The sequence below is a fragment of the Rhagoletis zephyria genome, unplaced genomic scaffold (genome assembly GCF_001687245.7).
Source record: "Rhagoletis zephyria isolate East Lansing unplaced genomic scaffold, Rhagoletis_zephyria_1.1 Rzeph_scaffold_00039, whole genome shotgun sequence".
Classification (NCBI taxonomy): Eukaryota; Metazoa; Arthropoda; class Insecta; order Diptera; family Tephritidae; genus Rhagoletis; species Rhagoletis zephyria.
In genome coordinates, this window is record NW_016157123.1 from 1,443 (window position 1) to 72,466 (window position 71,024).

At 37.3% G+C, this 71,024-nt stretch overlaps 6 protein-coding genes and 3 non-coding genes across 14 annotated transcripts; 2 read left to right on the forward strand and 7 right to left on the reverse strand.

Moving 5' to 3' along the window:
* Positions 1–14,199: 14,199 nt before the first annotated feature.
* On the reverse strand, positions 14,200–37,966 carry Xrcc2 (X-ray repair cross complementing 2). Its single transcript, XM_017620592.1, has 2 exons — positions 37,132–37,966; positions 14,200–14,299 (listed from the first exon to the last, which is right to left on the reverse strand). Exon 1 carries the CDS (start codon positions 37,919–37,921, stop codon positions 37,136–37,138), a length of 786 nt encoding a protein of 261 aa, XP_017476081.1. The 5' UTR covers positions 37,922–37,966; the 3' UTR covers positions 14,200–14,299; positions 37,132–37,135.
* On the forward strand, positions 27,275–31,536 carry sug (sugarbabe). Its single transcript, XM_017620561.1, has 2 exons — positions 27,275–27,959; positions 30,436–31,536. Exons 1-2 carry the CDS (start codon positions 27,424–27,426, stop codon positions 31,361–31,363), a joined length of 1,464 nt encoding a protein of 487 aa, XP_017476050.1. The 5' UTR covers positions 27,275–27,423; the 3' UTR covers positions 31,364–31,536.
* Positions 37,967–38,800: 834 nt separating the features above from the next.
* On the reverse strand, positions 38,801–42,800 carry LOC108366198 (cell wall protein DAN4). Its single transcript, XM_017620518.1, has 4 exons — positions 42,282–42,800; positions 40,288–42,198; positions 40,042–40,181; positions 38,801–39,970 (listed from the first exon to the last, which is right to left on the reverse strand). Exons 1-4 carry the CDS (start codon positions 42,347–42,349, stop codon positions 39,795–39,797), a joined length of 2,295 nt encoding a protein of 764 aa, XP_017476007.1. The 5' UTR covers positions 42,350–42,800; the 3' UTR covers positions 38,801–39,794.
* A 1,927-nt stretch (positions 42,801–44,727) lies between these two features.
* TRNAT-UGU (transfer RNA threonine (anticodon UGU)) lies at positions 44,728–44,799 on the reverse strand. The gene has a single exon. It is a non-coding gene; the product is annotated as a tRNA-Thr (tRNA).
* A 1,429-nt stretch (positions 44,800–46,228) lies between these two features.
* On the reverse strand, positions 46,229–46,300 carry TRNAT-UGU (transfer RNA threonine (anticodon UGU)). The gene has a single exon. It is a non-coding gene; the product is annotated as a tRNA-Thr (tRNA).
* Positions 46,301–46,645: 345 nt separating this feature from the next.
* Positions 46,646–46,717, reverse strand: TRNAT-UGU (transfer RNA threonine (anticodon UGU)). Its single transcript has one exon. It is a non-coding gene; the product is annotated as a tRNA-Thr (tRNA).
* Positions 46,718–49,013: 2,296 nt separating this feature from the next.
* Positions 49,014–51,215, reverse strand: SCCRO3 (defective in cullin neddylation 1 domain containing SCCRO3). 3 transcript variants are annotated; one of them, XM_017620576.1, is made up of 5 exons: positions 50,664–51,215; positions 50,407–50,588; positions 50,045–50,179; positions 49,643–49,973; positions 49,042–49,567 (listed from the first exon to the last, which is right to left on the reverse strand). In XM_017620576.1, exons 2-5 carry the CDS (start codon positions 50,501–50,503, stop codon positions 49,042–49,044), a joined length of 1,089 nt encoding a protein of 362 aa, XP_017476065.1. In that variant the 5' UTR covers positions 50,504–50,588; positions 50,664–51,215. The 3 variants fall into 3 exon arrangements, with proteins under 3 accessions (XP_017476072.1, XP_017476065.1, XP_017476059.1); XM_017620570.1 differs by having other exon boundaries at positions 50,407–50,608; XM_017620583.1 differs by lacking the exon at positions 50,664–51,215 and having other exon boundaries at positions 49,014–49,567; positions 50,407–50,503.
* Positions 51,216–55,923: 4,708 nt separating this feature from the next.
* Sans (SAM_USH1G_HARP domain-containing protein Sans) lies at positions 55,924–63,364 on the forward strand. Of its 4 annotated transcripts, XM_017620546.1 has the most exons (6): positions 55,924–55,952; positions 56,593–56,878; positions 61,496–61,639; positions 61,750–61,971; positions 62,069–63,079; positions 63,143–63,364. In XM_017620546.1, exons 2-6 carry the CDS (start codon positions 56,856–56,858, stop codon positions 63,306–63,308), a joined length of 1,566 nt encoding a protein of 521 aa, XP_017476035.1. In that variant the 5' UTR covers positions 55,924–55,952; positions 56,593–56,855; the 3' UTR covers positions 63,309–63,364. The 4 variants fall into 4 exon arrangements, with proteins under 4 accessions (XP_017476035.1, XP_017476026.1, XP_017476021.1 ...); XM_017620537.1 differs by lacking the exon at positions 55,924–55,952 and having other exon boundaries at positions 56,558–56,878; XM_017620532.1 differs by lacking the exons at positions 55,924–55,952; positions 56,593–56,878 and having other exon boundaries at positions 61,279–61,639.
* A 109-nt stretch (positions 63,365–63,473) lies between these two features.
* Mdr49 (Multi drug resistance 49) lies at positions 63,474–69,927 on the reverse strand. Its single transcript, XM_017620611.1, has 10 exons — positions 69,815–69,927; positions 69,693–69,735; positions 67,509–67,702; positions 67,290–67,434; positions 67,112–67,212; positions 65,531–67,050; positions 65,294–65,463; positions 64,516–65,228; positions 64,290–64,452; positions 63,474–64,223 (listed from the first exon to the last, which is right to left on the reverse strand). The coding sequence occupies exons 1-10, from the start codon at positions 69,925–69,927 to the stop codon at positions 63,474–63,476; spliced, it is 3,912 nt and encodes a 1,303-aa protein (XP_017476100.1).
* Between the last annotated feature and the right edge of the window lie 1,097 nt (positions 69,928–71,024).

The following is a 71,024-nucleotide window of genomic DNA, read 5'->3' on the forward strand; positions in this document are numbered from 1 at the left end:
GTGCCAAAATGTGCCAAATAGAAAAACAAAAGTGAAAAAAGGTGCCGATCTTTATAATTCTTCCCATTTAGCATTCAAATTAGAGTCACATTTCCAAAACAAAAGTCCAATGCCAAAGTAGGATACACCAGTTGTATTCACTATATTCATTAGAAATTTTTAGTTGAGAAAAAGAAGTACACGCAAAGGATTTCACAAAAATGTATTGCAGTATTACTATTTCTCAAAAGAGCCATTTTGGCACTCTGTGCCAAATTTAAAAATTAAGTGCCATTTGAAGTAAAACAGGGCCAAAAATGGCACGCTTTGAGCTAAGTTGGCAGCCCTGCTTAGGAATGCTAACGTAATTTTCACACAACCACCTAGAATAAAATAGCTTACGAATGTAAAAATTAGCAAAAAAAGTGTTTGCTTTTTATTAAGTGTTTAAAATATTAACAAAATATTATTTGTTTTATCTCCAATAATTGAGGATTGAGTGGTAAGCAATGCGCGCTTCCACTCCGCAACGCCTGTGTTCAAGCCATGGTCAAAGCAACATCGCAAAAAATATAGAAAAAGGTTTTTTCTTAACAGTGGTCGTCCCTCGGCAGGCAATGGCAAACGTCTGAGTGCATTTCTGCCAATGAAAAACAGCTTCTCTTAAAAATACAATCGCCGTTCGGAGTCGGCGTAAAACTGTAAGTCCCTCCGCTTTGTGTGACAACATCAAGGCGCACGCCACAAATCGGAGGAGAAGCTCGGCCAAACACTAACTAATGTGTAAGCGCCATTCTATTATTATTATTATTATTAATTGAGGATTTAGATGCACTAATTGCGCTTCTGTTAAAACTGCTTTCTGAGATATTGGCGTAAAAGTTTTTGATGTGTTATAACTTTCTTGTTGTTGTAGTATATAAAAAAGTAATATTGTTGTAGTATTGATCGTAGTATTAGTATTGTTCGCCCCTAATTTAACTGGAATAAACGCTTTCGATCGAAAAACGTGTTACCTACGTTTTTTCTGAGTTACGCTTTTTTTGGAAATGTTCAGTGGTGCAAATTATGCGAAAAAAAACTCCTTTAAAAATGTAATTTTTTTTTGTAAAATAGTGTTTTTATACGAGTAGTATTTAGTTCCTTCAAACGATGTATTCCAATGTGCATACATCATGAAAATTTTGTACAAAATTCCTTAGACGCCGAACGCCGCCGCCGCCGCCGCCGCGCCGATATTTACGTACATCGACGGCGGCGTATACCTCTAGTCCAGATCATCATAACAAGTTACTATTATGCAACTTGTTGCAAATACTTTAAAACTACGACCCAGTGGACCACCTGGTCCTTAAATTTTTGCANCCAATGTGCATACATCATGAAAATTTTGTACAAAATTCCTTAGACGCCGAACGCCGCCGCCGCCGCGCCGATATTTACGTACATCGACGGCGGCGTATACCTCTAGTCCAGATCATCATAACAAGTTACTATTATGCAACTTGTTGCAAATACTTTAAAACTACGACCCAGTGGACCACCTGGTCAATAAATTTTTGCAGGGAAATTTGTATGCACATACATATGTATGAACTCATTTGTTGCAACTGGTTTTGATACTCGCAAGGCGAAAATTTAAAAAATACTGATATCATTTTAACTGGGACCGTTGATAACCGACGAACATACATGAATATACATATGTATGTATAATATACATATGTATATGTGGATGATATAATAGCTCTGATCTAATACTTTTCGTGTAAAATCCTGGAAAAAGGACAAACAGCAAAATCCCTCTCTGAAGTGAGAGTAAAAAGTGAGTAACAACAAAAATTTCGGGAACAAAAAAGCATCGGGTAAAATCTTGCAACTTCAATCTCTACACAACTCTTCAAAAATCGTTCACATTTATATGACTTTGGAGTACGGGATCTATTTTCCTGTAACTTCCTGCAAGTTCGTGTAAAAACCTGTAATTTCATTGAGTACTGGATCAGAGCTAATACAAGATTGCACAAAGAACAAATGAATTTTGTAAAGGTATTTTTAATCGAATATTCAGTTAAAATGTATTTAAATAGCATAATATATGTAGCAGAAAAAAGTGGCACAGAGAAGAAGTTCAACTTTTCCTCGAGTTGTGTGAATAACACGCACAACCAATTTGACAGATTGAGATTTGAGTTTATATTTATATGTAAACGTACTTTTATGCTTTACCGTTCTCATATGTTTACACATCAAATTTCATGAGTACCTAGTACTCACGCCTTTTTTTCTTATCATTATTATGATTCCGTTGAACATTTTTTTAAATATTTTTCTTCAAATTTTTTTAAGCTGAAACTGTTTTGTCATCTGAGGTGATTGTTTTTTTTTTGTTTTCAAAAAATACTTTAAAAAACTCAATTTTTGGAGGTATTTTCAAATCGGTCCAGCTCACGAAAATCTTAATATTTTTCAGAGATATTTTGGTGGAAGTCTTAAAACATAATAGATTTTATAATTTCAGTGGAAAAACAGTACCGACTTTTTTTGTATGGGGAGTGATGTATATTTTAAAAACTGAACAAAATAAAGACTTTGTTTAGGAAACATACATTTAATTAAGAAATTCGATACGTATGTCCATAATGTACATAGATATGTATATAAATAATATGAAGCTAGTATCTAATATAAAAAAATTTTAAACCAACAGGTAAAACATTTGCATAAATAAAAATATCGAAAAATAAATTTAATTCAAGTTGTGCCATAAAGAACGAAAATAAATAATAGCCACAGATTTCTTAGTTGTACTCATAGTAGTAAAAATATGCAGCTTTTGCTGACTATAAAGATGTTGTATTGAATACAATTTGTTAATAAACAGTAACCGTAGATTTTTAATAATAAAAGTATTTTTGTGACGTAAACAATTGAACAATCCAGTGAAAAGAACACGAAGGATTTAGGAATTCAGCGATTAAAATCAATATATTCACAAAACTGGGGGCGAAATATATTAAAATTTTTTTTTTAGATTTTCTCTCTGACGTCAGGATTTTTTCTAAAAGGACTTTGACATTACTGGAATACGATTGCATAAAAAAATTATTCAAAAGATTCGGTGCATTGTAGAATAACAATATGGGTATCAATTAAAAAAAATAATTCTGTAGAATAGAAAAAAAATTAATTTCTGGGTGCACCAGACGAATAAGTATTGAAAGTATTGAAAAAGTTTATCCCTGAATATCCTAGGAAATTTTAAATATTTATTTTTGAAAAAAATATATGTCAAGGACTAATATGTTAACTACCACATTATCGAATTTAGGACTTCTAACATTATTATTAATAATAATGGCTGCGTTTCTTTATACATTCCGGATAATCCCATTTCACAGCCGGAATAAACAGAATACGTTTGAAATATACGTTAACATATCATCAGGAACGTTCTAAAGAATAAGTAAACAAAAAAGTTTATTCCAAACGTTCAGAATGAATAAAGAAATTCAGCCAATAACAATAGAATGGCGCTTACACATATGTTAGTGTTTGGCCGAGCTTCTCCTCCGATTTGTAGCGTGCGCCATGATGTTGTCACACAAAGGGGACCTACAGTTTTACGCCGACTCGGAACGGCGATTGTGTTTCTATGAGAAGCTGTTTTTCATGGCAGAAATACACTCTGGGTTTGCCATTGCTGCCTAGGGGCGACCGCTGTTAAGAAAACACCTTTTTTCTAATATTTTTGCGATGTTGCTTTGACCAGGGTTTGAATCCAGGCCCTTCGAAGTGGAAGCGCGCACTGCTTACGACTACACCACAGCGGCTAACTTTATTAGTCTTATTAAAAAAAAAAAAATTATTCGTAAAAAAATGTACACCTCTCTTTATAAGATATTGAAAGTTACAATATATGTATATACATAAATGAAGATACTGGAATCATTATTATTGAACCATGTATGCGCTCTAAAAGAATAAACTGACCGTATGATGTACGGTTTAAATAGTTATTGCTTTTAAGGGGTTTTTCTTAAATTTTTACATACTGTATGCAAATATGCATATCAGAAGAAAGGTGGTTTAATTATGTTTACAACTATACCAATCAGTTAAAGTTAAAAATCAGTTCAAAATTGTTTGAAATATAAGGTTTTTAATTTTTCGAAGTGCTGACCTTTGAGCCCTTATAGCACCTGTAATATAAGCTTGCACACAAAAAGTTATATACCATTTAAATAAGAGCAAAAGGCGGACTAGATCTATATTTTTGTTTTTTAGTTATTTACATGTAATAATAAACAAATTTTTTTTACCAAAGGTCCTATTTCGAAGGCCCATATCTCGATTTCGGAGGCGCACTTCGAAAAACGGAGAAATTACTTTTTGACCTTTTTGCTTACTCAATCTCTTAAAAAATTTGTTTGGTCTAATACCCAGCCGAACGCTGTACAGTGTAATGATTCCAGTATCTTCATTTATGTATATTGTAACTATAAATATCAAAGAGAAGTGTAAATTGTTTTAAATCTAAAACTAATGAAGTTAGAAGGACGAAATTCGATGATATGGTAGTTTTCATATTAGTCCTACATATTAGTCGTCAAGTGGAGTCACTCGGAGACACCAAGGCTCAAAATTAAATTACCACCGTTAAATCAACCACCATAACCATTGCGGCCCATGCTTGCCCATCATATTTCTATTTCATTTTGTGTCTTCCGGTCTGTAGAAGGTTTTTGAGGCGAAAATTGGAAAAATGGTATTGCCAGATATCTGCAATATCAGAAAAACAGTATTATAAATAAGCCGCAATAATTATATTTCACTGAGAACGCATAAAAAAATAATTCGGAAAAAAATTTGGATAGGGTTGCCACCGTTCGAAAAAAAAGTTTATATATAAAAATGGATTGCTTTCATTTCTAATTTGAGATTTTTTAAATCTCCTACAAAATATTATTACAGTAACTACTTCTGTTTAAATTTGACCTACTCATTCCTTTACAGTAATTGAAATTTATAAATCATTTTCTTATCTAAAATCTGCATTCATATGTATGATGAAAGACGTTTTTACTACATACATGCATGCATACATATTTTCACTACGCATACAGTCGGCTATAAATAAATAATTCTAAAGCCTATTATATTTTATATGGTTCCAAAAATTTGCAATAACTCAAATACTAAATTATTTAAGCGTACTATTGCCATCAGGGGCGGATCCAGCGGGAGGTTTTGGTGGTTAAACTGCGTGTCCGTCAGTGGCGGACCAACGGGGGGTGTTTTAATACATAGACGCCATATTATACATACATATGCGCCATATTAAAACACACCCCGTGCGTCGGCCACTGACAGACACGTAGTTTAACACCCAAAACCCCGCCCTGCTGGATCCGCCACTGATTGCCATGTTGCTGTTTTTAATTTAATTTTCACGCAGGTTTTGTTTGTAAAATAGCGGAATGCATATCAACATAAGGTGGCACTTTTTTATTTGTTTTAAGTCGCAAGTACCAAAAATATACACATTATCAAATTATTAAACACCTACACCGTCTGAAGTAGTATTTGTTTTTTTTTTTTTTTGCTGCTCCACCTTTGGTTGCTATAGGTCTGTAGTCTAGACATAATAGCCTATGATTATCTAAAATTTCTAAATACAATAACAACAAACATCGACAATAAACATTACGTATTGTACCATGCTGTCTGGTCGTGATAACTGAGCTTTGTGTTATTTCTTGTTATTTGTTCTTTTTGTTGTTAATAGTGGGAAAGATGATTGCCCCAGCACCAGTTGGAGTTTACTTTTTTGATGTTGTTGTTGTAGCGGCGCGCACTACTAAGCCCCGCCTAGTTCGGTTTGTCCATCAAGCGGGCTGTCTCGACGGGGTCGGACCAAAGGGAAGGGGTGCTAGCTATGGGGGATTGAGCTGACATGTGAAGAGGTGGTTGGTGTCGTGGTGGTCTCCACATGCCGTTCCATGTTTCCATGGAACCATGTCGCAATAAACAGCTTTCTCGCTTTATTTTCGGGCATTCGGCTGCCTTATAATTAAATTTTAATGGCCATTTTTCAAATAAGGTAGTGTCAAAATTTTTCTTCTCGCCTTAATTATTTCACCTGGTATAATTCCGCCATATCTTCTTTATATATACAAATGAATTGCTGTACGTGTGGTATCGCACCACTCACGAAGGGCTCAACGGATTTCCTTCGTTTTTATTTCATTTTGTGTCTTTCTATGTGTAGAAGGTTTGTGAGAAGAAAATTGGAAAAATGATGTTGCCAGATATCTCCAATATCAGAAAAAAAATATTATAAATAAGCCGCAATAATGATATTTCACTGAGAACGCACAAAAAAAATTAATTCGGAAAAATTTTGATAGGTTTGCTACCATTCGAAAAAAAGTTTATATATGTACATATATAAATGGATTGCTTTCATGTGTTATCGCATCACTCAAGAACGGCTCACCGGATTTGCTTCGATTTTATTTCAATTTGTGTCTTTTGTGTCTGTAGACGGTTTGTGAGGAGAAAATTGGAAAAACGATGTTGCCAGATATCAGCAATATCAAAAAAAAATTAATTATAAATGAGCGGCAATAAAAACAACTCATTCAGAAAAAATTTCGGTAGGGTTGCCACCATTCGAAAAAAATTTATATGTAAAAATGAATTGCTTTTATGTGTTATCGCATAACTCACGAACGGCTCAAGGGATTTGCTTCGCGTTTATTTCATTTTGTGTATTTGCCTGTAAAATGAACGTAAAGAAGAAATTGGAAAACCGGTGTTGCCACATATTTCAAATATCAAAAAATATATATATTTACATAAGACGCAATAATGTACATTACTGAGAATGCACAAAAAAAATTTGAACAGGGTTGCCACCACTCGAAAAAAGTCTTTAGATATAAAAATGAATTCCTGTTCGTTCGTTATCGCATCACTCAAGAACGGCTCAACGGATTTGCCTCGTTTTTATTTAATTTTTTTCTCTCTGTCTGTAAAAGGTTTGTAAAGAAAAAATTTAAAACCCGGTGTTGCCAGATATCTGAATTATTAAAAAAAAATTAATTTAAACCAGCGGCAAAAATGCTATTGCACTGCGAATGTATGAAAACACTTAACACAGAAAAAAATTTGCATAGGGTGGCCACCATTCGAATAAAATCTCATGACACGGTGTTTGTGGTCAACTCCTCCGAAACGGCTTGACCGATTTGTATGAAATTTTTTGCGTATGCTTGGAAATATATGAAATCAATCGCATACTCATGGAAAAATGGATGTTAATGGAAATCCGAATTTTTCATACCGCATATCTCTGGAAGCGTTCATGGTAGGGTACTGGAACTTGGTATGGAGATATATAAAATCAATTTAGAAAATGAGCACGGGGCAAAAGGTCGCAAAGTGTATTTCATAGCGCTAAGTGAAGAAGGCGTGGCAAATCCTATAAAACCCAAATTTTTCATACTGCATATCTCTGGAAGTGTTCCTGGTAGAGTACTGGAGCTTGGTAGGGATATATATGAAATCAATCTCATACTCTTGGAGAAAAATTTAAGCTACTGGAAAGGGGGGCGGGGCACCTCACATACGACATTAATCGCATACTCATGAACAAATTGATGTTATTGAAAAGGGGCGTGGCACCTCTCATACAAATCGAGTTTTTCATACTGCATATTTCTGGATGTGTCCATTGTAGTCAAGTACTCTACTCGTCTCAAATAATCCATATTTTTCATACTGCGCATCTCTGAAAGTGTTCATGGTTAAGTACTTGAACATATAGTATTATACTCTACTACTGGGGATATTTAAGAGGGGGGGCGCGGCGTCTTTTTGGATGTATATACATATAAAGGCCAGTATGCCGCTCTCAAGAAAAGCAAAAACTCCATATAAAATGACGTACAAGAAATGGCTAAGATATTTTCTTCAGTCAAATTTCCTGCAGACAATACGCAGTTCTTAAGAAACTTGCTACGATTTCTACTACGGTTTTCTGAAGTTTTTTGTGAAAAAAAGAGCACAAGACAACCCATGCTTGCAACAGAAATATATGCCCGTTCCATTATGTCTTGAGGAAAGAGCGAGGCAACACGCTAGTGAAGTACAAGTTGTCAAAATTCCTTGGGCACACACTCGAAATAATGGCAATTTTTTTCTTGACCGTTTTCTAGAAAGCTGCATACCAGCCTTAATACTTCTGTTCGTTTGTTTGTGAGCATTTTAAAGGATTTTTTTTTGTGTGAGTAAGGTCTCTTCGTAGTTGTTCAGATTCCCAGTTTGACCTGCCTGGTGGCGCTGGAGTCGTGTTATTGTTAAAAATCTTAGTTATGATCCGATCTGGCTTATATTCGAGATACTTATGTATTGGTAAGGGCAATACTATTGCAAAAAACACATATATATAATACAAATTTTTCAGTTGGACATTGAGCTGTGCCAAAAACTCCTCAAATCCCCTCCCCTTCCCGCTCCGTTAACTTTGGAAAATGTGTTTTTAAAAATCGTGTCATATAATTTAAAAAATAGACCTAAAGTTCATTTCCACGTGACATTTTTTTTTAAATGGTATACATTTTTTGTTATTTCAATGCCTAGTGGAAATTCGGCATTATTTTTTTCTTAAAATTTAATACCTTTACTTTTATTCAAATAAAGGTCAAGCACTAATTGTGGCTCAATGCCAATATTTTCCCGTGAAAGGGAATAATATTAGCTTTCAAAACCGAAAGCGCTATGATTAATTCGTATGGAGTGTTCAAAGAGCACTCTGTGTGCAGCCTTATAGTGGCTATGCACCATTTGGGGAAAATATTTTTTTATGGACAAATTCTGATTCAAAGCCTACTATAATTTATATACTGAAAACGAGAGTGCTAGGATGGAACGTGCGTAATGCAGGAAATGCCCATATGTTAGATATATTTATAGCCTTTATTTACACAATAATACAACTTTTTATTAACAACTTTAATATTAACATTATGCATACATACATACATACACAAGAACATAGGAAATTTAAGCCAAGTTTCTTACAAAATACAATAACGTCAAACATCAAGAGTAAATATTGCGTATTGTAACATGCTGTCTGATCGTGCTAACTGTGCTATTTGATTATCCCAGCGGCAGCTGGAGTTCTGGGCGCTTAATCATTCAGAATATGTTATATTTATAGTCTTTATTAACAAAATAAAACACTTCCGTTATTAACAACTTCAATATTGACATAATAATAAGATCAACAAAAAATAGTAAGTGTTGTACCATGACTTCCGGTCGTGCTAACTGTGCTATTTGTTGCTGTTCTCAATAGTGCTAAAGACGATTGTCCCAGCGGCAGCTGGAGTTCTGGGTGCTTTTTCATTCATAAAACTGAAATTTTACATACGTACAACATGTGTGTACATACAAATTTAGAATATGTTTTATTTATAGTCTTTATTAACAAAAGAAAAAACTTCCACAAATAGCAACTTTAATATTAACATAATAATAAGATCAACAAAAAGTAGTAAGTGTTGACTTCCGGTCGTGCTAACTGTGCCGTTTGTTGTGCTAAAGATGATTGTCCCAGCGGCAGCTGGAGTTCTGGGTGCTTTTTCATTCATAAAACTGAAATGTTACATGCGTACAATATGTGTGTACATACGAATTTAGAATATGTCATATTATATAATAGTCTTTATTAACAAAATAAAATAAAAAAACATAAATTAATATCAACAAAAAATAGTACGTTTTGTAAAATGCTTTCTGGTCGTGCTTTTTGCTTTTTGTTGGTTTTCTTAATAGTACACAGGGCCTTAGCCAGGATTTCTTTTCTTTTTTATTTCAATATAGATTGATTAAAAGAAAAATACTGATAAAAATAAAATATTTCACACAAGAAGCATATCCTCATTTGCTTGAATCATATGTACCATCAGCTTATAAATAGATATAGTCAAGGTACATTGAACAGGTAGTATCAGTAGAGCAGCTGATTTGATTTTTTATTTTTTTTAAATAATTTGGTCTCGAAAATGTCAAATATTTTTAATTTATTCTCACAAAAATTTTAAATTGTTAAAATCTATTTGCATACAAAACATGCGATTGAATAGCAGCTTTTGGAACGTTCGACCAACTCACGTTCGCACAAAGGATGGATCAATGTTTCGAGAAGCAAACAAATTTACTGAGGAAAAAGCTTGCAACAATTTTTATTTTTTTCAACTTAAATTTTTTATTTTTTTGTATTTCACATGGCAGAAGAAAAAAATCAAAACAGTTTTTGACACTTTCGATACCAGAAGCAACAACAAAATACACGCATATGTAGTTTTTGCTTTAATGCTATTACCTGTTTGATATGCCTTGGATATGCCTAGGTATGCCATGACGTGTATAGGGATGTTCCGATACAAGTAAATACGAGTATGTACTCGATAATTTTGTTTCGATACCAACTACTTTTTTTACTGGAATCGTTGTTTCGATACCTTTTTGGTATCGAAAGAAAAGCACTTTTATCGAATCGATTTGAGCAAGTGCCATATCTTGTCGGCCACATTTTTTCTATGGAAAATAATTGCTCAGTTTTTATGAAAAATAATTGCTTTAAGCAATGTCACCGCCAAAATCTAAAGTATGGATATATTTTTACAAAGTTAGTGATACCACAGCAAAGTACAAGCAATGCTTTGTAGCCGTAAAGTATATCACAGATAACGCCTGAAAATTATTTTCGCTTCGTTGCATATGAAAGGATGAAAAATTATCGATATAAGTAGGTATCGATACATTTGGTTCACTCATATAAGTAGTATCGAAGTAGCGATTTGAGTAGATTTGATGGTATCGGAACGTCCCTAGATGTGTATTACTACTATAGATTCATTTTTATTTGCTTTCATACTGCAGAAATTTGTATTAATTTTTATATTAGCCTAGAATCCCGTACTAGTATTCTTCTTCGTGTTGGGATTTGTGCATAAGTTAGCTAAGACATCTGAAACAGCTGGTAACCCTCCTAAATATAATTAAAAAATAAAGATATCTGTTTCGTCTGAGATCGTGATAGCTATATATTTCATGTGCCTGATGAATTAAGTTAAATTTGATTTTTTAAATACGTGACAACGCTCCTAAATACAGTTCAGAAATAAATGGATGTAATTTTATTTTATACCTATATTTTTAATAATTGCTTCAACTTATTAAATAATTTGAGTTTACCTTTTTAACAGATGGCAACCTTCTTTAATATTCTAAGTACTCAAACTAAGGATATCTTACCACCTTGTTTCACGTCATATTTTAATATTTCATTTAACTTATGCGCACTTTAATTAAATTCTAATTTTAAAACAGGTGGCAACCCTATTCAAAATATTTTAAAAATAAAACCTTGTCAAACCTTTTTCCAGTGACACCCATATTTCGATACATATTTAAATCTTGTATCTTATTCCCTTAATTTAGGTTTAATTTAATTTCTAAAACATATGGCAAGCCTCCTAAATAAAGTGCAGAAAAAAACATTTTTAACCCATGTCGTTTTACACCCATACTTTAATATGTAATTAATTTAACTTATTAAATAATTTGAGTTTAACTTTTTACACAGGTGGAAACCCTATTTAATGTATTATTACACGATAATATTTCTATTACTTCAAAGAACCTACATATATCCCGAAAATGGAAGTTACTTTTAACGACACTTTAAAGTCTCAATATTTACCCCAAAATAAGCCAATTGGTTACTTACAAAAATGAATCTGTCGATAGGTTTGGAATCTTGTCTTTGAAACTTCACACTTTTCTTTGAAATCGCTTCATTAGTTCTCGTGCAATAAGCGACTTCGTGAGGCTCTAAAACTTACAACTACAACATTTGAGCATAGCCTCCATATCAAAACGTAAGACGTATTCTACGTAAAAAAAAAAACACTGCGTTGACCACCCTGAATGTATACAAAAAAAGAATTACCAAAATTTGATTCCAGATTTCAAATCAAGTGGGGCGATGGCTAGACTGGTCGAGTGGCGCGTGATGATAGGTTCTTGGTCAGGTTTTTTGTTTTGTTGCCATACTATTTCTTGTTGATAATTTATTTTTGGTCATGCTTTTGTTTTGTGATCGGAGACTGAGGGTGGGCTTCAATTATGACTATAATAAAACAATATCAGTGTAATTTATGTACCGGATCAGGCAGCGAACAACGACAAGCCATAGCCGCAGAGCGCTGGACTTTGCTCGTCTAGCTCATCTACATACATACATATGTATGTACATATTTACATATGTATGTACATATTTACATATGTATTTACATGTTCTATTGCGTGGCACCCATTGGCCTGTCTGACTGTCGCCACGTCGCACAACCGCCCTCGTTGGTACAATTCCTGACCAAATTGATTGTGGAACAGCGTCGGCACAGCACCAGCTGTTGGACTAAGTGCATACATGTACATTTATGTACATTTACAGCGTGATAACACGCAGGCTGATCCAATTCCTCGTTACGCACAAAGTTCACGCGGAGAGCACAACAACGATTCAATGAGGCCGCAGTAATCATCGAATATTCCAATATCTCCATAAAATAACTCACAAATATTCGACATTTTCGATCAGCCAAAACTGCTTATCACATCACATGTCCAATTCGATGCTTTACTATGTACATTTGTACGTATATAAATACACGCGCATGTACGTAGGCTTATCAATTTGTTGGGTAATACCACCAGCAGCGGTCTATTTCGGTGAGCACGTTCGCTAATCTCAGTTTGTCGCGACTAGCTAACCTATTTGTCTGCTTGCCAGCCAAAAAGCAGTCGCAATTCTGCCACATCCCTGCAGGGAAAGCTACTAGTTGTGAACAAAATAGAATGCTATCAGTTTGCGTTTCAGCCCAAGTAGTTCAGGTTCTATCCTTTTTCAATGATTTTGGTGACGACCGGGTTCTTCGTCATTTTTTATGTCAAACTCATACAAATTCATGATGTCGCTGCCGCGTTTAAAAAAATCATGTCGTCATCGACAAGGCGTTTAGATAATGAAGATAACAAATTGGAAGCTGTGACCCGTAGCTCGTTGTTTTCAATGTGTTCAGAACTTTAGGCTACGCATCGGCATCAACTAGTAGCATTATACCAGTTGATGAGATGGTCTGCCAATTCATCCCCCGTGAAAAGCACGATTGAGAGAATACAAAGGTTACGCCGATCTCGGACCGCTATTGCTCTCTTAACGAATTTGACAGAATCGTTGTTTGCATGACGTCACACTTGTGCAACTTGCAATTGCACCAGTGTGACGTCACACAAAAGTTATTCTCAAAAATCCTCTCTGATCGGCGCAATCTTGTATTCTATCATTCTTGCGTGAAAAGCATAAGCATGCCATTTTGCTCGCGGCGCTCCGACAGTCGCAATGGCCGACAAAGTAAAGCTCTGGCATGGTATTCCTAAGGTCCAAGGTTCGAGAGCTGGCGCAGGGAAATTTTTATAAATTTTTTATTCAGCGTTTTTATTGCAATATTTAAATTTAATTTTAACAAAGTTTTTTTTTGTTTATTTTATTTTTTAAGGCACAAGTATTTCTTTCTATTTGGCGCAGGGATAATTATTTTTTTATTTAGGGGTTTTATTGAAATTTTTAAATTAAATTAAAAACATATTCCCATATGTATGTATGCAATGAAATTAGATTTGAAAATTTATTACGTATTTATATTTAAATTGAAATAATTATATTGACTTACATTTATTTAAGTTGAAAAATCTTAACCACCTCCAAGCGAACTCGAACCTGCTATCTCAGAACCAGAATCGGTAGTCTTCATGCGACGCCACAGCCAACATTTGCAAGAAAGGAATTAATTGCGTTTTGTTTTTGGCCTGGGTCGCTGAACGCTTGAGTTCTTCGAAATTGTCGAACTGGTAGGCCATCGCTTTAGCACATACTAGTTAATGAACTAGTATTTTTACTGACTGGTTTGGCTTTTCACTGCAGGGATCATATTCCACATACTAATGGGACTTTATATGTGCATGTATGTATGTATGTAGTTATCGCTGTGTTGAAATGTCGATCATTTAATCTATTGGGATTGCTCGCTTCTAATCAGCACACCAGCGAACTACTTCGAACCGGTAGAAGTGGCTGTCTGAGTGCTCTGCAGTATTTATAAATAATGTACAAGTATGTATGTATGTATAGATGGTTGATTTTTGTACTTTGCGCAACAGACAGCTTAATTAAAATGACGATCTGAAAAAAATTAAATAAAAATGTAGAATGCTTAGAGAAAGAAATATGTATGTATGTATGTTTCCAAAATTGAGGCAGATTCTTATGTCTAAATGGTCTAATGATTGTTATCGTCGAAATATAAAAAAAATACAGAGAAGCGTTCGGCATCAAAAAGTAAATCCGGTCCCGGTACTAAACAGGTGCCGCCCACCCCCTCGCCATTTTTTTTTTTTAAAACAAACTTATCAACTTAGCAAATATTTGTATCCTCCAACTTAATTTTCGTAAAAATCCGGGCCCCCTGAAAATACCGGCCCACTGGCCTGGTTACACCAATATGTAGATATCCCGCGGCAACCAGATATCGGTTCTGCATATTTAATGGCATAATATCTTTGCTATCGAAAGGATATTCGAGAAGTCTAGCTTGTCGAGGGACCTGTGCCACTCTCCAGTACAAACTGTAGTCTGAGTAAAGCCATACCGACTAAGACTACAAGTGGTTCCCGTGTCATAAATAGAGTTGGCGAACTTCTCGTGCCAACTTGTCGGCGACCTCCTTACTGTCAACCGTCAGTGACGGTATTCGGCAAATGATTATAGTACTTCTCGCTGCCAAATATTAAACCGGGTCAAAGTAGTCTTTCACAGGTAGCAACGAGGTGGCCTTCCACTTCGTTTGTTTTAACTCGCGTTTTATATTTAAAACGTTATAAATTTTATTTTACATAACTAATTATGTATGCCAACAAAGGGACGGGATAGTGCTAGGGTGCGCACGTCATATTAATCGGACGATTAAACACTTGGGTATGATCGACCAGTTAGGGAGAACCTAATCGCCACTTGGTGATTTTCTTCACTCTGCGCCGCGAGAAGGTGGGGTGGCATGCGAACGCGGACCGCCGTGATGCCAAGCACTTTCAAAAGTATATACCTTAGGCGGGTTAATTTTTTCTGACTATGCGCGTTTGGCATAGGAGAATACTACGCGTAATTCTAAGTAAATTTGCCAAAGAAGCCATGAGTCTAAAATCAGTTTAGACTTTGCCAAATTGCGAAAATAGGTTTCGAAGAAAATGAGGAACAATTTCACTGTTACGCCCTCTGGTGGAAGTTTTAAGAAAAAGATAAGCGCATGAATAGATTTTTCATACCCGAAAACTCCTTATAGTATGTTTTTTTTTTACAAAATTTAAGCACTTCTCTACGACACTACAGCAAAATGCTAAGACACCTATTTTGAAATTTGGCAAACTCCAAATTGATTTTAGACCTCGCTTGGCGTACAGCAGCGTTGGTAGCTGGGCGTACGTACCAGTATTGATAATTACGATACAATTGTATTTTTTAATACATTTTCAAGTGCTTTCTACTTTCCTACTATCCAGCACTTTTTAGTACAATTTCTTCTCAAGTCAAAATTTGGCAGCACTTGATTCGTTAAGTTATACAGCAAATTGATCAACGAGAGGTGTCTTGTGGAGCAGAAGCAGAATTGTTCATTTGCCAAAACAAGCAAAAACTAAAATAGGAAGATTTTCTAAATTTTAGAAAAAACGTAAAACATTTTTGTGGTTTATAAATTTGTCGTACTATGAAGAAAACAAATTAATTTTAATGACGAAATTCTAATATGGGCTTCAAAACTGTACCCTTCTCCTGTATTATCAGGCAATATGCAAATCATTGTTCCACTAATACACTTATTGTTTCAGAAGTATGAAATTGCTAGAATAGACAGCAATACAGAACTAAGAGCCGAACACCTTTATTTAAAAAAATTTTGTCAACGCCAATATTTGTGAGTTTTTGGAAAAGTAAGAATCACCAGAAATGTTTTAAATGAGCCACTGTTTTCAAACACAAAAACATCACTCAAGGATTGTTATTCTTCAGCCAATGTTGAAAGGTTCTTCTCCATACAAAACTTAATAAAAACAAAATGTCGAAATAGACTTCAAGTAGAAACAATTTCATTTAATAAGAAATAGAGGCATCTGCACGATTTATTCTTAAGGCAGTGTCACACGATTGGTACATTTGTACAAATTTGTACTTTTTTATATTGGGCTATAGGAACAAAATAAGAAAAAATGGGAAGATAATTTTTGTTTTAGTCCCACGATTGGTACAATACAGCGAACTTCTGTTGAAAAATATCAACAAATTGTTGTTCGTGAATGAGATAAAGGAAAATATTTGTGCATTCACACGATTGAGATACAATTTGCACCAAATTTTGGCCAACTGCCCAATCGTGTGACACTGCCTTAGAGCGTCCAACAAGTGTATGGTAATCAGTTCGACCTGGCAGCCCCTTTTTGGGCGTTCTGACAAGTTTGCGCTTTGCACCCACTTTCCTGTGCACCACCAGAGAACCTGGCGTTCTAGCAAAGAGGAACCGGGAGCTGTGTGTGATGTCACAAAAGGATTCCATAAAGACACCGTTGAGCAGATACACTGCAGGTTTCATTTCGTTGATTGACAGCAAGTGTGCTTTCACGTTCACCAGAGTTTTCAAAAGCTCCAGTTGGTTTCCCTAAGCGGGAAAGTCAAGACGCGAAGCTCTGATTGTCCGATATTTGACGATTCCATATACATAAATTCAGAAATTTACTTGAAAATATATTATCGGCAGAATCCACTAACATCAACATAGAAAATTCATATTTAGCAATCTAGACGCCAATAAACCATGCCACTCAACTAATGATTGTCGGATAACCTGAAGGTTCACGTATTTACTGGTAATTACTACTGCTACGATTTTTTTTTATATATTTTTTCTTTTTTTTTTTGGAGATTGGCACGTGTGGCCGCCATCAGCATATCACACCACAAAAGCGTGTAATTTTTTAATGTCCGAAAAGAAAATGTTAATTTTTTTAATAAAATAATATTGGAAAATCATTTACTCTAATGAACTTTATTACCCCATAACTGAGAAGCTCGGTATTTGGAATTTTTTTGCCCAGCCATGAGATAGGCGCCATTAATTTTGTGCTTGCCGGCTCTAATTACCTTGAATGTATATTTGTGCGGATGTTGGTATAATCATATCAGCTGGGGGCTGTTATCAGTGTAATCGGAGCAAAGTTCAGATCGGGCAGCTGACGGCGCAATTTCCATAAACCTGCTATAACCAGTTAGGGTTTCCGAAAATAGATGTTTTACAATATATATGTACATTTGTACGTATTGCACATTTGTGTAATATTAATAATTGCGTACACATTTTATGAGTGTCTTGTCATTGTAAATTATGATGAACCCATGGGGATTGAAACCAACCTAATAAGGCCAGCACTCAGCGTAGAGTCAAAACGAGCACTCCGCAAAGTTGTTTTCTCTCTGCCCTGTTCTGCATTGCCATTGTAAACGACTTCTGGAGGAAATTATGTGGCACTTATTTTTAATCTGATTCAAAGTTACCTATTCGTGGTGAACAGGTGGGCGGCCAACTGCAGCTTTGCAGTCAGCCTCTGCATGACCGAATTGGTCTGGTTTACTAGGAAGTATGTATAAGGTCCCCGATATGGTTCTTCCTTCGATCGGCGGTGTCCGTCCGTCTGCAGCTTTCCGACAGGTTCAACTACTTAATACTGAAAGGCGGCTGTTGTCTTGTACTGCTGCAGGGGAGCTATGGGTAAGAGGGGAGGTATCTTGCCTAAAGTAACTCATCGGCTTTAAGAAATCATACATAACTAGAGAAAGCTACAATTGCTAACCAACTGGTACGGCGGATTGCCCAAATCGGTATTAGTGGGACTTTACACTAGCGCTTAACGTCATGTTGAACATTACACCTGTACCGGGTGGTTAACTGGCTCGAAAGGTGGCTACGGGCAGCATACATTCCCTGAAGATAGGGCTGACTGGGCGGGGTCACTGGAAGAAGGGAGCAATGAACGTATTCACGGACGGATCAAAACTTGGAAGCAGGGTTGGTGGAGGTCGGGAGCTTTCTATCAAAACTAGTTTCATTCTGCAGTTTCTTTGAGGCGAAAATAGTTGCCATCAAGGAAAAAACTAGACTCAGTGCTGAAGAGTCAGTTAGGGAGGTTTGGCATATACTCTAATAGGCAGGCGACAATCAGGGCCTTGAACGCTATACGTCATGATGGTGCGCTCGCAATCAGTAAGAGAATGTCTGATCTCCTTATCAATCGCGCCAGAGTACTTTCTAATCAGGCTCATTTGGGTGCTAGGCCACAGTGACAATCCGCAAAACTGCGTGGCCCATGAGCTGACAAGGAAAGGAACGCTTAAAGTTCAATAAAGCAAGCCAGTCGTTTCTCTTCTGCGCCAACTGACGCCAATTGGAAATGCCAAGTGAAGCAAAGCCATTCCACATCTGTGGAGAGATTCTGTAAGCAAAAATTGTCGGTCTTTTCATCGCAAAGAGTTCCGAGCTGGGGCTGCTAATTTGCCTCAATTTCAAAGATATGATAAATTAGTACAATGTAGAATAAAAATATGGTTATCAAATTAAAGAAATTCTGTAGAATTAAAGTAGATTAAATTGTTTGGCGCATAGGGACGAATAGCTATTGAAAACGTCCTTTTAAAACTTTATTCGTGAATATCCTTGAAAATTTGTAATACTTGCTTTGTTTTTTAACTATATGTTAAGCACTAATATACACTCGACCACATCCTCGAATTTCGTCCTTCTAACTTTATTAGATCAAAAAAAAAAATTATTAAAAGGTAAATTCCAATACCTATTCGTCCTTGTAAGCCAGATTCTACAGAAATTTCCTTTTAATTTGATACCCATATTGCTATTCTACATTCTACGCAGTTTTACTCTGCTTGTCCATAGTTTTGTGAGTATGTATATTGATTGTTTCATGTCACTCACGTCATATCAGATCCGCTAAGCGAATCACAAATAACTTTTATTTCTGAAAATTCCGAAAATCTTGAAACAGTACCGAAAATTCCGATATAAAAATATAAAATAAATAAAGCCCAAAAGTCTTAAAAATGCCGAAGTAGTCCCAAAAATTCCGAAACAGCCCGAGAATACCAAATTAGTCTCGACAATTCTAAAATAGTGCCGAGAATCCCGAAGATCCCGAAAAAGTCGCGAGAAACCCAAAGACCTCGAAATAGTCGCGAGAATCCCTAAAATACTGAAGTAGTGTCGAAAATCTCGAAATATGTAGTTCCAAAAATTCTCAAATAGTAGGAAATCGACAAAATCACAAAGACCCGAAATAATCCCAAAATCTTTTTTATACTGAGTAAATAAGTAGCAAGTATTTAGTATTTAATCAACTCATAAGTACTAAGAACTTTTGTACCAAGTATTAAGTGAAGCCATAAATACAAAGTACTTTTGTATCCAGTATTTAATGAAGTCAAAATCTCTTAGTACTTTTGTACTAAGTAAGTTAGTGAAGCTTCGTTAGGTGAAACTACCTAAACATATATACTTTTATACTTAGTATTCAGCGCTGTGAAAATAAACAGTTATTTAATAACATCCAAAATACTTAAGTAAATAGTACTTTGGTATTTAAGTACTACAGCATAAATACCTAAATACTATTGTACTTAGTATTTAGTTGCACTAATTCATAGCTTAAAGGTAAAAGACCAAAAAATCGATTTTTAACTCATAAATTTCGAAAAGTTATAAGCATCATAAATATTAAAATTATTGGAAGCATGTTCCCATTAGTATCAAATCGTTTTCTATAGGAACCAAAATGATTATGGAATTTATGACAAACAAAAGGCATTTTCCAGCCCGGAAAATTTTTAAATGTTTACAAGTTTCAAAATATGCATTTCCTCATAATTTTCTTCTCTATACCCAAAAAAACGCTCATGAAAATTCAAAATCCATTTTAATTTTCTATTTCAGACAAGCATTGAGAACGCGTCAGACGTGACAACGCAATATATTTTGAAAAGGCTGTCAAATTCGGAAAGAAATTGAGAAATTTCAGAAAGCAGTTGCATGAGCAGTCACACCTTTCGTGTAAAGTGTCTTTCGAAAAAGGTTTTTTATTACCGAAAGGCGAATTGCAGGGAAATTTTTTGAAAACTATTTTTGACTTGTTACACAGCGAATGAATTTCGTGCAATCTTCCTCGGTACTAAAATACAATCGTGAGCCGCCTTGCCGCTGGTTTGTTATTTCCCTTCGTTATTATTAACTTAATTTTCAATTTAAATATTAATTTATTATTTATAACCAAACAATTAAATTCCAAAATATATAATTTATTTAAACTATTCCTAATATTTTATTTCAAATTATTCTTTATTATTCCTCACAAATTCGCGCTCAGTGTCACAAGGCAACACTCGGTTAGTTTGAAAAATGTATATTTTCGGAATCGATTTGCGCTCTCTCAGTTGCAGTCACACCTTGCAAATTTAATTTTTGAAACTGATTTCCGAAAGGTGACAGAAAGGTCTTTCTGGCTGTTCTGGCACGTGGAAATAAAATTTCTCTTTCCCAATTTGACAGCGATTTGCGTGGACAAGTTGCAAATATTTCCACGTGTGACACGCTCTTTACGATCTCTATCTTTCCCGCCATTCTGAAAAGGCGCGATAGGAATATTGGCAGTTCATAAATGGGTTACGATTTTATATAAGTGTGTAAATACATACATACATGCATAAACCGAGCAACAGAAGAAGTGTGCGTTCAGAGATATTTTTATTTGATATTCACGAAGCTTTTTATGTTAAATATTTTTCGTTAATTTTTGTTTAAATGTGGTTTACATTATAACTAAAACCATATAAATCCAAGTTAAAAACTTCGCACAAAATTTAAGAAATTCGAAAAATGGTCTACAAAAATATTCATCACCAAAATTGTAGTTTTTAGTCAGAATTAAAATTATTCCAAGAAAAACGCTTAGTATAGGCTTGCTAAAGCAGGTTGGTTTCTTAGGGAACTTAATTACCATCGTTGGCTGCCAACTGCTGTTCAAATAACCTGAGATAACTTTAAGAACTTTTAGATAAAAGAGTTAAGTTCGGCGGCTATATAAAACACCGTGTTTCAAACACAGTTACACATAGTGACTTTGATAAGCTTAAGAGCTGCAGACATCAGACGTGCAAATCTTGACAAGTTAATCCTTTCTTCTAAAATTAAAAACTTCTTAGCACCAAAACGATAAAGCATGACGGCGAAGTAATGGGGTTGGGAGAGCGAGCTATTCGGCAAACCCCCACCTGTGGCGTCGAATAATTAATTGTACATACAAATGTACTTCAATGGGAAAACGTGAAAGTGAATGAGTATGTATTGTACAATATTTGCATATGCATACATACATATTTATGTACTAAAGAGCTGCATAAATGCGCTCGAAGTTGTATATACTAGTTAAATTTGCGATCTTAGCGTAGAGCAGTTACTTAATGCCACCGCAAGATATGTACATATCGTAGCTTTGTTGCAAGAGTATCTTATTCCCAAAAGTCCAAAACTCGATAAAAACGCTAGCTAAGACTAATCTTATATTGAAGGGAGTTAAGCACTGCGACAATCAGAGTGTGCGGAGCATTCCATACACTTTACCTTCTTCTTCTATAGGAAATTCCACGTGAAGCTAAATCCTTCTCCAACTGGTCCTTCCAACGCAGAGGAGGCCTTCTGTCCACTCGAACGACATGGCCAAGCCAGCGGAGCCGCTGAATTTTAATTCGCTGAACTATCTCTATATCGTTGTAAAGTTCATAAAGCTCATCGTTAAATCGTCTGCGGTATTCGCCATCGGCAACGCGTAAAGGTCCGTAAATCTTTCGCAGAATCTTCCTCTCGAAAACTCCTAGAGCCGCTTCATCAGATGTTTTCATTGTCACACCAGCACAGGCTTGATGAGTGATTTATAGAGTGTGATCTTTGTACGACGAAAAAGGATTTTACTCCTCAATTGCCTACTCAGTCCAAAGTAGCACTTGTTGGCAAGAGTGATTTCCGTTGGATTTCAAGGATGACATTATTATTGGTGTTAACGCTGGTTACCAAATAAACGAAGTCGTCTACTTTTTCAAACTTGTAACTGTCAACAGTGATACGCGTCTTGGTATGCTCTGAGGGAGTCACTTTGTCTGAAACCTCGTTTGGTTTCAAACGGCTCGGAAAGGTCCTTCCCAATTCTTAAAGAGCTGATGGTATTGCTCAACGTCGTTTTACACAGTCGTATTAGTTTTGCGGGGATACCAAATCCAGACATCGCAGCATAAAGAAAACTTCTTTTCGTTATGTCGCAAGCGGCTTTGAAATCGACAAATAGATGGTGTGTGTCGATCCTATTCTCGCGGGTCTTTTCCAAGATATTTTATATTGTTAATACCAGATCTATGGTGGATTTGCCAGGCCTAAAGCCACACTGATAAGGTCCAATCAGTTCGTTGACCGTGTCAGTCTTTTACACAATAAATACACCCGATAAGACCTTGTAACCTATGCTTAGGAGACTGATCCCGCGGTAGTTGGCGCGAATGCCAGGGTCGCCTTTCTTGCGGATTGGGCAGAGCACAGTGAAATTCCAGTCGCCAGGCAGGTTTTCATCTGACCATATTCTGCAATTCATCCAACTTACTCGTAACAAAAGGACTTCCTATGAGTTAGGAAACAATTGGCTTTGTCTGGCTTGAGGCATAGACCGTTTATAGAGGCTCACTCTTACGAGTCAAGTCATAATTCAAGGTTTTACTATAAAAAATATTAGTACGTTTAGGAGGACAACAAATATTTAATTGGACATAATCAGCATAAACATGGGTATTACAATACTGGGAACGTTAGTGCGCTGCGAGAGAAGTCTTATTCCGCGATTCAAATGCATTTGCGCAGCTCTTTAATACAATACATATATACGTACGTACACCGCAGTCTAGATAAGTGTGACTTCGTTGGTGTAGTTCAGGGGTTCCCAAACTTTTTTCACCGCGGCCCCCCTGTTGTGCTAAAAAAAATTCGCGGCACCCTTACTCTTCCAATGTCTACGAAAGCGAGAAAACACAATGCAAACTTTATGCTCATTTAGCTTGAATGTGAGGAGTGAAACTGCTATGATGATTTCATTATTTCCTTTAAGTTTATTGGGAGATTTGACAATTTTACCCGGAAATCATTTGACGCTGACTCCACAAAAAGGAGAAGGTTAGCAATTCGTCGGAATATTTTTTTATTAATATTTATTTTTTTTATGTATGTTACCGTATAACTTTGGACCACGTTAACCGATTACTATAATTCTTTTTTTAAGAAGAAAGGTGTTACCTCACAGGCGGTCCCATTCTAATTTGGTTCAAATCCGATCATTGAATAATGAAGATATAACCGATAATCTTAAATTTGTATATGAGAATTGAAGCCGGTTTTGTTTTCTGCTTAAAAATTATTTGTTTATGTAAGCATTTCTTGAAAATGCAGTCTCACATAGAAATGTAAAAGCAAAAATCACAAGTATTTTTAATGCAATCTTGCCAACAGCAGCGTTTTCTGCATACACTTGCATCCAGAAGAGAGTTCTGGCTCCCTTCGTAGTATTTAATATTCAAAGTGCTGTCGTCACTGATGTCCAGAAGGTTTTCAAAAGCTTAATTTGTCATCCCAGTAGGTTAACTTTTTGGATCTGTTATCACAACTGTAGACATCCTCAGAGTCAATGTTGGGAAAATATTCGACAATGGTTTTTTCTAAACGTTCCAAGTAAACGCTGATAATGCGCGTTAACGCTAAGAACTTCAACAGCCAATTTCACGAAAGCAATTTAAGTGAAAAATTATTTTAATTTTTGAATTTTATATTTAAATTTTCTTGGCGTTAAATTCGAAGTTACATACGTTTTTCTGATTTACTTTGTTTACTTAAAGGGTTTTCATCCAAATTGCTAGACATTCTAAAATATACATGTCACCAATAAAAAAAAATCTCGACGTGCTAGAAAAAAACCAAAGATGTAATTTAATTTCGCAGGCCTCTGTTATCATCGCAACGTCATTCAATATGGGTTTTAAATCTAGTGGCGGCATCTTCCTAGTCGCCAGGGAATACCGAGGGATCCTACACTGACTTCTCGTGGCGTTTTCTGCCTCTTGCTTCATCCTAGACATCGCTCCTGCTCCATCACTGCAAATATCCGCACACATGCTCAATTTCAAACCATTGTTCTGTACAAATTTGTCGATAGTTTTTAAAAATTTCGTCGCTAGTGGTGTAAGTCTCAAGTATATCTCTCATCAAAAGTTCTTCTCCGGTTTGCATTCCGACAGGGTACCGCGGCACCCACTTTGGGAAAGCCTGGTGTAGTGAATCACTAATAAAAACGTAAGGAAATGTATGTATGTATGAATTTGCGTGTGTACGCTTACGATTTCAACTCAGCGACTTGGCACATGCCATCGTAAGTAGACTTTAAACGACGACGACTATCCCCTCTCAAGCCACGCAGTTGTAGACGATGTGGATTTTAGATTCGACAAAGAATTAAAGCGCAGACGTTTGATAAGACTTCTAGGTTGGTCTGCTCGTGTTTCTTTCACACCAAAATAAAATAAAACAAAAACAAAGTAACGAAAAAAATCACCATATCAAGTGAACAAGTGTACGAATGCCAGGGGTAAGGAGCGCAATGCCGATATTTATTGCCGATTTTTTATTTGTTTTTTTTTTATACTGTCTGGGTGGTGAATTGATTAGGGCAACGTGTTTTGTTCTTTGCTAAGTTTTTGTTGTTAGTTTTACTAATTTTAAGTTCGATTGCCGTCACGTCGCACAGTATAACAAACCCGAAAACTTTTGCCAAACATAATTTAGATAACAAACAATTAAGAATATATCACACTCCTATTATTTTGTGGACAACTGTACATACTTATGTAGTTTGAGCGGTGCCTGAACTCCGAACACGTGTAACTACTATTTTTTTATCCACAATTTATGCGGAGATGTTACACTGTGCATCGTGGCGCGATTAGCTGAAAATTGTGAACAGGGTAGTGAGTTATCAGAGATCAGGAGATATGTATTTTTGAAGTATATTATTGCGATACACCGCCCGCGACCCACTCGCACAGACACCCCCAAGAAATGCTGTCTTTCACAGAGTGATTGAAGTACAAAAATCAAATGACGTCAAGTACGCATAAGCTCTCAAAAGGTGCACAGGTTTACATATCCGTATATAGTCAACTTGTGGCGTGTGTCATGCTATCTCTCTTACCGCTGACGCCTCACCCAGCGCTCCTCTCCAGCAACCTAAACCAGCCATAAAGCTTTTATTTGTACTTAAAACAGTCTAGAGGCCCCCTAGCGAAAGCGGCGCTAACAGTCAATGCCAAACCAGATGACAACAACAACACCGACGATGACAACGATGTCCACTTACATATATGTAGTACATATATACAACATATGCACTTACAGTGTTACCTCTACTTGCTGACACCTCCAATGAGCGGACAAGGTGGTCGTAATTTTTCAGTTTTCCCAAGTTGGCGAATTCAACCGGTTTTTTTCCAATTGAAGTTGAAGCTTTTAAAACAATTAAAACTAATTTAAATGCAAATATTTATACCATCAAAAGTCTTTTCTTGGTTTGAGGAATCTGAATTTGCAAATTAATTTTTACCAAAAACGACCGCTGACCGCGCTTGGGTGCAAAAATATATTGCAAAAAAATTGTTTAGAAAAGTGGTCGAGAAACATTGTTTTCACTTTTCCTTCATTTTTCTTGCGTCATAGCGCACCCAACGGCCGTTTTTGGCACACAACAAATTGCGAATTCAGATTCCTCGGGCCCAAAAACCACTTGAAAGGCTTTTAACGGTATAAATATTTGCATTTAAATCAATTTTAATTGTTTTAAAAGCTTCTCCAACTGCACCAACCTGAAATTGAAAAAAAACGCTTAAATTGGCCAACATGGGAAATATTTCACGTTGCGTTTTGGAACAATTCGCCCTCCATTAACCGAACAAGACCGGCCGCGAGCACTTAGTTTTTGAGTTTTTTCTTCACCTGCCCTTTGCGGACGATGACCTCACAGAAATAGGCAAAAAAAAAATAAGAATGAACAAAAAATGGAGTCAAGATAAAACCCTCTCATAAACGGACTCAAGGTAAAAAGCGAACATACATTAGCTAGCATTACACACAGAAAAAAGTCAGCTAAATAAATTTCTCTCAACACATCATTTGGTAACTATAACCAAATAATGTAATTATAACTAAATCATGTGTTGAAGAAAACATATTTAGTTGACGTAAATAAACTCTTTTCTCAGTGTAGCATAAAGTCTTAGTACTAGCATCAGCAAGTCAGCATTTGACGGGATCCACAATGAAAAAAATTAAAAAGCTTACTTTCAGTTATGAATTTCAATCTCATAGCAGGACACCTCCATAGGCGGACAAAAACTTTTGAACCATAAGTGTCCAGTTATGGGAGGTTGCACTGTACATACGTACATACTTACTTGCGCTTGGCCTCACGTTGTGCGATAACGAACACCAACGATCGTCCATGTGTAGTCGTATACGAGCTAAATTTGGGTTTTACACGGGCAATCGCCGCCGCCGGATAGATAAGAGCAACCCACCGATCGGTGCGTGAACAGGTGAATTAGTGGTGAATGGAATGCGATAGCAAGTGCGTGAAATCGACTGCCTTATCCGTTACCCGTTATAAGCAGGAAACGGGGGTTTCGCATTAACAAAAAGCACCAACAACAAAAGACCAGTTAAAAATAGCCATTCACTCCACCCCATTGACTGTCTGGCTGATAGCCATAGTTCTAGCGGCTAGCCGCTCGCTCTCGCACGCCCCCGCTCGCCTGTCTGCGTTATTAAACACTCCGCATATTCTCCACAACTACTCGTCGTTTTCTATGTAGAAGTTAGCGCGCTGATAAGATGTATGCTCCTTATCGCAGACGCTTGTGTTATAACCATATATGAGAACGTTTGCTAGTCAACGCACTCAGTTGTCGTGAGTTCGCCCCACACAACGGTTCTAAGTCTACATTGTAATTAAGTTAACATATCAAATTCAAATCACCACACGTTGACCGTTAACTCAAAAATAAAAGAAAAAAAAAAAACTTAATATTTTTTAAGAAAAACTAAAAAAACTAAAACCTGCTACACAATGGCAGTACAAAACTCTAAATTTCCCAACAGTGTTCTAAACTCGGCCTTTGTGCCAACAAGCGCTTACTACCAGCATCTGAGTGCCGCCTCAGCCGCTATAGCCGCCTATGAAGGTTGGTCGCATTTGGACTTTCTGTCGACACAGCTGGCTCACCCGTCGTCTACACCACCAGATGAACTACTACAAATGCACCATTTAAGATTTCCAACACCACCAATAACACCACCATACAAAAATAGCGCTTATATGCTAGGTATCAATCCCCATACGAAGGCGACACGCACGCGATCGGTCATAATGAAAATTGGACAAGATCAATTGGACAGCAATTTGCCACCTACACCGGAACATGTCGACGATATGGCTGTGGATATTGTTGGATTAGATGACGTGGCCACAAGCGCTGTTGCGTTGCGTCATGAGGCAATGACGACGATGACGAGGACGACACCGACATCGACGTCGACCACTAGCAGCGCCAGCTCGACCCCTCAACATAGTGAATATGTTTGCGAATGGAGCAATTGCGGCAGGTGAGTTGCAACAATAAATTATTCATATTTCGCTTTATTGCGCGCTTTCTTATGGTATTAAGTCACTTCCTAAACTGATAAGAATCATCGTTTTACGATACACCTTAACATGTGCCGCGACATATACATCCGCACCTGCCTATTTCCACTTACGTCTATTTAGTCATAAACGATGAAATAATTCTCATTTGCGCCCTTGAATTCAGTTACGAAAGAAAATAATAAAGATATGGAAACGTGTAAGTGGCCATCGCCATAGCCGAGTAGTTACGAGTTGCGTTCGTGCGACCACTCGGGCAGACACAGGTTCAAAAGCTGGCCCGAGCAAACTCTACAACAAAAAAATTTGTTTCCAAAATAGTTAGTCGTCCCGAGTGTACTTCGGGCAAGAAAAGCCATCTCATACAAAAAAAAAAACATTTTTCGTTCGAAGGCGGAGTAGAACTTTAGGTCCCTTAATTTGTGTAACAATGGCTGCATTTCTTTATTCATTCTGAACATTTGGAATAAACTTTTTTGTTTACTTATTCTTTAGAATATTCCTGATGATATGCTAACGTATATTTCAAACGTATTCTGTTTGTTCCGGCTGTGAAATGGGATTATCCGGAATGTATAAAGAAACGCAGCCAATATAAAAACCGGATTCGGATATCCGATCGGATATAAAATCACGATAAAATTGAAAGTTTTAGTACAAATATAAAGTATTATGCACATAATTTAGTATGGAGGTATTGTAAATGTTTTCGATTTATCCTTTTTGAAAGGAAGAAATAGGAATTTGTTGTGTCTGTTAATTTTCCCTAAAATTCACAAAATTTAGTGCGTTGGGCCAAAGAACTTGTATAAGGGGGTGGGCGTCATAGTAAGAAACTCTTTATTAGGTTTGTTCTACAAGCTACTAGTAGAAAAACTCGAGCAAAGTTCAAACTGCCAGCGTATATCAAATAAACTCCAAAACGTACTTGTGGAACGCGTATGTGTAGCAGGCTAACCTAATATTCACGCACGCCGCCAATTCACAGTCAAAAATTTCTCATGCCCATACAACTTGTATGGGACCAAACGAAATTGAACGGCGTGCGTATGAGGCTTACTCAATTTCCAATTTTTGGTCTGCGTGACATTTTGATTTGACGTTTCGCTCAATGAAATCAAATGCAAGCCAAAACGCAAGCCGCGAATATTAGGTTAGCCTGTAACTCGAAGTGACTTCGAGTAGCTTGTGGCACAAACCTATTATCTTTCAAATTAAAAAATGTTGGCGTAAACGAACAGCGTACACCAAATTTTTCTCAAAAAATACTTATTTATTTTTTTTTTAATACGCACCTCTTTCTAGAATTGGTGGACGATTATGTAAACCAATTTTGGCGTTCTTTCAGATTTATGCTGTTATGATTAAAACCAGCGTATAACATGAATTTCATCAAAATCTGATAACATTTACTACATATTTACCACTTTCCACGTTTCTTCGTTCTTAAGTGCAGAATAGCGCATATTCGAAATTTCAGCGAATTTGGAGGACGGTTGATACTTTTGGCCGAAGCTTATATAGGGACATCTTCACTGTGCGACCGTACAAAAAAAGGCAGACAAGAAGATCCTTCAATTTGGTGGAAGCCTTGTCGCAAAGAATTTCAAATTTGTGTACACTGTCAATGAAGTATCTCTGCGCACCACCTTCCTCAGTGAACTTCTTAGGAGTGTTTCGCGCATCGGGTAGAGCTTATGTTGAAAATGTAAATAGGCCGTTGCCCGATAATGCGGTAATGCTTATTTTCATAATGAAAAATACATAATTTTTTAACTCTAATTACTAGTTATTCGTAATAAATTTAATTACAAAAGTAAATCAAAAATTCTGAACTAGATTTTTAAATTAATCTTCTTTAATTGAAATACGGAAATCCGGCCGGATTTTACGTCGATATAGTCGGATAACATAAAAACGTCCAGATAAGCCGGATTCGGAAATCTACCGAATGTGCGGCACATCCCTAATATAAAACACACATCATAATTTGGAGCAATGTAAGCGCCAAACATTTATTTATGTTTTTTAACGATATTTTAAGCCGTGAAAGCCGAAGTGGTCTAATCCAATTTTTTTTTTGTGCTTAGCTACTTAAAATAGGGATCTTCATACCGAGCTTGGTACTAGGTGCTCGGTAATTTTTCACCGTGTATTTTGTTTGTGAAAAATTATTTTATTGTCGGATTACGGAGTACCGAATTATCGTGGCGGCAAACTTAATAATTTTTCTGATAGTTTGTAAACTGCTTAGCTGAGTCGAGATGTTCCAAGCCAGCACATTCGGATTAACCGCTCTTCAGTAACACATCCCCGACTTCTGCCACAGCCAATTTGTTATCAATGCCATATATTTTCTTCCTTCAAACTTTTCAAATATATGTATTTAAAAACGTCTAAAGTCCAGCAATTTTCCTTTTGCTTATATTATTCCAGAGATCACAACACACTCGAAGCCCTAGCCGCTCATGTTACCAAAGTGCATGGAGTCGCTTCACCTGCCGATGGCTTATACTATTGTCGTTGGATTGGTTGTACACGCATGCGCGGTTTTTCTGCACGCTACAAGATGCTCGTACATGCACGCACACACACCAAAGAGAAGCCCCATCAGTGCCATCTCTGCGCGAAAAGTTTTTCACGTGCAGAGAATCTTAAAATACACATTCGCTCGCATTCGGGCGAGAAGCCATACCTCTGTACTTATGAAGGCTGCAACAAAGCCTATTCAAACTCCTCGGATCGTTTCAAGCACACACGCACGCATGCCATGGACAAACCGTATATGTGCAAAGTGCCCGGTTGTCAAAAACGCTACACAGATCCTTCATCATTGCGCAAACATGTTAAGACATTCAAACATGCTGTGCAACTGATTGGTACCGCCGCTGTTACACCTATGAAAAGTGCCATGATTGGTGGTGGTATGGAAGTGGCCACAGCGGCGCAGGCTGTTGGTGCTGCTGGTGGTGATGGTGCTGCTGCTGCTGCTCGACAGACACATCGATCGAGCCTAATTTCATCGCCAATGCAAAATGTGGTAAACACTGCGGGAAACCATCATTTGCATGCTAATGCTTACAGCAATGATTACAGCGAAGCGGCGTCACCGCGGTGTCAGCTCTGCGTGCCGCCACCACCAGCGCCCCATTACTATCTCAATGCCATGGAAGAGGATATATGCAACATTAAGGCAGCTCAACTCGATTACTACTATGCCACAACAGCGGGTCATTCGCAGGCACGCAGCAGTAGTGCAGCTAGCAATTGTTGGAGCAACAACACACACAGTGGCAGCGAGAGTGCCCCCGTACTCGCCATGGAACTGGACACACCGCTCGATTTGCGAGTGAATCGAAGTTGAAAGTGAAGAAATTCAGTTATATTTTAAATTTATATACATACGTCAACTCTAGTCTAACAGTTTAGCTTGTAGTAAAAATAACATAAATACATATGTAGTTACATGCATATGGGGATTGAAGGAGGCCGAATATTGCTCATGCTAATGTACCTACATACATACATATAAATATTGATACTGCATGTGTTTTTTATCAAGACTGTTTTATTTTGAATAAAAAATAAATTAAAATAAGATAAGAAATTAGAAACTTTCGGTTTTACTTTATTTCAGAACTATTCAAAAAAAATATAGGTATCGGTAATTTTTCTCTTTTAACCGACTTCAAAAAAAGGAGGAGGTTATCAATTCATCGGAATATTTTTTTATGTATGTTGCCGCATAACTTTGGACCACATTAACCGATTTCGATAATTCTTTTTCTGGCGCCTCAGGGTAGGTCCCAAACTAACTTGGTTTAGATCCTCCGATCATTGGATCATGAAGATATTCACATTTTAACCCATTAGCTCTCTCACGAAAGGGTCGTTTTGGCCCCTTTTTTGGTAAGTCTGAATAAAATTGCATTCGGGAGGACCCGGAAAATTTTCAGACAAAATCTTTATACAAATAACGTAAAAGTCCACAGCAAATAAAACAAATATGACCCCAGAAATATGCAACAACTTTTTCATCCTCTCTTTTGTATTTTGTTTATAAATTTATCTCTATCTAGGTCTTTCAACCTTTCAAAAATAATCAAGTTAGTTTTTAAAATTATTTGGTTATATTTAATTATTTGATTACTTTTAATTACACAGACCGACAAAATAAGACCGATCTCCTTACCCAGAAACCAGACTATACTTTCCCGAAGGTTTTCGGTGCGCTCAACTCAAATATGGCCACAGAATTGCTCTATCACATCAGGATTTTTCCGTGAACAAAAAGTGCTGCGGATAGTACACATGGAAATTGGAAACTCCGTAAACTAAAAATTGTAATATCTCAGCGAAGCAAAAAGATATTTGAGCAAACTCGACGCCATTTCAAAGAGAAAGATTTGTACTTTAACACCTTTTTTGTACTTCTTGAGAAAAATTACTCTGGCTTGCATACACAACTTTAAAAATGGGCAAAAATGGCATTTTTTGCACTTTTAGGTTAGAATATCTCAAAATCCTGATGAGATAGAGCAATTCTGTGGCCAATACAAGAAGATTTGAATTCAGCGCACCGAAAACCTTCGGGAAAGTATAGTTTGGTTTCTGGGTAAAAATTTTGTCGGCCTGTGTTATTTTTCCAAATACATGAAGCAGTGTTTTGCAGACATATTTTTCTAAGCAAATTCACTACGCTGTAACCGCCAAAGCGATTTTGGCCGAGTCCAAAACAGCACGCCAGTTATTTCCCTTTTGTGCCAACTGACGACAATTGGAAATGCCATCTGAAGCCAAGTCCCTCTCCAAATGGTCTTTCCAACACAGAGGAGACCTTCCTCTGCATCGCGGCCCGCATTGAATACTTTCAGGAGCCACGCCAGCGGAGCCGCTGAATTTTAATTCGCTGCACTATGTCTATATCGTTGTAAAGCTCATACAGCTTATCGTTAAATCGTCTGCGGTATTCGCTATCGCCAACGCGTAAAGGTCCGTAAATCTTCCGCAGAAATCCGACGACTTCTTCGGCGGCGGTAATTAATGAGCCGGAAATGTGGTTCAACCGCTCGCATATGTCGGTTTGTTGAAGAGTGCTCTCTGAGAGCAGGTGTGGAGTCCAGTAGGGCATGCATTGACTGACTGTTGTGATTGCAGCTTTTCGACGCTATGCTTTCCTTGCATATTTGGGCGCAGATTTTTTTCCTATACAAGATAGTGGTCCGAGTCGATGTTTGGGCTCGGAGCCTGCCACAGCCACGTAGCTTGATGGATCTTTTTATGCTTGAACCTAGTACTGCATACTACCATGTTTCGGGCGCCGGCGAAGTCGATCAGCCTCAGTCCGTTGTCGGACGTTTCGTCGTGGTGGCTGAATTTTCCGACGGTGGTTCCAAAGATCCCTTCCTTGCCCACCCTGGCATTGAAGTTGCCAAGTACGATTTTGATATCGTGGCGGGCGCAGAGCTCGTACGTGCACTCTAAGCGCACCTAGAAGAGATCCTTGGATACCTCATCCTTCTCTTCCTTCTCTTCCATCGTGGCATGAACGCAAATGAGCGAGATGTTGAAGAATCTCGCTCGAAGGGGTTTTTACGCCGCACCTACTGGTGAACTTCTGTTAGGCCTTAAATCGTATAAGTCGGAGTTGCCCCACCGAAGTTCCCTCTCTTTCGGCCGTGACCCAAGGCTCCACTCGGATTGATTACCGCATCTCGCACATGGGTTGCTCACGTTGCCCAGAGTGCGCGAACGAGGACGCAAGAGTCGGGATTGAGTATAGCCGTGTAACTGTAACTGCATACCCAGTACAACGACTATTCCCCATTGCACTCCAAATACTACCATGTTTAATGGCAATCAAGGTGCAGGATTTATTTTAATTGAAACCCTCTTATTAAATAAAATGTAAATGACCAACATCATAGAGTTAAGACTCGTAAGAAAACGTTCCAACTTGATTTCCCAAATTTTTTTTTTACACATTCAAGTTTCTGGCACACGCGGGGGACGATATGTTCGAATTGGTTTTTATATGGAAGAAAATGAGCAACACCTTAAACTAAAAAATTTTCGAAAATCAACTGTAAGTCGTAGCTACTTCAAACTTGTACTTATTGTACTACAAATCAATATACTATAAAACTGCATACCAATATTTTCTGTAAAATATGTAATGAAAAACGAAAAAATTTTAATCAAAATTTTAAGACTTAAATTTTACACAAAGTTTAGAACTCTGATTTTTTGTGATTTGTTGATTTTTATAACAACTATGCCAAAATTTATTTATTTATCGGTTCCACTTATTAATTGAATTTATTCTAGCTTTTTGAGCAGGTGGCAACCCTCTTCAAAAATATTTTCCAAATAAAGATTACTCATTTAACTTAACTAAATTGGTTTTGAAGTTCTAAATATTTTCGAAATAAATCGTTTTCAAGCCCTTTCGTTTGACAGCAGCGTTGTTTTAATATTTTGTTTAACTTTTTAACTAATTGATTTCAGCTTTTCAAAAAGATGGCAATACTTATAAAAAATATACCCTTTATGTTAATTCACGTTATAGCTTAAGTGTGGGCAAAACTTCAATAAAATATGCACAAACTTTAACATTTATAAAGTAGTGTTAAAGTATTAATTTATTTTTTAATCCGATACATTTCGAGAAAATTAACGAAAATTGAATTCAATTTAAGTTATCATAGTGGTCCATACAAAAAAAAAATATTTTATTTGCTGCCTTATAATAGGTCTCGACAGACACATATCTTCGTTTAAAGTACAAAACCGCTCATCGCCATTCTGCAAAACCGCGTAACTGACATTGGCTGCCAAAAATTGGATTTGCTCACACAAGCTCTTGGCTCAATCCTTATCCATTCGTCCTGAAATATACTAGGCAGAAATGCGATTTCTTTATAAAAAAGAGAACCATTTTGTGTATGTAGATATTTTGAAGTGAAATTTCTTTAGCGGCGAAAGCGATGCAACAAAAATGGTGCAACGGAAATGGTTGGGACTCAAACAAGTGCTTCTTGTATGTACGCATATGGTATTAATTTAACAAAAACTTGTTAAAAAAGGTTAAAGAATAACACTTAGGAAAAGACCAATACAAGAATGAAAGTAAAGGTGCCTACGTACATAGAGAAAGGCAAAGGTAAAAATAAAAACAAAAACAAAGATGCGTAAAGATAAAGGCAAAAATGAAGACCAAGGTAAATTTGAACACTTTACTTATATAAACATATAAGGGCAAAGGTGAAGGGAAATAAGTAGATGAAGAAAATGATAAACATAAAAGTAAGGACAAAGAGGAGGATGAGGATACCTATAAAAATAAAGACGAAGATAGGGGAAGAAAGATTAAAATAAAGGTAATTAAAGAGGAAAGGATATAGAGAGAGACGCAGAGACTCAATCTGGGAACTATTTTGGGATTTTAGAGATTTTTGGGATTCTCGGAACTTATCGATAAAATAATAGATAATTTTATCGGTTTTATTATCGATATTTTTATCGAAATTTTTATCGATATTGTTACCAATTGTACTATCGATAGTTTCGGAACTTATCGATATAATAATCGATATTTTTATCGATTTTATTTTATGTACGCTCATATTCCTAGATTTGGTTATCGATTATGTTATCGATGTTTTTATCGATGTTTATCGATTTTGTTATCGAGATTTATCGATTTTGTTATAGATATTTGTCGATTTTGTTATGGATATTTTTATCGATTTTGTTATCGATGCTTTTATCGATTTTGTTATGGATATTTTTATCGATATTTTTATCGACTTTTGATAGATTTTGCCACCAATACTATTATAGATTTTGCTATCGAAATTTGTATCGAATTTTTCATCGATTTTGTTGTTTTTTGTTATCGATATTTCATTGGATGTTGCTATCGTTTTTGTTATCGATAGAGTTTAAAGATAAAAATGAAGATAAAGGAAAACAGAATAACATTAATGTAATTAGAACGAACAGGGGTAGATGTCTATATAGAAAAAAGACAAAAAATATAACTTTATGTGCAACTTGCTTTTCCATATTTTCTCTGTATTAAATAAGGGTAAATTTTTTTGTGGCGTACAATTATAATAGCCTTTAGTCCATAATGATTTTGCATATATGTATGTATTAAGATGGTAATCGTATATAATTTTTTATGAGATGCGCTTTTTTATAGCAGAGTACACTCGGAGGTTTGCCGTTGCCTGCTGAGAGACGACCGCTATTAGAAAAACTTGTTTGTTAAATTTTTTGATGGTGGTCGGAAAATGGGCTCGAACCCAGGCCCTGCGGAATGGTAACGCGCACTGCTAATCACTACACCACAGCGGCGGCCTATTTTATTTAATCGTTCGGATAAGCTATAAACCTTTATTTAGTAATTTTTATTTTAAAGGTGGAATACATGACACCAGCTTGCTGGCGCCATCAAGTGATTTTGCCATCGAAGCTCGAAGCATACAACATATTTACCAGCATTAGAGTGGTCCAAAAAAAAATTTCGAGATAGGGTTGGGGCACTTTCCACAATATTCCCTCTTGCCTACCATTTTGTTATAACATTGCTTTTTTAATTCGCAATTGCAATATTGGGAACTTGTAATCTTCCTAAAACACGGCTTTGACTCATAAATACATATATTGCAAGGAATTTCCGGCAAAATATTCTCTCAATTGAATTCATAATGGCGGTCGATGTTTACCGGTTGGCGACTTTAAAAAAAAAAAATTGGTTTCAACATGGACGACACACGCATGGTGTGATAATCAAGCAATCACACCACAAGAAAATGCACGGTCAAACGGCACGAACACTTGATGACGTCAGCATGCTGGTATCTTGTATGGATCTTTTCATACGCTCACAAAATAATTGTCATCTGACGAGTTTTACTTTTTGTTCAATTTTTAACAAAAATACATTAGCAACTGGGTGGTAAAAACTTACAACCAAGGACTTACAACATCTAGAAGAAGGCAGTTACAATCCTTCTAATCCTCATAGCACACTAAGTGACAAGACATATTGAAATTTATAAAGTATACATATGTATATAGATCAAAATTAAGTGCGTAAAATATTGTGTACATAATTCTACTTACCTTATTACGGCAAATTTAAAAAGTACAAGCCATCATCTTTTATATCAACCAGCCTTTCATTGAGTAACCGCTCGCCATTCTTTCGAAGCTCTAGGTGAAGTCTGTGTTCAACTTTAACATTTGTCGGCAATGGAGGATGACCAAGAGCATTGGCATCAGTTCCCTTCGCACGTTTTGCATTTATGTAGTTTGTATCAACAGTATACGCACAGCAGACACTATGCCGATCACACAAACTACGCAGGCGATCCACATTCCGCGAATAATGCGTTTGCATACGTATTCGACGTGCATATGTATCCAACCAATAGAAAGCATCCAACCCATCAATTGCTATCAAAGCACAATCAGGATGTTTCATTAGCAATATGTCTGCCGTTTCCAAAGCTGCATCAAAATGATTCGAACTATAACAACTCAACCAATGTATTGAATCCAGACACTTTTCTACCACTTCCTCCAATTCAGTAGCAGTGTGCTGCTCCGTCGAAGATACCACCATACGCCTGATTTGCTTTTGAAAGTGTTCAATATCGAATTTATGCCGCAGATCAATAAAAATTATATCGCAATTACGACCGCCAAAATAAGTTGGTGCAAGACATCGGGCCATTAAGCGCCAAAGTAACATGCTTTTGCCTGCTTCAGCCGGACCAGAAATCTCTGTTAGTGATTTGCTTAAGGGTGCATCATTGGCAAATACCTCCGTGTCCAAGTCGTGTAGCGTTGGACGCCGATAAGCAATCTCTCCCATGCATCCTTCGAAAGCATTAAATATTTTACAATTCATTTCAAATTGGATAAAACTTGCGCCAATAAAACCTTGATATGTAAACAAAACGCAATCGATGAAATCAGCTGCCTTTGACAGCCAGGGTTTTGGGGTTGAAAAATAGGAGCAGTTAGTTATGGTACTTATTTAATTTGTTTTTAATACAGTACCGACATTTCATCGGATTTATTTTTATTTTATCAGTTAGGAATTTAAAAAATATATACCAAGATATACCATATAAAGGAATCAAAAGGATATATTAAGAGAAAAATCGGTCGTAAGTGGCTAGTTCAAAAATATCGTAGCTGGATAAATCAGTTTTTCATGCTAAAAAATAAACCCAAAATTATGTGCAATCACAACTATTTATAAGCAAGTGTATACATAAAGTGATACACATTTCATTTAGATATTATGATTTTACAAATTGCTAAGCTTATATCTTAGCATTAATATCTGATGTCTAGTTATCTGCCAATAATTTTAATTGATTGAATTACGCATTCACTGAAATGGATTTTTTTAGTTTTGTTCGTGTCGATTTATAGACAAAATTTACTAGCACCCAGACTTAGGTGGTTACAATGCCAAGCATTACAAGGAAGTTTTGTTGTTTTATAAACATGACCAGCATTCATTGCTCTAGCTATTCGTACTTTATAATTTCTTTGTAAGCTTTTGATCAAATTTACTTTTTACAATCAATTCATTACTGACGCGATAACCCGACTTATGTTTTTGTAAAATCTCAGCTCTTATGTATTTTCTTTGTAAAATATTTTCTGGTGAATATAGATATATTAGTCGTGAGTTTGAGGTAAAAATTGCGCTATCATAAAAAAGTAAATAGAAAACAGAAAAAAACAATCAATCCGTATGTATAATATAATCCAGTTATATGTATTTATTGTATGTATATAAGTATTTGTCATTTATTATTATACACAGTCATATGTAATAAGAACTATGCACGTACATGTTTTTCTATTGTTTTCTAGTTTTAATTTATTTCTTGTATTATAATGCATACACTGGACCTATCGGGAATGCATTCAATTAGCAGACTGATTACACAAAAAAATTGTACTCGTAAATTTTTTTTTAATTTATATATACATACGTATTCATTACATATGTACACTTGTACATAAACATTGCGGAAAAATTACGATTAACAAGATACTGACTGACTACGTTTTAAGTCCTAACTAAATATATGTAGAGATAGGATATATTCATGTTAAGTTATATATATTAATATTATTTGACATCACAATGAGTGCACCGCCATTAAATGGTAGGACTCTTATTTTATTGTGGACTGCACTTAGGGGATCCAAAAGTATAATTGCTGAGCAAATAAATAAAGCGAATAGTAAAAAAAACACACATTTGCAAGCGTAACACAAAACTAAAAAAAAAACATTTGTTATTTGGATTAGTTAAAAAGGCAAGGTAAATGAAAAATGTTAACATAAAATAGAATTCATTCACAAATGATGTTTTAAACTTAAAATCCTATTTTAACAATCCGAAAACAATAATTAGATAATGTTGCTTTTGTTATGCTACCTTAAGCTAGCGATTTCTAGGAAATTGAATCGGTTGTGTGCAGTACTTAACTGCGGATAGTGAGGAGTATCCTCTTCTGCCGTCATACTTTGCATAGTTTTGTTATTTGCAATTTGCTGTTGCTATTGACCGCCCATAACTGCATTAGGTCACTTAAGAGTTGAAAATACGAATGAAGTAAATACGAGGGAAAATTAATTAGCCTAAAACAATGTTTTTCGCATGGCGTATATTTATGACTAAATCAGCATTTCAAGAGCTCTTTTTATGATAAAGTATGGCTCATTATACATTTTCCCTTATGCACAACACGCAATTACGCTCGAAAGAACCTTACTACCCGCACAATATATTGACGACAAATAGGACATTCGCTAAGAACTTTGCCACAGTTTGTACAAGTAGCCATGTGTCCACACTCAAGTATAACACACTCTATCGGGGCATCCATACAAATCTTGCAGAGTTCATCGGTTGGCAACTTATCGACAGCTGTGGAAATATTGAAATCATTCGAATAGGAAATTTAAGGAATGAAACAGATAATTATTGAATATTCGTACCCGGTGCCGATTTGAGGTTTTTCCAAAGACGTTGAACACGATCAAGAAGTTCTTGCTTCTCGCAGCAACCTTTGTAGTCAACCCGATTTAGCATTAAAATCTCTTTCAATTGCTTCACTGATAAACCTTCAAGGTCGTTACTACAAACATGATATTAAAAACATTAAGAATATATATGTTGATTACTTATCATATAAAAATGCGCTCGTCAACTATTTTTTTTTGTTAAACTCAATTTCAACTCACATATTTTGGAAGTCATCCAGATTAATAAAGCGTGACGGCCGACCATTATAATCGCCCCCTTCCGAAGGTGAACCCGCATATACATGAATACCCTCATTATCGTCCAACTGATATTCCCAATGTGGCATACTTGCCCCTTCCCAAAAATTGAATTGTTGTGTTTGAGATTGTCGACTTTCCGGTGATTGTGCGAAATTCCTACCGCTCAATGACGAGCCCACTGTTTCCGTATCTGAGCACTCCATTGACTTGGTGCGCAGCTCGAGGTAACTAAGAAAATCTTGAAGCTCTTTTTTAATTTCTGCTTCCGACAATTGAGCACTTTCCAAATGACGACGCATCTTTTCCACTTGTTTACGTAGTGTTGCCTTATGTTTACCACAACGTTGACAGCTACCAGCACCTTTTAAACTAATATCTTTTCCTCCCACCTCTGAATGGCCCGCATTATCGGCTTGCTCTGCATCCTGTTCAACCAGTGTCATTGGCGCTTTACGTGCAGTGTTGCACGTTGGAGAATCGTCTTCGCTAGTCGCTCGCTGACGCTGTCTGTTGAGGTAACTATCCGAACGACGACGTGTTACTTTTTTTAAGCGTTGCGGCGCAGTCGGTGTCTGAGACAACGCCTCTTCCTGCCGTAGTAATGACACCGCTACCTGCAAATCTTTTGGTGGATCTGAGTCATTTTCCTCAGTGAGCAAATTAGTACTTGTTGCCGGAGCAGCGGGAACACACGCCACCGTTAAGCTCTGTTCGGCAACGGGGCTTCCGAGAGTTTGAAGCGCAGCGTTGTCTAGGATTTGCCAATGCTCCATATTGCTGCTGTTGGTGTCAGTGGCAGCTTTACTCTCATCCGATATACCACCAATCGCACCCAATTCTTCAAATGATGATTGCGAAGACATTTCAGCGCAGTTTATATCTGTACTTGCTCTGGATTTATTACCTGTGCATTCATCTGGTTCGACTGGTTTAAGCGTTTCTTTATTAACTAGGTCAGCCTCGGATTTACGTGCCAAAGAGCGGCCACTGAAAGTCGCTATCAGTTCATCATCGGAGCATTCACAGTCGGAATTTTGTTCGCCCGCTTGCTGTCGAGTCAACCCAATGCGTTGGCTATTCGAAGTCGAAGCCAGTGGATGCTCTTCCGCCTCGGCACGATCAAGTGAGCTAATACTGATTTCAGGACTAACAGAGGATTGACTGCTGTCCTTAGTGGTTACAGATGATGTGGTGCTACTGACGAATGTGGGCGATACTTCATTCACAGTTGTTGCCGATATTGTTGTTATTGGTGTGGAAAGTGTTGTCCATGTATTTGGCGTCGTTGTAATCGTTGACTGTTGTACGTTATGGTTGTTATTGCTTTGCTGTTGATAACTAGCGTATGTAGGTATCTCCCGTGTTGAAACTCTAGGTTGATCGAAAATGTGCATCGTTGCACTGTCTGTCGAACCTCGCCCTGAGCGCGGCCCTTCCCTAGTTTCTTCGCCTGTCTTCGGTGTGCTTTTATTGTCGAACGTATTAAGGGTATCACTAATATTTTCAGTAATGCTAGTGAAAAAGTTTTGGCACGTCTGTTTCAATCCTTCAAATGAGTTTGATGATGGATCAGGATAGCTGCGGGTGCTACCATTATCCGATTCACCACCAGCTGCGTCAACTTGATGCACATGGGACAATACTAAACCTACCAGTTCATCCTTTTCAACACAGCCCGTCGTTGAAATATGCTTGGATTGAAGATAGAATATTAGATCTTTTGGCTTCAATTGTAGCAAATCAGTGCGCAGCAATGGACGCTTGGCAAAAATCACACATCGCTTACACAATTGCACACCCAATGATATATGAGCATTTTTAGATGTGAGACGTTTGGTCGTCGATAAGCAATTACTGCAATAAAATCGCCTGAATAAAAAGGACCAATTAGAATTTGTTATTAAAAATACATACAATATCAACTTAAAACATATGTACATATATATGCATACTTGCAATCCGCGCAGCTGCGCTTCCGGCGAAATACCGTGAATTGTACATGGCACGATTCGCAGGGCATCCCTATTGTTGGTACCGCAAAATGCTTTGCCTTTTTGTTGTTGTAACCTCTCGAATTACTAAAATTCACATTAAATTCTTCCTTTTCCAATGTAAACTATGACAAGCATTGAAAACTTCACTAGTTTTCGATTGTTTTGTGAATTAGAAAGCCTCGATGCTGGACTTTTGTACTGATCATAAAATCACTGAATCACTACAATTGTATGAGGCTGTCGCTGACACTGAAACCATTTTCAAGGTCCTACGCCACAAATATCTTCACTTCGCCTGCCGTTTGGACACTTGTGCTATCTCTGCGCCAGTCTGAACTCCACTAGACAATGTAGACAAAAAATTTATTTGCTGCAAAAATCGTTCGTTGTAAGCTATTTTATTTTTGCAATTTCCTGTGATTCACATCAGTTGCAAAGTTTTCTTGGATAGTGCTGTTGATTGGTGATGTTTTAATCGACAAAACAACTTCGATCAATATTGACTGCACATTCCTTCTCTATGACTGTAGCAGAAAATCGATAATAATGTTGTCGCGATCAGAATAGTAATTTCGGGCAAGATTATGAGACGTTAATTATTTAAGGCCGGTCCACATAGAACTTTCGCGTTGGCTTTGGCTTTGGCGTTAGTTTGACAGAACGCACGTTAAAAGTATGCTTGCTACAATCAACGCTTGGCAGCGAATGCTTTGAGCACTAGATTTAAATACTAACGACAGATAAATTAATATTTCATATCAATAATTGCATGAAACTTGATATTTCTTACCTACATTTGATTAAAAATTAAAAATATTTCACATAATTTTATTTATTTGCAACAGCTGATTGACAACGCGCGCAAAAAGATGAGAGATGCCCATCTTTTTGTGGGCGTTAGCTTTGGCGTTGGCGTTGCCGTTGATATGTGGACATGTCCATATAATTGTGTGTATTCATAGTCAGCTGTTAATCAACGCCAACGCCAAAGCCAACGCCAAAGTTCTATGTGGACCGGCCTTTATTTTTAATAAACATTTATCCACTTGCTATTAAGAATTGAAATACATGAATACTTAGTTATAGGCGTATGAAGTATACAAATAATTACGATTAAGGATTTTTTAAATATCGATAGCGATAAAACAGCCATATGTGTCAGTGTTGTTCACAACAAACACATCATTTTGACATTCAGCCGGACCGCGGCGAAAATCTAAATTCGCCAGCATGGTTGCCACAATTGGTAACTTTCTACCAAAATTGGTAACTTTTAAACGATTTGGTAACTTGGTAAATTTTATTTTATTTTGGTAACTTTTGCAACCAAACATCTATTTGCATTACTAGAAAGAAATGAATTATGTTTTGCCTGTGCGTAATTATAAAAACCCTTCGAGTTTCAGTGGCAGCACTACTGACACTTCTACAAATTTACTACGATAAAATTAGAGTCATCTCATATTCGAATACTGGAAATATTTGAATTACAGTGGCAGCACCACGGGCTGCACTTCTGAAACAAATTTCGAATGTTTGAGATACATTTTGAATTCTATAGTAAAAATAGTATAAAAATTCTGCCATCTGGCAATTTTTGGTAAGGTCCACAAATGGTTTTGATTATTCCGGCACAAAAAAAAATTTCGCGTGCTTTTTACCAGTCCCACCTACCGACATGTATTTCGACCCACAGAATCCGAACCTGAGGTCCGTTTGACACGTACAGTAAATTATGAAAAAACCGAAAAAATAGCTCGAAATTTCCGCCACTTTTTTGTATGTCGGTGCTATTATTCCGTTAGTCGCAGGTTCAAATATCGGCACATTCCGAACGAAAAATGACACTGAAGATGGCACAACGCCGAAACCGGTTTGTCTCCAAAACAAATTTGCCAAAAGATGACGAAAAATCGTTCCACATTACATCATACTCCTACCGTGTCGGAAACACCAACAACGAAAACGAGAATACCGGCACATGCAGTAATTAATTGATAGAAAAATATTTTCTAATAAAAAAAATTATTATAATTGTCAATAGCATTTTCAATCTTGATAATTTATCAAGAAAATAGATTTAAACTTCTTTGCTAGAACTGGCGTTTTTTGATAAATAATCGAAAATTGTCAATTTATAAAAATATTGAATTTATTAAGTGCACAGAATCGGGCTGTAAGTATATACACATTTGTTATGAAATATAGCAGTTTTATCAGAGAACGTTCTCTGTTCTGGCTATACCACTTTTACATAAAAATCAAAAACCAACAGACTTCTGCGTGCATATGTAATGCTGTGCGTTGGGTAACCGCTTACATGCGAAGCTTATGTAACAACTCTCAGCAATGCCTTAAAAAAAAGTCTAGCGACGAGTGTCGTTGTTTACTGTCGATCACTCATTGCCTCCTGTGAGGATTGAACTCACGACCCCTGGTTTACAAGACCAGTGCTCTGCCACTGAGCTAAAGAGGCACATGCTCACCGCGGCGCCAATTGCTGTATTTAAGCTCTTGCTGAGAAAGCACACATTTTTTTGGTTTTTATTTACAGTGACAGTCAAACGCCAAATTAAAAGTTAGTTTAGAAGCCAGTGTAAAACCAAACGTAGAAAACCACGATTGAAAGATTCGCGAACGACGCCGCAGTAAACGCGGTCTGTTGCATATGATGCAAGGTGCCGAACCCACTTTTTTTTCAAAATTTAGTTTTTGATGCAAAATGACATTGATTATTCGTCTCCAGAACAATTTCAAAAGTGGACTTGACACTTTTTCATGCAGGAACAGATAGTCCAGATTTGGCGATTTCGCGCCAATTTGGCGATCTTTTTTTGATATTTGCGCGTAAAAATTTAGGAAATCGCCATTGGCGATTTTTGGCGATTTTTTCCCTTTAAATAAATTTTGTATAATAATAAAAAGTATACAAAACTTACAGCCCTACTCATAAAAAATAAAGTAGCTTTAAAAAAGGTTTATAAATTGAAAAATGTATGAAAACGTCACTTTAAAACCTACTTTATTTTTTATGAATAACGCCATTAGTTCTCCACGATAATTTTAAAGAAGAGGGACAGAGAGATGAACTGCGTGATAAACTTCACTTAAGAAGCATATTAAAATACTGTCAAAAATGTTTAATCACTCTAATCGAAGAACTTTTGAAACAATTACCTAGTCAATTAAATACTTTTAAAAAAGCTTTGATTTTGTCACCAGAAAAGTGTGTGAATCACACGAGGGCGAGTTTCAGGGACCTGCCAATTCACTATTAGACTTTGAAGGAAAGAAAAGCAGCGGAAACTGAATATTTAAATCTTGTTTTTTAACTTTCGCATGGAATAACTTTTCTCAGAACCATTCCATCCGACTCTGAAGAATTTGGAATAATTGCTTACGGAGCGAAAACCGCAACAGGCAATAAATGTTTGGAAATATAAGTAAATTCATATTATTATCCTTGCCGCACTCACATGCTTTGTTGAGCGCGTTTTATCCGTAGTGAGTTCAACAAAAACTAAGATTCGAAATAGGATGAGGTTGGAAAGCCTTAATTCAATAGTTCGAATAAAGTTTTATATGTATGAACGCTAATAGTTTCTATATATATAACAAGTGTTCTAATTTGTAAAATTAATAACTTGTTAAATCGATTTCATGAATTTTATTTAAAAAAAGGCGATTTTTGGCAATTTTTTTCAGTTTAATTGCGCTTTTTTTAACAGTCTGGACACCCTGTGCAGGAACGATATGTGGCTGGCTAAATATACTGATGCATGCATGGCCATATGTATTGTAAGTTCCAGATGCATGTACATATTGTGTATAATAATTTTCGCATAAGAAAATGAAGAATTGAATAAAATAATAAATGCAAATTAAATTGATAAAAAAGTTTCTGTTGCCTCCTGTGAGGATTGAACTCACGACCCCTGGTTTACAAGACCAGTGCTCTGCCACTGAGCTAAAGAGGCATACAGCTAGTGGTGCCAAAGTTACTACTTAATATAACGAAGTTAGAACAATGTTGCCATACAAAATATTTCAACATTAAAATTAGAGAGCTTTCAATTTCCGCTAAAATCATGTTCGGCATAATACAGTACTTCTACAACTGCAAATTGCTCGACTCAATTCTGGAGCTTTTCCCATATGTATTTCGTCAATACACGCGTAGCTAAAGAGATGTGAAAATATCAATAAATAAAAATTTGCTGTTGAAATTTTATAAAAGCATAGTTGAGCATAAGAAAAGTTGTACTAATTATTTAATATATAAATTATTTTAAATAAAATAATATATAAAAAAACTTCGATGTTGCCTCCTGTGAGGATTGAACTCACGACCCCTGGTTTACAAGACCAGTGCTCTGCCACTGAGCTAAAGAGGCGACTGGTCGGCGCTTGTCAAAGTGCGCACTTCTTATGGAGACGACGCAATTTAACCCATTGAACGCCAATCTGACATAAGATTAGACTTCTTAAAGAAACTTCAAAAATTAATTATTAAATTTATTCATATGATATAAAAGAACTGAAACGTTTTTAAATTAGAAACGTTACAGAATTTCAAAATAAATTTAAACACAAACTTTATTTGTACAATTGTTTATAATCTTTATTTTTTTTTTGTTACAAGTTTGTTTCTCAATTGTTGTTTAAGGTTGGCGTTTCTTATTTTTAAATATGTAGTTATTAAATTTATTAATCCACATCAATCGACTACTTACTCAATCAAAATATTATCATTTAGCTTATTTTTTTTAGCTCCATTAATTGTTTTACTCCCATATAATCCGAGCATTGTTTAATACGAAGTGAAGTCTTCAGCCATTATGGTAAACTAAGCTGATAATTTTGTCAAATCTACACTTATATACATACAATTAAATGTAGTCTTAGCTAGGTTTAAGTTCAAATATATGTATTTAATTATATGATAAGTACGAATTAATTATTAATTACCACGCTTACATGCGAAAAATCATTTATAAAATGTAAGAATCTTTGTACAGTGACACCACATCTGTACATACATCAAGCTTACATTTTGAGCTTCATTTTGCAATTTTTTATTATTTTGATAACTAAGCTGAGCTGAGCTAGTTTGAATATCAAGAATCAAGAAACCAACAAATACAAAATACGACTTTTAAAGGCTAATTTCTGTAAGATCCACTTTTTCTGTATATGTTTAGCCCTTATTCAAAACCAAGTTTAAGTAATCTAATAGGTAAGTATATAAAAAGAATTTTAGGGTTTTACCAATGAAACCATTTTGAAAATATTGGTTATACTGGATACATTTCCACAATTTAGTATGTTTTTTAACCATATTCCATGAGACCAAATAAGCGATTTGTGTTATATATGAAACCCGATTTTGTGTGAAACCCGATTTTTGACCCTTTTTAAGCTTTGGTATGTTTTTTTTTGCAGTAGAAAATGTATTTTTTTTTATATTTCTAGGCTAATGCACGTTGAATTTTTTAAATATCAAAAGAAATATACATACATATATATGTACATACCTACTATTCTAACTCAATGGCCACTTTTAGTTAAATGTTATTGAATATTTCTGTAGCAAGTAATAAGTACATACAAAATTATCTTCTGTTTCACAAAATGTAATTTTTACATTTAAAATTATAGCCGTGTTGTTTTTTACACGCATATACATCTACGCTTAACGCGTAAAAAACAATCATCGACAATTTCCATTTCAAAAAAAGCACAGGCACGGCATCAACTAGAAAAAAGTGTAATTCACGCAGTTTATAAACAAATTATCCAATTATTATCTAAACTCTTTAACCAATATGAATACAAAATGAAATCAGTCGGAGTAAAAATTTATCAAAATAATTGTTTATTTATGTATAAATTAAAATGGTATACATTAATGATTATATTATCAGAGTTCAACTAAATAAGTATCTATGTATATGTGGTGCATTGAAAACTACTAATGAAAATCGAATATGTGCATTAGATACATAAACTCATGTCGGTTTTTTTTCATTAAATAAAAATATTATGTGCATTTTAAATAAAGCCTTTCAAAATACTTATACAATTTTGATAATCAACTAAATTTGCAAAATTAAGCTAACATACACTCAGCTTATCAACAAAGGTTGTAACGGAAGGAAACCAAGTATTTAAAAATGTTCATGAGGCACGTAACTTTTCTTAAAATTTATATGCATTGCCTATCCCAAATATTTCTAATTGAAATGTACATAATAAGTAATTACAAATGAGTTGTATATTGCCTGTTCGAATGTGTCGGGTATCTGCCACACACAATATAATCAAATGGTGATGAAATATAAAGTAAAACTATTGTTTATAGGCAACGAATTGGTTTAAAATTAAATCTAACTCTAACGCACCCCACATTACTCACTGGAAAAGTGCTCCTCCTTCAAATTCAAGTCTCGTATGAATGCACAAATAAGCTGTAATAATTACATATGTATTTATTAGAATAATAATAGTAAAAAAAGAGATCTTCGAATGAGCAGCGCGTTATGCAAACGCAGATGCAAATATCGTCTTCGAAATGTTTGGCGGTCATGCAGTTAATTCTCTTTTCCCTAGCCTTTTTTCGTAGGCGTTTGCTTCGCAAAAAAAAAAAATAAATAAAAACGATTATCAAATCAATGCTAAATATCGATCGACTTGTCGTTCCACGAGCAAGTGTTTAATACTATAATATATCATCATTGGCGTTGCGAACGCCCGCTTTTGCTTTTGTGTCCGTCTTCCCTAGTTGCGATTGGTGTGCGTGCATAGCATGCTGATGTGGTTGTCGACTAAAATCATCATTATTGTTGTCATCGTCGACATAACCGTCAGCTGCAAGACTTGCCTCTAACTGACTGCCCCCTACAGACTCACCAACCATCGCCGTCGCACCATTACTGCTTTCGGCCATTGCCTCACTTTCTGTCCCTTCGGTAAGCGTTGTCATCCGCGAACGTTCGTAATCGACGAAATCGTCAAATAAGCTCGGCCATGCCTCTGTATCGTCATAATTATTGATATCACATTGCTCGGAGAAGTTCAAAAACATATTCCAAGTATCTTTCGGTATGCCACGTATGCTGGGGTGCTGCTCCAGGAAATGTATCCAATTACTGAGCAGTTCTGGCGTGTGCACCGTGAACACCAATTTCCATAGACTGATGGCCATATCTAGCGAGAGAATGCGCTGCTCCGGCTCCAAACCAAAGCTAGAGCAAAATTTTACATGTTTTAAATTGCCCTCGATGTTATTATTAATATCTTTTTTCAAAAGTATGCCTTACCGAAATGTGAACCGATAGAGCTGTTTGAACATTTCCGTGTCCACTTTGAGCATTTCAATTGTTTGCTCCAGTCTTATACGTATTTTTTCGATAGTATCTGCACACATCTTGTGTAATCCCTCAATAAATTCTGCTTTTGTAAAGCGACACATTTGAGATGCATCCAAACACCAGGCCAGCACCAGTATAGCAAATTCGTCGGGCTGGTATTTAAGGTCATGACAAAGGCGTTCAATACCTTCTGTGAGTATCATATCCTCTTCGGGATCTTTATATTCTTCAAAAAGCTGATTAAGTGTATTGTCGGAAACTTCCAGCGATTCCTTGACAGCTGAATTAAAGAGAAGAAATCATGTTTGAACTCGTTTGCTATTTCCACAATGGATATTTTGGGATAAGTACCTGTCGTTATTATATCACTCATGGTGGCGGCATTTCCATTAAGCAGAACCAAAGATTTCTTAAAACTATTTCGCTTAGTATCACAATTGTTTGCGTTCTTGAGTGGACTTCTGGGCGAGAGCAGTTCATCTGTTTCTGAAGTGGTATTAGTGATGTTATTTTTGCATTAGCATAATTTTTATTTTCTAAAGGAAATTAAAGTGCAGTACTAAAATTTGGAATTTCGAATACAACCATTGAAAGTTTTTGATAGAATTGGTTTTCTTAATTCTCAACGTATCAACACCGTAACAAAACGTGTTAAGAAAGCATATCGGAACGCAATTCATTCACTAAATTTGTACGGTAGTTCCCGTATTTACCTTCAACGTGTGGTTTTTGGCAGATGGGTGCAGTAGTAGTGTTCGGTGCCCCCGCGCTTTCGGACGACGTCTGGAAGCAATTCATACAATTACCCATCGCAGTTAATGCCAGTGGGTCGGCAAATGTAGCGACAACTAAAGCGGGTTAGTTACTTAGAGCTTTATCCACAATTTACGCCTGGCTATCAAGGTCAACAGCGTTCTTAGCAAAAGGGGGATTGTATGAAAGTAACATTTACAAAATTGATTATAGTTACTCTATTTGTGCAACAGTGGCAGTAATGATGGACGATGGGCAGTATTCGATTTTTGATGTCTATTAAAGTACATGTGTAGATATATTATTCCCTGGTTGTTTGCTTGATGATTGGGATCAATCAGCTAGGCTGACTCATTGGTCAGTTGCGAAACCGTGGTAACACAACAGCATTGCCGTTAAAGCACCCAGCCGATGTTGCTGTTGCCAAATAGGCGACGAGGGTCGCTAAGGCAGACAATCTGTCGCAATGTCTTTTCACCAGTTTCTTTTTGACTTTATTTTACACCTTATTTGATTCCCTTAACTAGGTGGTGACTGTGAAATATTCACAACAGTCACGATTTATGTATATTATGTTGGTCGCTTCCAAAGCTATGGCTCCAGCTGCTACTGTTGGTTATTATTGGCGTTGGTCAATACTCCTCCCCGAAAACAAAAGCAGCAGCATCAGTGAAAATACTTATTTATGTACTTATTTATCCATGTATTCCTTTACATCTTTTCTCATCATTCTTGACATCAGAGAGCGTAAATTAATATTTACGTTTTATGTTGGCACGACCTACGGATGTGGGAAAAATCCATGTGCCGAAAATATCGATGTCCTACTTCATTGCATCGAAATTTTTTCAACCCAAATCGCTATAAGTGTGCTATAGAAAACGAGCAATACACCAAAAGTGTCCACAATGGCTTCGAAATATGCAGTGTGATGTCTTTATAAAATATAAAATCAAATTTGCTTTTAATAGTAAAGTAATATACATACATACATCTCGTCGATGTTTTTGCAAAACCGGTCATCGACCAGTTGCAAAACCACTTAAATCGCCGCTGTGGCAAAAATCAGATTGGGTAACCCTGAACTCCAGGCATCGAGATTTATGCATACAAATCTTAAAAACGTTATTAAAACAACAGATTTCTAAAATAATAGCTCGTTTTTTCGCTCTCCTGTAAAATAAAGATACGGTGACCATTCGTATCGATTGCGTTGCAGATGCTTCACGATTTGCAGGTTTTTACAGGAAGTCGTTCCAGGTGACCACCTCCCATAAGGTTCATAAGGCTGTTCCTGCAAATCGTGAATTTCGTGAATATCGTGAAGCATCTGGAACGCAACTATTTTGTTAAAGTAGGGACATATAAGTCTACCGATTTTTCATATTTATCCCGATTAAGTCCCGATTTTCAGTGTTTTCTTTATTCATTTATTAAGTCTCTCCCTGTACTCTGGCCCAATTTTTCAATCGAGGCATCACTTTTGCTTCATTTCTCAAGAAACCTCTAAATAATTGTTTGGATTATTAAATGTTTAGCAAATTTTATGGTATTAGAAATTCGATACATCGTGCGGGACAAAAAACATCGATATATTTTTTTTATATCCCTAAAGCTGGAACTCCATAGGCAAGCGTATGCGTGCGTTTGACAGCCGAGTTGTATTGACATGTTCTTATGGGATGAACTCCGTAAGTACTCGCGTAAACGCACAGAACGGACAAAAATTCGAACATGAATTTGAATACATACGCATTCGAATGCGCACAAGTTTGAATTTTCTCAACTTTCATGCATTTGCTTGCGTAGACAACCAACTTCAAGGTAATTACACTATACGTTTGGTATGTATATATAAATCCATATACATACATATTTTGGTAGAGAATTTTTGGGGCTTGGTAAGCATTTTCTTTATAAATATGTATAAAAGTGTGTATGTATGATGCATCAGCTTGTCGAAATGACAACTGTCAAACGTTTGTAAGCACACACTTTGGAGTTGCTCAGTTTTTACGCAAACGCACGTATACGCTTGTCTATGGAGTTCCAGCTTAAGATGACAGCACAGTGGTAAAGAGCGTAAATTTAATTTACGTTCTCAATAACTGGGAGTACAGCGTTGCATTGCACATCACCAAATATTTAAAATACATAGGGCACTTTCTTTTGTAAATGCGATGAGCCATTGAATTTGGGTAAATTTATTTACTTATACTATAGGTATCCTACTTCTTCTTATTTGACACTAAATCGTTTGTCGGTTTGGACCGATACCAAGAACTTCGCCAATTGCTACTCTCCTTCGCGAAGTTGAGGTAGCTGTTTATACCGATGGCAGATTGGTTCTCCTGCATATGGTCCTTCTTTGGGTTCGTGAGCGCAGTCGTTGTCCACCCATAGTTGCGGAATGTAATAATCTATTCATCGGATTGCCCATGAAACGAGCTGTTTAGACGGGCCAAAGCGTGAGGGGGGATTGGGCTGACATGCGAAGAGGTGGTTGGTGTCAAGCGGGGATTATCCACATGCCGGACAATCATTGGGGATATCGGGGTCGAGTCTATACAAGTAGCTGTTGAGGCGGCTACAATATCCTGGCCGTGTCAGTCGAAGCTCTATGTCTTCGATAGGTGGTGATTTGGCTCCGATCACGGGATTAATAGGTCGAGAATCATGGTAGATGGTGACCGACTCTCGGTACGTTGTTGTTGTAGTGGCACTACTAAGCCTCGCCTATTTCGGTTCATCCTTCAATCATTGTCGTGAAGCTCAACTAACGGCAGGCCCTTGAAATAGGCTGTTTCAATAGGGTCGGACCAAAATGATGAGTGGGATTGAGCTGGCATGTGAAGAGGTGATTGGTGTCATGCTGACAGTCTCCACATGCCAGACATTCACTGGGGGTATTGGGGTCGAGTCTGAATAGGTAGCTGTTGAGGCGGCTATAGAGCCTGGGCGGAGGCTCCTCCTCTAGCAGGGGTTTGTTGGGTAGTTCACTTCTGTGGGACCTCATCAGAAACTGCTTACAGAGCATTTCGTTGTGCTCCCTTACTGGGAGCATTTGGGCCTCGCTGTGTCGGTGGTTCTCAGGCAACATCAGAAGGAACCCTGCCGCTGTCCGTGGTCTGTGGGTTCGTTCACTGCGTCCAACTAGTAAGCGCGACCAAACTGGTTCTACATAATTTAGAACTGGCCAGCCAATTGCCTTGTATATTGCCAGCAACGTTTCTTTGCCTTTGCCCCAAGTGCTGCCGGCAAGCGACTTGAGGACCTTGTTGCCGCTGTGTACTTTGTTGACAACTGCGGTTGTGTGTGTGGAGAAGGAGAGCAGGCTTTCAAAGGTGACGCCTAATATTTTAGGCTTGTTTACTGTCGGCTATCGACATGAATACTTAATTCTAGCCTGACCTACTTCGTCCAGGTGGTGAAGAGGTCGGCGTTAACTTCGTTGGGGAGAGTGTTAAGCTGATTGCAATGAAGAAGCGAGAAAGGCTGGAGAGATAGTCGTTTGTTTTGAACAGAGGTCATCAATTATATTCCCAGGCGCCACTATTGAGCAGTCGTCCGCTTATGAGATCAGGGAAACTCCCTCAGGGAGCTTCGAGATGTAGAAGTTGAACAGTAAGTGGTAGAGGACACCACCTTGTGGAACCCCTTGTTTTATTATTCTAGGTTTCGAGGTTTGATCTCAGAAGATTACTGGTGACGCGGACCACCTTTCGAGTAGGAGAGAGGAGTTCTCAATGTCTTCTAGTAGCGTGGCCGTTTAAACCTTCAATTGCCGGTTCGTCGTCAGTTTCAGTAGCTGATCGATGTAGTTTTGAACTGAGTCCGTGTGTTCGAAAAGATGCCTTCTGACGTACCTGGTCGGAAAGAAATAATCTGTTAGGGTGCTCAAGCCTGTGGCATCAGGGTCCTTTACAGGGCGCATTTGAGTTTCTATTCTTTCTAACTCTGATTATTAATAAACTTTTAATTCTCATTGACCTTTGTTACTTTTGTTCAACTGAGAATTTATGAAATTTCGTCGCGCGTCCTCGCATATGTTCTTAATTGCACAGAGGCTAACGCGGACTTTACCTGCGAGAAGGTAGTGATCCGGGTTGACGTTGGCTGCTCGGATGGAACGCACGTCAAAAACGCTCCAAGCTTATATTCTGTCTATCGCAATCTCATCAATTTGGTTCGTGGTACTTTGAATGGGGCACTACTAACAAACATGTTCTGTGCCACGATTGAGTCGAACAGTCCCCCTCCCGTGTGGTTGGTGTTCGCTTGAAGATTGAAGTATCTGACAGCTGAACCAACCAGAATAAAAGCTGCAGCGCCCCCTCACCGCTTCTGTTAGCTAGGTAGGTATGGCTGTATATCTTCTTTATCTACCCTAGTGTGGAAGCGGCCAAGTTTAACTTTTGATTTCGTGGCGAGGTCAGCGCTCATATCCAGGGTGGCAAAAAGTAAATCCGGGCGCGGTATTAAATATCTGTCCGTACCCTCAAACCCTGCAAATTTTTTTATACCATTTTCTAATTAAATTTATCAACTTAGCAAAATATTTTTATCGAACTTAGTTTTCGAAAAATCCGGGCCCGTGGGCGCAAACACCCCATTGGTTAGCCAACAAAACACAAGCTTATTATATAAGCCCCAATCTATTATTATTGATATTGCTGTAGGTTTTCATTAAAATTTTTTTCAGAATATTAAAGTGTTTGGCCCAACTTCTCCTCCGATTTATGGAGTGCGCCCCGATGTGAAGGGGAGAGATCTACATTTTTACGCCGCCTCCGAATAGCGATTGTATTTTTATGAGAAGCTGTTTCTCATGGCTGAATACTAGGGTGGTCCAAAACAGTAAGGTCGGAATTGTAATTTTTGGACCACCCTACTGAATATACTCGGTAGTTTGCGATTGCCCGCCGATGGGCGACCGCTAATAGAAAAAAACTTTTTTTTTTGTTGTTGGGTTGAACCGGGTTTGAACGCAGGCTCTGCTGAATTATAGCGCGCACTGCTAACCACTACACCACAGCGGCCGCCTACAGAAATGCTTAACTTTAGTTTAAATTATTTAGTCAACTTTATACAATAGAGTCGCATGAACAAGAGTGCTGAGTGTCTGAAACTGATGGTGTCTCTCATTTGTTGCAATATTCCCAACTCCAACCTCTCAAGCCAAGCTGATAAAGCGCACTCACAGATAGTACAACCAATTATGGCCAACTTACTCAAAGCAGGTGGGAAGTTGGTGTTTGCAGTCTTTGCTTGCCACTCGCCGCGCTAACAACAACTGGAAAATAAGTAATCGCGTAAACGGTTTGACGATCGCTACCATCAAGTGGCAGAAAACAGGCTTTGAAATATAAATAAAAAGAGTGCTTTAGACGCATTAAAAAGAAGTGGCAGCTGTGTGCGTTAATGTACTCTTCTATGTTCATACAAATTGTTTTATTTTTTTTCGTGAAATAGTATGCTTTCTAACTACATACATATGTACATACTCGTACGTTGGTTTAGTAGTGCTTTCCCGTACATCTGTACATACATATATACATACAATCGAATATTTTTTATAAGTAATTTAGTGAATATTTAAAAAAAAGAAACAAAGGCTTAGTTTTTAGCTGTATAATTTTTGTGCATTCGATCAGTAATTTCTTGTGCGTATGCACGTATGTACATAAGTGTGCTGCGGTTTGTTTTCCTGTTGAAAAATGCAATAGTTTCTCAATCATCCATTTTAAATTCATATGTATGTATATATAGATATGCATGTTTTTCCTTCATACTTAAATACATACATATTTATGTACTTATGTACGTTTGTAAATGTGAAAATGTCTACATTTTGTTTTGCATTCCTCATTTGTTCCGCCAATGAAGTTGAGTGAACTTTTAATTACATTAACAACAATAATTGTCGCGCTTCGCATCTCATCTAATTAAAAAAAAAATCGTACATTTATGTATGTGTATTAGGGTGGTTCACAAAAAAAAAGGTGACAGTTTCGCACTGCTAGCTAGCTCGAAAAAAGAAGAAGAGTTTACATATGTATGTATATTTATATACTTTTTGAATTGTCATTAAAATAGTGACCTCTTACTTGAAGAACACAATTTGGTATTCTGTTTTAGCCGCACAGTAAATTGGGTCAACACTATATTGAGAACGAATTGAAGTGAATAATACGAATAAATGAAAAAATGTGTATGCACATATCTACTTATGTAGTATATTTATATCTACCGGTGTTGTTATAATTTTGAACATCGACAGAGAGTGCATGGTGTCAGCTTTACGTGAAACGTGATCAGTGAATAGAACAATTTTGTTGCATACATAGTTACCATTGCAATCTGACTGAAGCATAATAAAAGCTTGTAAAAAGCGGAGAAAAGTTCAAGCATGTCTTCAGATCGATTCCACAAGTGAGTATCTACAATTGAATATATGCATGTACATTAGGCTGGTCCAAAAACAGTTAAGTCGAAAATGTAATGCTCTCACCCCCTAGGATTGTTCTATATCGAAAAAAATATACCTTTATTTTTTATTTTGAAATAAAAAAATATTTGGAGGTCGCTCAAAGCGCTCAAAGTTTTCCATGTATTTTTATGGTATAGAATTTTTGAAAGTCAATATTTTTCGATCGGAAAAGGAGACTTTCAATAATAATATCCAATTATCTATTTAACCATTTTTTAATACCAACGATTTTTTATTGGTCGCCCCATTGCGTTTTTCGGGGTTTTTGTGGGTTTTTGGCGGACCTATAAATTATAGTTGTAATGTAAAAATGGTTAAATAAACAATTGGGTATTATTACTGGGAATCTCCTGCAGTTAAACAGAGTTTTCTGGTAGAAAAATGTTGATTTTTAACTATTCTATACCATTTCTACGAAAAGTTTTTGTTTTTTTTTCCCCATTTAAAATACATGGAAAACTTTAGGCGCTTTGAGCGACCTCTAAATATTTTTTGATTTAAAAAAAACAAGGGTATATTTTTTCGGTATATAACAATCTAGGGAGTGAGAGCATGAAAATTCCGACTTTACTTCTTCGCATGCATTTTTGCACCACCCTAATGTGCATATTTAAAAAATTCATACTTTGCCTGCCTTTTTCTCTCAACGATGTATATACATATGTACATATGTATGTATATATTAGAAACCGGCATTTTCGAGAATTCATACATACACATATCTATTTACCTGTGGTTTGTTTACACGGGGGTTGTTCAATAACTCTGCGTTGTAAAGAAAATTTTCTTAAGTCTGCTTAATAAGTATTAAAAAAATATTTTAAGAAATCATAGCTGAGTTTTATATTTATACGTTATTATTTAATATACAAAAATACTTTGAAAGCGCAGCGAAAAATGTCAGATATTTGATAATATGTTGTAAATTCGTTTTTCATTAACATTTTTTAATGTTCAACTTTTAGATAGGCTGCAACCCTTCAAAAAGTCTGCCTAGTTAAGCTTTCCCAAACACTCTTCATTTGGTATCAACCTTGCAACAACTCATGTAATTTCAATACTTTTAAATTTCATTACATATTTACATAGCATACCACTCAATTGCAAATATCTGTAAATCAATTATTTCTCAAATACCTTTCGTTTGACGCCCATATCGTGATAATTAGTTCATTTTATCATTTGAATTGATTTAAATTTTTCAAATAGGTGGCAGCCCGCCTTAAAAATATTTTCGACAGCAAACTTTCTTAATCTCTTTAGTTTAATACCCACAATGCAATGTTTCATTTATCTTATCAATTTAATGGAATTCACTTTTATTCGGATGGCAAGCCTTCTTTACTTTGGTAATCATATTGTAATAAATTAATAATAAACTATTTTATTATTAAAAAATAATTTCTTTTTTAAATAGCCTGGAACCCTCCTAAAAAATAAGGCTGTAAGTAAGCCTTCTTCAAATTCCTTAGTTTAATACCCATAATGTAATATTTTATTTTCTTATCAATTAAATTAAATTAATTTTTTAAACGGGTGCCAAGCCTCCTCAAACTAAAATTTTTAAACTGGTGGCAACTCTAAGATTTTTTATTTTCAAACCAGCCGGGAATTATGGCGAACAAAATAAAGAATTTCAAATCGGTAAAGCCGTTTTCGAGTTTTTGCTTGGCGAACAAACGAACTTAACACTTTTACATACTATATATATTGATATACATATAGAAATAATGTCCTAATATAGGACTCCTATATGTTCCTATTAATTTAGCCATTACAATAAAATGTAAACATTCTATGTGTTCTTCCCTGTAATAATCTAAAATTTCATTGAAATCAGTGTAGTAGCCCTGAGGGGAAAATCTCTAGTTCGGAACTGGTGCGCTTCTAGTACATTTAGACTCAGTACTGGTTCGCGATAAATATCTATTGCATGCAAACAACTGGCGAATTTAACATGGCGATGTCTTAGAAAGTGTCAATTGCCCCCTACTTCTAAAATCGACAGACGAAAGAAAAAGTATCATGATTTTCAATCTTTTTTGGTTCTTCGGTGTGTGCGATTTTTAATTATTTTCAAAGAAATGTGCTTTAAATTTGAAATAAATTTTTTTTTTAATGATTTTAAGAAATGTACGTTTACATACCTTTGGCTGTAGCTGAGTTTCCAGAGGTACTTGCTGTTATTGGTTAGATTCTATAAGATCCCAAGATGTTAAAATGTTAACACACATTTTTGTTTTGTTTTACCAAGCTATGGAAAGGCATCTGCGAAGTACAGAATTAAAGCGTATTTGAACGAAAAAGCCGCCAAACACATATCCATGTACAGTAAACAAGCCCCCCACGCTGAATCTCTTTTTTGATAGCTCCCAACTAGTTCTACATTCGACAGATAAGATCTGAATAGAAATTTTACAAACTACATACAAAATTTTTCTACGAATATTTACTGGCCAAGTTTGTTGCTTTAGTCTTTTATATGTATGGAGTAGAGGGCTGCATAAATGCATTAAAAAGTGTCCACAAAACACTGGCTCATATTTGTTATTCGTTGGTTGGTTGTATAGCGCCATCATTTATTCAGTTTAATCAAATCATTCTGGACCGTTCAGGAATTTGTGCATATCGCATACATATATTAGCACTAGATAAATCCGCTAAATGCTTCCCGAACGTTTTATATATTTTGAAAATCAGACCTGGGCATTCGCACAGGAAACTAAATATTCTTTACACGCTGCGGCATATTCTGTTGCTTGAAAGTCCTAATCTACTAGCATGCTACAATCATACTCGTACTATGTACTAGTCTTGACCTTCTTAGCAACTTTGCTGTTCTTTTCCTGCTCAAGTCAGGCCAAAGCTCAGGTGATATCTTGCAAGTCTGGATCTCTGATTACCTCCTCCTTGCCAGATAGTTCCCGAAAGTTCAAGTGGATTTATGTTTATATTTATCTGTGGGAATAACACAGTACCATCGCTACCGATTCATCTAGACAAGCTGCCGCCTTAGCCAATACGTCTGCTCTCGCGTTACCTTCTATATTCTTATGGTCGGGAATCCAGACAATTTTAAATGTACATTTGTAGCATCTACATAAATGTGTGTACATATGTAGATATCAACCGTTTTATTTTGATCAAGGATGGGTGTTTGGAGGATATTCTCTTTTTTTTTTGAGAAAAATATTTCATTCCTTCCGATATAATTAATTTGTATTTTAAAAAGGTTTTTCGATTCCAAAACGTGTTTCGAAGGCTGCAAGTTTTAGCAAATTTTGCGTTCAGCTATAATTTTTTTTTTACGTGAACGCGAAAAGTCACAAAAACAGAGGCGCTTGGTGAAGATTTCAAACCCAAGTGTGGCTTAAGAAACAGATTTGTCGATTGCGCGTTGTTTTAAGAATATCGTACTGTCTCATGGCTCATAATGGCATATTTTGCATTTGCATATAGTGTCTTTTTTAAATTTATTATTAATTTGTCGGAACAACTGATTGTTCAGATATCAGATTTTTTGTTATAACTTATCCATTTATACAACTAGGAACATGAAATTACGCACTATTTTCACACATTATGAACAGAAAGTTTACAATAAAAGTGACAAAGATAACCAATTACCATACAACTGATTGTTCATATATGGGGTTTTACTGTAAAAGCTTTACTTTAACAGCTAAAACCGTGAAATTTCGTGAGCTAATTTCTAAATAATCATACAAAGTCTACTGAGTAATTCATAAAAATCGGTGCTATATAAGCTTTATCTCCTTTACCTACTACTTTATGTAGGCACCTGTTTAGATATGATTTTTTATATAGTGTGTAACTCCAATATCTATAGTATATATGCAGTGAATATACAATTTTTTTTCAAATGAAGTAATCTGTTGAAGTAAAATAGCCGAAGACAGCGCTGCTCTTCCTTGTTTGTTTTTTTTTTTTGATGTCGCAGGTCTTTGCCAATAAGCCGCATTCGAACGAAGCTATTTAAGTCAACATAATCTCTCAAATTTAAAAGAATGCTTTCGTGACTCTTAGCCTACAATTGAAAAAACACACTACGAAATGAGAACCCCTTCCTGTTTTGAAGTCGACAAAAAACCTTATTTTACTTAATGAAAAGATAAGAACAAAATTTTTTATTTTTCCTTAAACTCGTTTTTTTTTCAAATTTTATTATTATTATTTTTCTTTAAGTGCTTTTTCTAAAAATAATTTTTTTTGCCGCTTGTAGGCGGGGTTTGGAGTTGGTCTGTGGAAGCTTCGAAAAATATATGTGCACTCCTCTGAAAAATCGAAAAACCTGATTGCATTCTTTCAAATTTTCCAACTTACATGTCTTTACCTTAATATTGAAAGGCCCCAACTCATTTTCAACATAATTCAGTTTGGTGCGAAAGTCGGTAGATTACTCTCTAGAATCTTATTTTGAACTTCAAAACAACTGCCGAAGTATAAAATTAGTTACAGTTTTCAATAAATAACTGTTTGTACTATGCAAATTATTGGATTTTTTCTACAATGGTTCCTATATTTTTCTTCATTTCCAGAGCCGCAAAAGATGGCCTACTCGATGTGCTAAAGGAGGCCTCACGCAAGGACGCCAATGCCAAAGATGACGACTCCATGACACCTGTACTCTGGGCTGCTTTCGAGGGACGTTTAGATGCATTGCGCTTGCTCTGTGGAAGAGGGTAATATACTTAGACTTACACTGATCCCTACTATATTACAATATATGTATGTACATACCAATATGATGACAATTTGATAATTTCATGCAAATATCTCTTGCTTATTACAGTGGCGATCCAGACAAATGTGACCAATTCGGCAATACCGCGCTGCACTTGGCCTCAGCCAAGGGTCACCTACACTGCGTCGATTTCCTTGTAAAATTCGGCGTGAATATCTATGCACTGGACATTGATCGGCACAGTGCCAAAGATTTGGCTGCCATTAATAATCGCGATGACATTTTGCGCTATTTGGATAGCGCCACAGCGAATTTCGAGACTAATGAGAAGTAAGAATTTTTACTTGGGCATACTCCCACCTACATACTTACATACATACATACATATACTTAAAAACATATCTAATTTTCCCAATTTTCACAACAGAAAAAAGGCAAAAGCTATGCGTGAAGTGGCAGAAAAAAATTGTGAGAAACGCATGCGCGAGTACATGAAACGCCAACAGAAGCTTGAAAGCGAGCAAGTCGATGTGAGCAACAAAGCAATGGCTGCCACACTCAATACCAATAAGTCGAATATGCTGTCAACACTGAAACAAAAGATTTGGTCAAGCCAGGGCAATCTGCACAAACCTTCAAGGGAAACGGCGCCTGCTGCAGCGCCATGTCCCAGCATCAGCAGCGGCAGCACAGCCACCAAATTCAGCGAGCTCGTATCACCAGGCAGTGGCAGTGGCGGCAGCATGGGTTCGATTGCGAGTCGCGCTGGCACTGTACAGAAGAAGTTGCGCGGTCAACACCTATTACAGCAGCACTCCAATAAAGGCGAAGAGACCGGATTTAAGATCGGTGGCATCGAGCCGGACGGCAAACGCACTGTAACCTCTCTCGTGGGCGTACAGCGCGACTCGGAGGTTTTATATGTGGGTACATTCAGCTCGAACGAAGAGAGTAGCAAGCGCGGCAAAATCAGTGATGTTTTCGAAGTCGACGAGCCGAGCAGCGATCGAGAACGTGAAACCATCAAGCTAGGGTATGGTGCGCTCTCGCGTTCTTTCTCACAACCAGACATACTAGGCGATTCGCGTACATCCACTGGCCGACTTGGTGAAGAGTTCGCAATGCAACGCCCAGCGGGACTTTTCGATCGTCCAATGTTGGGTAGCATAGCATTTCGACGTTCGGTGACAGCAGCGCTGAGTCAACTGCAACCAGACATGGAAACAGCAGGCATTACAGGTGCCGGAACGGTAACCGGCCGACAAAGCGCGACAACAACAGCGGCGAAAGCGCGTAACAATAAACAAAGGTCTTTCCTCAATATATCTGATTCAGATTCGGAAGGCGCAGATGGGTACAGTGATGATGAGCAGGAAAATGCAGGGACGCCAATAGCGCGCTTTCTCACCGCCTGGGGCCTGGATGAGTATTTGGCTGTGTAAGTGTTTGAAAAGCTTACGAAAAGGGCTTAGAAGTGTAGTTCATATTTTTGCTTTTTCAGCTTCCAGAAGCAACAAATCGATTTGGATACTTTGATACTGCTAACAGAGGCGGACTTGAAGTCCCTAGCACTGCCCCTGGGCCCATTTCGCAAACTTACTTGCGCCATACAGGAACGTAAGAATGCGCTCGCCAATCCTGGTGCAATGACGGACAGCCGACTTTGAGCCTTATTTAAAGTTGTACACACAGCTAGGATCTAAGTTAATTAAATAGTTAAACATTTATTATTACAATAAGTTAATGTTTAAATTCGATTTAAAAATTTATCTACTGATACATATATGTACACCCTATAAATATGTAACAAGAGAAACGAAAACTTGACCGGCTTAGGCGACCTGCTGCATCATATACAGTTCCGCATATATGCCATTCAGCGCCATCAACTCCTCATGAGTGCCCTTCTCAACCACCACACCTTTCTTCAGCACACAAATCAGATCGGCATCGCGCACTGTGGTCAGCCGATGTGCTATTGTGAGACAAGTACGACCGCTGCGTGCTACATCCAATGCCTCCTGCACCACTTTCTCGCTTTCCATATCCAATGCCGATGTAGCCTCATCCAATATCAGTATATTGGGATTGCGTACCATTGCACGTGCAATGGCAATGCGTTGCTTTTGTCCACCCGAGAGTTGTGCGCCTTTGCTACCCAGGCGAGTATTATAGCCGTGCGGCAGAGAGGCGATGAACTGATGAATGTTTGATTTCTTGGCCGCTTCAATTATTTCCGCCATTGGAATATCATCGCGGAAGTTGTTGCCGTATGCGATGTTCTCGGCAATCGAGCGGTCGAATAAAACAGGTTCTTGTGAGACTAGGCCCATACTGCAGCGCAGCATATCGAGTGAGAACTCTGTAGTTGGCACACCGCTGAGATTGACTTTACCCCTAACGGGATCGTAGTAGCGCAAAAGTAGCTGCACGCAAGTGGATTTGCCGGAACCGGAAGGTCCTACTAAGGCTACAGTAGTGCCACCTTTGATGGTTAAATTAAGATTCTGTAGAATGGGTATGCCTTTGCGGTTAGGATAGTGAAAATCGACGTCTTCGTAGGTAATGTCACCTTCGGATTTCTTAAATGTGAACGGAAAACGTTGCTCGTTAGTTAGCGAAACCCCATTGGCTGAAGGAATACTCACCACTGGTGTGTTATAAGGTTTGTCAGCTGGATTGTATATAGCGGGCACACGCTGGAACAGTTTCAGTAGACGTCCCGCTGAGAGTACGGCAGCGCTTACATTTGGCGCATACGATAACGCCTGGCCAAGCATCCACGAGCCGAATATGAGACCTTCGGAAACCCTAAAGTAGAGAGTGTTATCTAGCAAAGTCAACAGCTATCAATTCATTGGGAATTTTTCTTACTTTACAATAGTTTCATAAGGTAATCCCTCATTGGCTACTAAGTAACCACCATAATACAGCGAAACACCATAGGCCAAGAAGGGTGCCGTCTGTCCCAAGCCATAAACCACACCACGAAAGCGCACCTTGTTGCGACATGCCTCATCCGCTTTATCTACTTGTTCGCAATAACGCGCAAGCACAGCGCGCTCCTGTCCCAAACTAGCCACCGTGCGTATATTGGCAATTGCCTCCACTGCTACACGTGACGCGTCTTCAATGGCCAACCTCTCCGCCTGCGTACTTGCCTCCATGAAGCGGGCTTCGAAGAGTATGGATGCGCACACAAACGGCACCATCACCAAAGTGACCAAAGTCAAATTCCACGAGTAGGTAAATGAGAGTACCATGCCGACGGCGAGCGTGGAAATCGCTTGCACAATAATACCGATGCGTGAACCTGTTGCACCCTGTACGTTCGAGCAATCGCCAGCAAGGCGAGCACACAGTGCGCCCACTGAATTACGTTCGTCATCAAAGTAGCCGACTTCCTGGCCGATTATCGCCTTGAAAGCATCTTGGCGCAGGCGAGATGTCATTTTCACGCCCGCAGTGCTGAACATGTAAGTTTGTAGAAGTGAGCCAATGCCAGCAATTATACCGATAACGATGAACAGAATAGCAAATAAAATCGATTGTTTGGTGATATAGTCATCATCCGGATCGGATAAGATCTAAAAGTGGAACATAGAAGACTTAAAAATTTGAATTTGTGGTAGTCAATATCAGCCCGACTTACGCCAAAGAAGTCACCAAAGAGCACCGCCCATACGGGGAATGTAGCACCGTGCAGCATGGCCGCTATGCAGCCGACCAGAATGTAGCGCCACTCAGGCGCATTCATTTTCATCAGCTGTGCAAAAGTGATTTTGTGTTTCTCGGCTTTAATCGTCTTCCTTTTCGTCTTCTCTGTGGAAAGAATATTAAAATTAGTGGGTATTTCGTCGCTCGCACGAATCGTTATAGTGCCACTTACTTCGGCTTACCACACTGTCGGCATCTGCTTCATCAAAGCTTGAGTCACCCTCGTCGTCTGAATCATCTGGCACAGCCAATTGTTGTTTACGCTGGCGCACAGCATTCGAGGTGTTCGCCAATGCCTCTTCCTCTTCTTTGCGCTTGGAGATCATCACCAGCTTGCAGTACAGCCCTTCCGCGCGCATTAGTTCCTCATGCGTACCCTGCTCGGCTACAACACCATCCTTTACGAACACTATCAAGTCGGCATTTGTCACTGTTGAGAGTCGATGTGAAACCACCAGCGTGGTGCGTCCTTGGCTCGCTACATCGAGTGCGTCTTGCACTCGGCGCTCAGATGTGGGATCTAAAGCCGAAGTCGCTTCATCCAAGAGCAGTATCTTCGGGTTACGTATGAGTGCACGTGCAATGGCTATGCGTTGCTTCTGGCCACCGGACATCTGTGCGCCACGTTCACCGACCATAGTGTCGTAACCGTTTGGCAGCTTCACTATGAAGTCGTGGCAATTAGCCATGCGCGCGGCCTGCTCGATTTCCTCTTGCGTTGCAGTGGGTTTACCGTGAAGTATATTTTCGCGTATGGTTGTGGCAAACAGCACTGGTTCCTGCCCGACAACACCAATCTGTGAGCGCAGCCAGCCAACATTGAGTTCGCGTAGATCGCGACCATCCAAACGCACACAGCCGGTGGGTGCATCGTAGAAGCGCTGCAATAGTTGGAGTGTTGTTGACTTGCCACAGCCAGAAGGACCAACCAACGCAACCGTTTGACCTGCTGGCACTTGCAATGAGAAGCCCTTGAGCACCTGTACATCAGGCCGCGCCGGATAATTGAAATGTAAGTTCTCAAAATTTATGTTCCCCACAACTTTTTCCAACTTGGCGCCGCTCTCATTCAACGGATCAATTTCCGATGCACGATCAATGGTGGAAAAGACATTCTGTGCAGCGCCTTGTGCCGTTGCGAACGATTCTACATGCGGCAGCGAGAAACCCAAATTCTGTGCGCCCATTATTATGCTGAAGAGCACTATGACCAATGAGCCAGCAGTGTACAGCTTTTCGTCCTCATATCGATACTTCAATATCAGTTGTATGCCGTACCAAATAGCTACTGCATAGGCGATATAAATAATGAACCACATAAGGCCGGCGCCAATACCGGAGTATAGTCCCTTCTTGCGTCCCATCACATCAGCAGGCACCAACAACTTGGCGAAACGTTCAGTCTCCTTGCGTTCACCACTAAATGCGAAGACGGTTCGTATGCCCGAGAAGACCTCCTCGGCGACCGCACCGGCATTTGAGTAAGCTTTCAATTCCTTTTGTGTGAATGTGCTTTGGATTTTTGCAACATAGGCAGTAGAAATGATAATAAACGGACAACAGGTGAGTACCACCAATGTTAAAAGCCAACCATAGACGAAAGAGAAAATAATTCCTGTTACGAAGGTCATAATGAGGAAAACGAATATTGCGACTTTTTCGCCGATTCCCTCTTTCATTTTATCCAAGTCTCTATATTTAGGAAAAAAAAAATTATTGAAAATCTGCTGTGTGAGTGGTGTGTCAAACATACTCAGTCATCTTATTGGCGAACGTATTGCCGGAAGACGTGTCATACCAAGACATATCCTGACGTAAAATGGATTCCAAGAAAAGTTTTCGAATTTTCGCTATCTGCATTAAAAAAAATATATATACGAATTTTATGCTATTCAAATTTCTTTTCACAGATTTACCAATGTTGTACAAACCTGTCTAAGTGCAACTTTATTGAGCATATCGACCGCCAGCGCCAAAAGTATCAACTCCACTACACACCCAACGAGCGTAGCTAATCCATAAGCCAACGCATCCTCCTTGATTGCTAGCATATTCTCCGCATGACTCGCATTCGTACTAAATTAGCAAAACAAATAAATAATATTAGCGACATTTGTATTTATGTTAAAAACGATAGCCTTTCCACTTACAGCTTCCTACCGCCGCCGAAGGCACTCAAAATCGGTGCTGGTGTAGACGTGCCATTGCCAACGTTGCGATCTATGAGCAGCGTTGTTAGCTCGGCGTAGATGATTATATTGTATGGTGAACTAAGTGCAGCTAGAGATGCCACAACAGCACCAAAAACTACAAGCAAACGATCCCATAATGTCGCATAGCGAAACTGAAAAAAAAATAAGTGTAAAGGAATACATATATGTATGTACATAGTATGTAAATAGATATAGGGAACTATCCGGTGAGCAGGAAAGAAAATAAGTTTCCTCCTGTACATGTTGTTTATCCTTTTTCTGCAGGGAAATCTATTAAAACGCTGGATGAAAATGAAAATCCTCAGCCAGTGGCGGATCCAGCGGGGGGTTTTCGGGGTTAAACTACGTGTCAGTCAGTGGCGGACCCACGGTAGGTGTTTTAATACATAGACGCCATATTATACATACATATGCGCCATATTAAAACACCGCCCATGGGTCGGCCACTGACTGACACGTAGTTTAACCCCCAAAACCCCCCGCTGGATCCGCCACTGTCCTCAGTAAATTCCTTTTAAAATACATGCATAAATATTTAAGCGGAATCCTAAACTCTAAATCCTGCCTTCCTTAGCGATTACAAAATCGATTAAAATCGATAAAAAATATCGTTTATTATATCGATAAGTTTCGAAAATATCGATAGCAAATTCAATAAAAATATCGATAAAAATTTCGATACCAAAATCAATAAAAAATATCGATAACAAAACCGACAAAATATCGATTATTATATCGATGAGTCCCGAGAATTCCGAAAATCTCAAAAATCCGGAAATAGTCCCCAGATTGAGTCTCTGTCTATATCCTTTTCCCTATAATTACCTTTATTTTAATCTTTCATTCTCTATCTTCCTCTCTACTTTTATCGGTATCCTCATCCTCATATTTTTCTTTATATTTATCATTGTTTTTACTTTAATGTCTTTCATATTCTTCATCTACATATTCCCATTCACCTTTGCTTTTTATAAATATTGCGCCATCTGTTATTCAAAAGCCGAAATACCTACACACACACACACACACACACACTTTTTGTCTCCTTCCCCCACTTCCAGCTCATGGACGTTTTTTAAAGTGATGAGGAAGTGATTTTGTATGGAATGCATTAAAATGCTCAATATACGATAATACACGATAATATTTCTATTGCTCCAAAGAACCTATATCCCGAAAATGAAAGTTTAACCTGCAAATCGTAAGTTGCTAGAACCCCCAAGGCTCAAAATTGACCCCGAAATAAGCCAATATTTACCGTTAATTCTACGACAAAAACCGAATTGGTTACTTACAAAAATGAATGTGTCGTTAGGTTTGGAATTATATCTTTCAAACGCCACACGTTTCTTTCAAATCGCTTTATTAGTTCTCATGCAATAAGCGTTTTCGCAAAGCTCTAAAAATTACAACTTCATAAAACATTTGAGCATAGCCTCCATATCGAAACGTAAGACGTATTCTACGTCAAAATATGTATTGTCGCTATGACAATAAGGGAAACTGCCTGGCTGACGAGTTTCGTAAGAAAGGGTACCCAGGGGAGCGGCTGGGACCCCCAAAACCCCTACCTGGGTTCGCCCCTGGCTCAACCTATTAAATATATGCTTTTTATCGGTGTAACAAATATAATCACAAAATCAGATAACCCAAGTAGGTTAAAAGGCTGTACTCGTAATTGGAGTGCAGTTGCAATCATAATCGATATATGAAACCCGTTAGTTACTATGACGAAAAAAGTGAAGCGTATGTTCACGAAGGTCAGAATACGAGGAAATATTTATACACATAGATCCTACTTTTTTGTCCACCCGAAAGAATTTTAAATGTTCTGTAAACATTTTTCAAGTTTGAAATGCAACCATTGACCCCAGCTGGCAGTGAAAATTGCAAGTTTCTGCAAATTTACGTTCATGTAAACATTTGCAAGCGTCTCTCGATGAGAGAAAATCTTCAAAATTCTCAGGAATTTCGCTGCTGAATAAACCTTACTGGACTGGATAGGTGAAAGCACCTACTGTACCTCTTTTACGTTGACATCAATGCCCAATGAAAAATTAAAAAAAAATTCCTTAACATTTTTATTTCGCTTCATAGTTTCTTTTTAGACAGAATACTCACCAGCTCCAAATATGGGTATATTATTTGTGAATCGCTCGTGCCGCTGAAAATACACAAATAATTACATATTAGAAATATGGAACTATGTGTATGTGGTCGTGTTTGTAAAAAATTTAGCTTACTTCTGTGTTTTAGCCTCAAAGTCTTTTGGTCCTGGTAGAGTATCCGATTTCTGGAAATTATCAGCTGGCTCTGGGCGGCCTTGCATTGCAACATTGTAGCTACCATTAACCATGGTTGGACAATTGCCTAGCCTCAGAGTATTCTAGTACCCGTAGTATTTGGTTTTTAAATGAAACTGAAATCAAAAACAAAAAATTAACGAGGAACCAGTATTTCTTTAATTCTATTTTGAGCAATATGCGAGATAAGTAAACAATTAAATAATATTATTTTTTATTAAGAATTTTATTCTTGCGCTGCTTCGTCAAATTGAGAAGTGATAGGGAAGTGTTGCGAAGATTTTTAAGTATGATAAATGGGCTATCTACTAATGTTATATACATGTATGTATGAATATATATATATATGTATGTGTATACCCTGTTGGAAAATAGTTGACTGATGAAAATGTCATCAATGAAGTCGTTGATACCGTTTTACTTGAATTGACTATCAAAAATACCTGCTTGGAAATGGTAGTCACTAAAAGCCAGCGTTCGCAAAAGAGTACGAGTCAAAGAGGAAGACATTAAGTAGAATAGAAAAGGGAGAAACCCAGTCTGCATTGCATAGTCAATGGGTGTCATCATGGTTCAGTTATGCATACTTGGCATTGCATGAGAGAAAGTCAAATAAGAAAGCTTGTAAGCGGTTACCCAGCGCACAGCATTACATTTGCAGAAGTCTGTTGGTTTTTGATTTCCTAAGTAAGAATGGCATTCTATGCAGTGCAGTGCAAAGTATGCATAACTGAGCTATCATGCTGGACGCCATGTCTGAAGAGAAGAATTGGCAAAACTCACACTTGCTTGAAAAAGTCATTGATGACTTTTTGGAAATGCCAGCTGCTTTTGGCTTATACGAAATCAGGCGTAGGTAGGGATGCTAACGATACATCGATGTATCGGCAAAAAAAAAAACATCGATGTTTTAACCTATGTTTTTAACGCTTAAATATCGATGCATCGATGTTCTTAACATCGAAAGTTTGCGAATTAATTTTTGACATTATAAAATTACAGATGAACAATTAAAGTCGACATCGATTTTTTGTAATCTGATATATCGACATCGAAAATATCAATGGTTTTTCTGTCAATTGGCAACTCTAGGCGTAGGTTTCCAACTGGGTATGCTTATTCTTTCCAGTACCCTAACATACATACATAT

Excerpts from the sequence above, each read along its gene's own strand:
- sug (XM_017620561.1), top strand. The coding sequence starts at position 27,424 with ATGGCAGTACAAAACTCTAAATTTCCCAACAGTGTTCTAAACTCGGCC. Across the intron at positions 27,960-30,435 it reads GAATGGAGCAATTGCGGCAG|AGATCACAACACACTCGAAG; the intron begins GTGAGTTGCAAC and ends ATATTATTCCAG.
- Xrcc2 (XM_017620592.1), bottom strand. The coding sequence starts at position 37,921 with ATGAATTGTAAAATATTTAATGCTTTCGAAGGATGCATGGGAGAGATT.
- LOC108366198 (XM_017620518.1), bottom strand. The coding sequence starts at position 42,349 with ATGCCCTGCGAATCGTGCCATGTACAATTCACGGTATTTCGCCGGAAG. Across the intron at positions 42,199-42,281 it reads CGCAGCTGCGCGGATTGCAA|GCGATTTTATTGCAGTAATT; the intron begins GTATGCATATAT and ends CTTTTTATTCAG. Across the intron at positions 39,971-40,041 it reads AAACCTCAAATCGGCACCGG|CTGTCGATAAGTTGCCAACC; the intron begins GTACGAATATTC and ends ATATTTCCACAG.
- SCCRO3 (XM_017620583.1), bottom strand. The coding sequence starts at position 50,503 with ATGGGTAATTGTATGAATTGCTTCCAGACGTCGTCCGAAAGCGCGGGG. Across the intron at positions 50,180-50,406 it reads CCAAAAACCACACGTTGAAG|AAACAGATGAACTGCTCTCG; the intron begins GTAAATACGGGA and ends ATACCACTTCAG. Across the intron at positions 49,974-50,044 it reads GAGTGATATAATAACGACAG|CTGTCAAGGAATCGCTGGAA; the intron begins GTACTTATCCCA and ends TCTTTAATTCAG.
- Sans (XM_017620532.1), top strand. The coding sequence starts at position 61,467 with ATGGTTCCTATATTTTTCTTCATTTCCAGAGCCGCAAAAGATGGCCTA. Across the intron at positions 61,972-62,068 it reads AATTTCGAGACTAATGAGAA|AAAAAAGGCAAAAGCTATGC; the intron begins GTAAGAATTTTT and ends TTTTCACAACAG. Across the intron at positions 63,080-63,142 it reads CTGGATGAGTATTTGGCTGT|CTTCCAGAAGCAACAAATCG; the intron begins GTAAGTGTTTGA and ends TTGCTTTTTCAG.
- Mdr49 (XM_017620611.1), bottom strand. The coding sequence starts at position 69,927 with ATGGTTAATGGTAGCTACAATGTTGCAATGCAAGGCCGCCCAGAGCCA. Across the intron at positions 67,051-67,111 it reads TTCGCCAATAAGATGACTGA|AGACTTGGATAAAATGAAAG; the intron begins GTATGTTTGACA and ends TCCTAAATATAG. Across the intron at positions 64,453-64,515 it reads CCTTATGAAACTATTGTAAA|GGTTTCCGAAGGTCTCATAT; the intron begins GTAAGAAAAATT and ends TCTCTACTTTAG.